This window comes from Catharus ustulatus, chromosome 1, assembly GCF_009819885.2.
Source record: "Catharus ustulatus isolate bCatUst1 chromosome 1, bCatUst1.pri.v2, whole genome shotgun sequence".
In the NCBI taxonomy this organism is placed as follows: Eukaryota; Metazoa; Chordata; class Aves; order Passeriformes; family Turdidae; genus Catharus; species Catharus ustulatus.
The window spans coordinates 128975221-129047309 of record NC_046221.1 but is presented as its reverse complement, the minus strand read 5'-3'; the positions used below and the strand labels follow the sequence as shown (position 1 = coordinate 129047309).

At 38.7% G+C, this 72089-nt stretch overlaps 1 long non-coding RNA gene across 2 annotated transcripts; it reads left to right on the top strand.

Annotated features, from left to right (window-relative positions):
* The first annotated feature begins 36252 nt into the window (after window positions 1-36252).
* Window positions 36253-71857, top strand: LOC116997647. 2 transcript variants are annotated; one of them, XR_004418224.1, is made up of 4 exons: window positions 36253-36333; window positions 46770-46872; window positions 67536-67605; window positions 70853-71857. It is a non-coding gene; the product is annotated as an uncharacterized LOC116997647 (long non-coding RNA). The 2 variants fall into 2 exon arrangements; XR_004418232.1 differs by lacking the exon at window positions 67536-67605.
* Window positions 71858-72089: the final 232 nt, after the last annotated feature.

The following is a 72089-nucleotide window of genomic DNA, read 5'->3' as shown; positions in this document are numbered from 1 at the left end:
CTCTTTTGTACACACTTTTAAAAAATTAGTTGCAAGAAATTTTGAGATTATCATTTAACTAGAGGCATGAAAACCTATTCATGAAAGAATTGAAAATACCAGATTTGCTTTCAAAACTAGAATGAAAAATAAAATTGGAACTAGTTAAAAAATTCTGTCATTTTAGAGAAATGCAACACGTCACATGAAAAATTAATGTGATGAAAGAATTAAAGAAAAAATATTGACAGTTGAAGGAAAAAAAAGAAAAATGGGAAGAGGTAAATGAATGCATACCCAAAGGTTGCATGTGCAATCTTGCAATACATATATAAGGAGTAAAAAGTCAATGAGGATGAGCTGGAAAGTCCAAAATGTAATAAAAAGTAAGGAAAAAGGAAATACAAGGCATAAAACATCAGCTACAGAGCAGTAGTGAGAAGATTAGAGAATGAAGTTAAGAGAGAGTGCAAAAAATGATAAGAAAATTAAGGGTAGAAAATGAAAAGCAGATTGCATGAGGGTTTGAGATAAATCAGAATTTTTTAAAGTACATGGAGAGGAAGAGGTCAGCAAGGAGGAAAAGAGTAGGACCTCTCAGAAATGGGAAGTGTAATTTATTCACAGAAGAGGTAGTTACTGTTATCAGTTTAAACAAATCTTCATATCAATTTTCAGAAAGGAGGATATGGAATGAATACTAGAAAACAGTCATACATTTTGCATTTCTTGGGTTATAAAGAGAAAATAATGAAAGAAATTTTATCTTTCAATGGAAACTGATGAAGCAATTGTACAGTGTATTCAACTGGACTGCCTGGATCTGATTTAGAGTAGGGGTTTTTGGAACTGAGTCCATGGTTTTTACAGCACTAAGCACAATAACAGCCTACTATAAATAAGTCATCAAGTTTGATCAAACTCTGAAAATAAATGAGATGCTGAGAAGTCTCAAAGTAGATAGGGAAAAGCTTTTGCTAATATTACAAAAAGCTTTTTGGAAGTAATATTTTTTACATCTGAAAACAGGAAGAGGCAAATAAATCCAAAATTTAGATAACCCAATATAAAATAATAAACTCACTTGGTAAATTTAAGCAACACTTAGTGTATATGTTGGAAATGAATGCAAAAGTTTTGCATTTGTAGGGATGAGATTAAAAACACCATTTTTTATAAAACCTTATTAATTACATCTTTGTGGCATGGAGCCCAGAATACACTGTCAAGGTCAATGGAAAAAAAGTATTTGAAAATATAAATAAATAATCTATTTTTAAGTACTTTCATTATTAACTTCCTTAATATTAAAGTCTTTCCAAAAAATTGATGAATGTCTTTATTTGCTATGAATTTTCTATAATATATGAGAAATTTGTGGCTGAATGAAAACAGTACCCCATTGCCCTTAAGGAGATTGCATTGACAAGGGCACTAAATGAAGAAGTCTACTCACCAACAGTGATTAAGACTAAACAACAAACATCTGCTTCATTCAGCTGAGGAATTCAACTTTCCTTTTCCATATGTTTTCTGAAACAGCATGGAAAAACGATTTTGCATGACCAGAGAACCAGAAATAGCAATGATCTTGTCTGGGCACCTTTGCCAAAGCGATAAATTCCTTTAGAAGGGATTTAACACGAGAAAATAGTCACAACTAATTGGTGGGATGCTAAAAGACAAATATCAGTGTAGAACTGTGAATATTTCTGATCTTTTGTATGATATCTATATTGTCTTTGTTCTCACAGCATCCACAGAATTGCAAAACACCTAAAAATAAATTGTTTGTTTCCTGTTTCTAATACCTAAAGTCCAGGAATAAAGACTTAGACAAATAATCCTGAAAATATGAACTGACACAAACTCATCACAGGGGTTGATAATTTTTTTTTGCTTCAATATATTTAATGTTATCTGAAAACAAAAGAACCCTTATGCAATTTATGAAGATTGTAATCTATCACTTCTTAATTTCTGATTACTTCATATTCTACTTACTACACACTTCCTAACTGTTCCTAAATTCTTATATTCCAGTTCTTTGGAACCAACAGGGACATAGTCACCAAAAGAAGTATATCACAGAAAAAAAAGTCAGAAAAACTAAATTTATAGAATTAACTAGGCCTTGGATTATTTTATTTTTATTTTAGAAACCCTAAGCAATCTTAATTTTATTCCAGTGAGCTGACTCTGGCAGACTTATCCATGTATATCAAGAAATTATGATATCGTTGTGCCTTTTCTACACCAGTGGTTTTGAACTTTTGTAATTCTTCCTCTTTCAACTCTCTATTCCCCTCCACCGATCCTTTACACCTTAAGGGCCACTCTGACCTCTCCTAACCACTGGGTCTTGTTTGCTTGTCCTAAGTATTTATAATGGTGGTGCATCTCACAAAAAAGAAATGAAGCAGTGCTTTACAACAGAGTGGTTTGAATCTTGTGTATTTTTTTTTTCCAGCTGATCTAACCAAGAATAGTTCATTCTGGAAAAATAACTTGGCTTTTTCAAAAAAAGTTTAAACTGTTGTGTTACCAATTTCGAACACCCTTAAATACCAAATGTAATTGCTGCATTATAAGATGAAAATAGCAAGAAAGAAACAAGCTACCTGAACTTCTGTAGTTTATAGTTACAACTGACTTATGTATGTATTGAATGAATATATATTAGGAGAAGCATATATGTATATATAGAAGCCTCTCCACTGAAAAACATTTAGGTGATATATGTTCAGTGTTGTGGTGGGGTTGTATATGCAGGTTTGACAGCTGCATGAAGGCAGAAGTGGAAAAACTATCAACATCTACTGTTTCTGATCTTTGCCCCACTTTCTTCAATTTCCCAGTTCTTTCACCTGCTAGCAATTTGGCCACACAGTAATAACAAGCTGTGCTTTACATATTATGGACTCCAGTACTTTTGTTTCCTCACATGCTTTTTATTCTCTTCTTTCAATAATGTGAAGACACCTTCCCTGTTCATAAAAAACAATCAGTTGAGACAATAAAGCTCACCCTCACTGGAATTCAGATATAGTTTAAAATGTATTTTAACATATTTCACTCAAATGTGTTATAAAATTTCTTAGGGTTAACCTTCACATGAGGTAGGCTTCAATTCCACATTAACTTTGGAGTTATCATTAATTTTAACTAAACAGGGCTGTTTAGTACTTCGGATATTCCTGCTGGCTTTTGGCTGCAATTCCAAAACCCTCAAATCTCCCACAGAAGAAATTAAATATGAGTCAGCTCTGTGTAGGGTGTCCTGCTGTAGAGCAGTGTAATGGCACAAGGCACTCCAGCACAGGATTCAGATGGAGTTCAGCACACTCCCACTCCAGGCTTTACCAGTAATCCTGAGTGCACTGCCTCCTTGGGATGTATAAAGTTGAAACTTATTTTAATTTTTGAACAGTGGGAATGACTTACAGGATGTAACAGTAAAACCTCCTTCTCAAAAGAAGCTTTGTTTAGCAAGACCCAGACAGGTGATCTGCAACAATACATCTGAGATAGTAAAAAGGTGCAAGTGCTTATTTTAACAGTGCTGTGTTATCTGATTTTATATAATGATTCAAAGACATTTTGCAACCTAAGACACATCCAGATTTCTTTATTCAGTGTTTCAAGAAGACACGAAATCTTTTCCAAGCAGTGAGGCAGGTCCTCCCTTTCCGTGCTTAATATTCTTCTCATACACTTGACCTTTTTGCTCAATTTCTTTGGTCATCTGACTTTTCAGCTATTAGATGATTATTTCTAACATGTTAGCATTTGTTATACGTATATATGGTCACTGAATTTCATATATCATCACAAATAGTTTCATTTACATTCACAAAAATAATTATTAAAATTAATGGTAGGAAATATATTTAGATATGGGTATGTGAATATTTACACATACTGCAAAGATATGTGTAACACCCAAATATTTTGGAAAAGACATGTTGGGAAAAGTGTGAAAAAGATTCCTAGACATATGATTTTCTTTTTCTTTCTTTGTGTTTGGTAAAAAGCTATGAGAAAAGGAAAAAGTGACTGGTCAGCAATACTGAATACTTTTTGGAAGCCAGAAATTATAGACTAAAAGTGAGATCCATCAAATTATGAGTTTAAATTTCCAAAGTAATTAAAAGAGAAAGTAAAAAAATTGCAGCCATAATAATAACAAGAGAATGAAAAAAAAAAAAACAAATGGGATTGTTCTGTCAAGAGAAGGGAATAGACATTAATGATAATCTGGTAGAGTCCTGAACTAAATGAGCACTTTACTCTGTTTCTAATCTGGGTGATAATGTAGAACAGGTGGACATAAGGAATAAGAAAAGATGCAGATAACGAATATGTCCTTCTATTTGAGTAGGAAAATCTTGACACACGTGTTTCTGGAAGTGGATAATTTCCATTGAAGAATACTGAAAGCCTTAGCACATGAAATCACAACTTAAGAAGCAAGGAAGTTTAATAAATCTATCACATTCAGCACCTGTGACCAGAAATAGGAAATGGGATGCTTATTGGGAGGAGGAAGGAAAGGCATTTTGGATTTATAAACGTGGAATAGAACTAAAACTGTACATAGAGCCAGGGAACCCATGGAAGAATAGAATTAGAATCATACAGATAAAAGATAAATGTGAATGAAATCAACAGTAGTGCACCCAAGATAAACCATGTTGCATTAACTGGATTGTTTTCTTTGATAAACCGATTCTGGAAAGTGTGGAAGATGCAATCTGTCATATAAACATAGAATTATTTGGGTTGGAGGGGACCTTGAAGATCATTTTGCACCATAGGAAGGGGCACCTTCTGCTAGACCAGGTTGCTCCAGGTCTTGAATACTCACACGGATGGAGCATCCACAATTTCTCTGGGCAACTTGTTCCAGTGCCTCATCATCCTCACAGTAAAGAATTTAATATCTCATCTAAACCTATCCTCTTTCAGTTTAAAAATCTTGCTCCTTGTTCTATCTTTGTTCATCTCCAGCTTTCCATAGGCCCCTGTTAGGTACTGGAAGGCTACAATTGGGTCACCCTGAAACCTTCTCTTCTCCAGGCTGAGCAATCCCATCTCTCTCAGGCTGATGTCACAGGAGAGGTGCGCCAACCCTCTGATCACCTCTGTGGCCTCCTCTGGACTTGCTCCAGCAGATCAATGTCCTTGTAGACTTCAGAAAAATAGTTTATATGGTGCAGAACAGGAAACTGCAAGTTAAACCACAGAAGACAGGCTTTAGAATTATTCTGTCAGTAAGAAATTGTTTAACCAGGTATAACCGTTTGAAAGGATAGTTTGGGCATTATTAAGTGGGTTTTTTTGGGGTTTTTTGGCAGGATTTAGTGTCAGGAAAGATAAATGGTCACATTTTGCTAAAACTTTTATGCAAAACTGGAGGCATACTAACAATAAAAGGCAGAGTGGCTTCATTGAAAACAAACAGGAGAGCAATGGAGAAGAATGGAATGGACATGAGGATTCCACATGGATTTTTCTGGTACCAGAGAACCCAAGCTGAAATGCTTAGTGACTCTTAGGGAGAAATCCACTGAAGACAAGTGAAAGAAAACATGACATTTCATTAGCTAATGACAGATGAGAATGGATATATGCACACACAATCCATAGGGTAATGCTTTAGGTAGCATTTAGTTTGTTTGAAATGGACAAGGCCTGGTACCATTGATGCAACTTTCTCCTTTGACTCTACTGTCCTAATATGAGTATCCTGTCAGTCGTCAGTCAAATGTATTCAAAGAAAGCAAATTCCCAAAACATGAATGGCAGCAGAAAAGAGTAGTTAGAACTATTCTCAGACTAAAAAATCTTGGCTTTTTCAGTCAAACAAATTTATTGTGACAGTCAAATATAAATCTATAGGTGTACCAGTGGGGTAAATATTAGAGAAAGAAAAGAGAATATTAAGTCAACAGCAAATCTGATATATTTATACAAACAGTTTAATACATAATCCATATGGCAGAAAGAAAATAGACTGAATAACAGAGGAGGTCCTAGGCACTATGCAAAGTTATTTTTTAAAACATTTTATTCTTTAATTGTTGCAATTTCAATATATCACAAATAACATAATTCAAGCTAAAAACAAATTCATGTATAACATAATAAATTTCTATCAAAAATCAGCCTTCTGGATAAAGATTTCTGTTAAAATTTTTAAAACATATAATTAATTAATGGTAAGATAGTTGTCAAAAGTTCACTTGGTAATTTCCAGATTTGGATTTGGGGAAAAAAAAAAAAAAAAAGGAAAAACCTAAGAGTTAATCAGAAGGCAGGCTTTGGTTATTTTGTTTATTAGACTAAGGATCATATATCAGGTTACTGTATACATTTTTATTACACAAAATTACATTTTATTAAATTAAAATTAATTAAATCTGACTAATTAAAATAAAATAATTCTTGAATAATAAATGGGGCTTCTGTTGTTAATGTGACATTCCTTTTCTTCAGCATCGTGATCAAGGCATTATCAGACCAAGTATTTTTTTCTTTCATCTTTAACTATGATACATTTTCTAATTCAGATGCAGTCACCTCTTCACTGATAGAAAGAAAAAAAAAAAGAGGAGACCATAAAATCTCTGGCAGAAAATCATATGTGTATCATAACTGACACAGCAGGGTTTTGCATGTATAGACATAAGAAAGGAAAGACCTGAGAGGTACAACTGAAAGAGGCACTGATCTACTGGGAGGCCAAGAGAGCTGGCTGATACCGTGCATTTGAAAAGTTACTTAACAGGAGAGATTCTGTGTATGCAGCACAACAGGGGTGTGCAACACTGCACTTGGCTGAAATATGAGACACCAAACTTGTCCCTGGAAGACACTATCAACTGTAATGTTCTTCCAGCTCTTATGGGCAGATAAGTCCCATAATAACAAACAGTTGGTTATTTGATTTCAGTCATTCCAACACAAACCACTTCCAGGATCTAGTTCAGAAATGGTCTTTACTTTTATAATGAAATTTTTATCATAAAATTAAGTCATAGTCTGCCTACACATCTGCCTGTAAGATAGGATAAGACTCAGTGTTACAGTTGCTTTTGCCAGGTTTTTAAGTCTCTGATTGCCCCAAGCTATCAAGCAAGCATAAAGGTTGATCCTGAGGACACAGATGCAACGGAAGTAGCTCTCCAGGACCAAACATAATCCAGAAGACAGGTAAGAAACATATCAGCCTATCTCTAATGGAAACAGAAATATATAACAGAAATCTGTACAAGAGGCCAAGCAAACTCCATATTTCATGACAATTTTACTGTAAAATATGGAATAATATTTGGTCCTCTAATTTAGGTTAAAATTTGCACCTTCACCAGAACGTGGTTCTATTACCCCAGATTAGTTCTCAGCTGAAAATCCACATCTGTAAACTTTGCCTCCAGTGATCATCTGAGACATCCAGAATAGAAACATGTCACTATGATTTTCTAAGTGAGTCAGACTTTGGATTGCATTTCTAGTTTGGTTGCTCCTAGGGCAGAGGACAATCTACAAAGGTGTATATTTGTTTCAGTTTGGTTTTTTGGGGTTCTTTTTGTTTTCTTATATTTATATGTTTAAATTTATCAGAAATTACATTTTATTCTTACAGATTTATTATTAAAGATTTTATTTTAGTACAATTTTAGGAAAAAAAACATTAATTTCTAATTAAGTAATCCTGTCTGGTACCAAAAAAAAGGAAGGCAGAAACAGAATCTCCCTACTTTCTCCTGAGTTTTTATTCATTCACAGCAGATCACAAAAGGAAAAAAATATATTCAATAACATGAAGCTAGACTAATACTGAAATGAACAAAGTTTGAGCTCTTATAATTAAACTAGAATAGAACAAAACTATTGTTAAGATATTCAGGGTATGGCAGCAATGTCAGTGCTATGATTTATCACTGGACAAAGCAGAGAAACAGGTTGCAGGTGTAAGCACTTCAGATATCCATGTACCACACAAAATATCCCCTCAGAAAAACTAAATCAGAGAAGTAAAAGGCCCTGTTGAAATATTGTGGTTGGGCTTTACTAACATTCTGGAAAAAAAATCTTAGATTTACTATGTTTATAATATTTTTGGATGAGAGGTGGAGCAATGTGTAAAGCAATTAGGAGAAGCAGTCAAGGGATAGAAAGAGAAATATCCACCAAAATTAGGAACAAATTAGTACTCTCATCAATACCTCTGTTAAAGAAGTTGAATATAAGCCAGATATTTGAAGGAACCCTTCAGTAAGAATAAATTCACTGTCACATTCAACTGAAATTGCTTCAATGAAAGTTCCTTAATAGAAAGAATGGGAAAAGAATTGTGATTACCAGCCCAAGCTCTGTTCTTTGATGAGATAATTATGAAAGAGGTGGAATCTATACCAGTCTATTTTTTGAAATAAAATTCTAGAAAATCAAGTTCAAATGTTAAGCTATTACTATTCAGCTTCGTCTTTACAGTATAAAAACCCCTACTGACAAGAAGAGTAATAAGAACAGCAAATACTTTACTTTCTTATAAGTATTTGGAAGATTGAGCTCTTGATCAAAAACATCTAATTATTAGAGCAAGAGCACACAGTCAGAGAGATCAACACTGTTTACATTTAAATAAACTAAAAAAATGCCCCAAATAAATCTCCATTTAAATATAAGAAAATGTTCTTCCTAGTTGTTGGATTATAAACAGTATGAGTTCAGAGCATTCATCCTAAAAAGAGATGGTTTAATGGCATTAACACTTTTGTAAAGACAAGCAGCAATTTCATAATGGCTGAAATATTACATGCTGTTTTTCAACTAGAGTGAATCATTCCCTATGTATTTTAAGTTACAATAGACTCAACTTGATGAAGTATGTAATTTGAAATTCTTAAGTTTGTAATTTGAATGATTACTTTGTCTCACTGTAAGCTGCTTAGGCTTTTTCATTTATAAAGCTGAAACATTTGGCTACACAAACATGGCATCAACATAACTTGTCATACAATCCTTTGTTTTTTAATCATCTTCTACTGATAATCTAAATGATGATTAGTCTTGTCTCAGTGATTTCTTTGCTCTTCTAATACACATTTGTATTAATCCCTACTACATATTTTGATTTATTCTTAATTTTTTTTAGAACTAGACCATATTAAAATCCTTTTTAAAAACAAAATGATTAGAGAATAACATTTTAAATGTACATGAAATTGTGAAAAAGATTTTGGGAATGCCAGATGTTACACTTAGTGCAGAAAGGCACATTTAAAAATGAAGTGTGGCTTAATGCCATTAGTTGGAAGGACTGAAATTAAAATCTTTGAAGGCTGTAGAAGATTAATACAGAGAGAGAGTAAAGATTACTTTCTTACTGTACTGCACTACATATACTATATACATACATAATCCTCTTGTCTCAGTACGTACAGAAATTTGGCAATATTTTCTCACCATTCTGCTATCATAAAGTTCTCAGACTTTCCGGAAATTACTTCAGGAATTTTTCTATTGTTTGACATTATGAGGAGGGCCTGGTGAGGTTTTTCAGTGACAGTGTTCAATTTGCAGTAATGTATATCAGAAAATCTAGCAAAGTGAGAGGTCCTGGGTCTCAAACAAATTTGAATATACGAGTTTGGTGAGAAGGGAGTCAAATTGTGTCAAAGTTTGATGAAGAACAGTCAGTGTGCAGCAGATAATTATTGTATGTCACCCTGAAACGACATTGAATATCTAGTACTTTAAATTACAATATTGTGCATGTGCTGTATAGAAAACTTACCACAAAATAGAGTTGAGTCTTGCCTAATTTGGCTAGCACAAATTTGCTGCAACAGTCATTGCATGAATTGTATGAAGAAACACTTGCCAGAAAGCTGCAACCTAAGGCACTCAGTCTCTATACAGATTTCTTTAGGGGTCATCTATCTGTAAAAGTGGCTTTAAACACTGAATTTATACTCAAGTTACTGACAATAATAATGACAATATTGCGGAGAGTTCAAAGGGTGTGCAGGAGGACAGAAGCAGAGGTACATGGCAAGAGTGAATGCAACACTTACAGTTCAGCAGTAGTCCTCTAGAAAATTAGCTTCTTTTGATTCTGGATTCAGCCAGGAATCAGCAGGTCAGCTCATCTTTAAGCTTTCAAATAATCTGGTAAAGATACGTGCATAGACACCTCCATGAAGTAATATTAGCAATCATCAGCAAAGGATGAAAAAACCCCAGCAAACTAACCCAAACCCAAATTAGTCTAAAATTGGTACAGTTGCAAAAGCAGAGAGAAAAATTATTTTGCTTTTGTCATAAGACCAAGATAAGACGAAGCTTGAACTGTGGGTAAAAGAATACAGAAAGGGAGCAATTTTACACTAGAACTGAACAGGATGATGCCAAGCCAGCAAGCTTTAAAGACGCTTTCAAAGAGCAGGACTGAAGTCAGTTCATCTGTGACAGAAACAGATTTATACAGTCAATGACAGAAAAGATAATATTGTGAGCAAAGGTGTGAGGATACTGTTGTGGTCATTAGTCAGAAGAAAGAGAAGGTCAGAGGATTTATTTCAAAAAGGAGGGCTCCAGAATAGACAACAAAACACAAAAGTGAGGAGTACAGATATACGCTGCAACAGAATGACCAGGAAATTAAGGATTAGAAGCAGTAGTTAAAGAGTGAAATCAAGAAGGACTATTTAATTTCTGAATGGCTTTCCAGAAAAGCACAGGTTTATTTAGGAAAGAAGACTGCAGTAAATCGAGGGAAAACATGCAAAGAGGTCAAATAAGGGATTTTAAAGGACCATCTTAAAAGTTGCTTTTCCTAAAAATTGACCAACTTTGATGGTACTTTCATTTTGCAGTCTTTTTTTAGTCTGATAATCCTTCGCATTTTTCCCCACAGAAGTAATTTGATTGAAATTAGATTCTTATGCATACAAGCACACGCACATACTGATATGGAGGTTCTTGGCAGTGGTTCCACCAGTGGACTGTGTTCTCAAATGGGTTTAAAATAAACATACATTCTCATATTTTCTCTACAAAATAAACAGTTGATTGGTGTGAAATTTCAAAAAGGGGACATCTTTCATGTCTTTAACTTTCCCTACATATACTTTTTTTGTATTTCCTCAACTCTCTTTAAATAATTAACATACTGTTTTTCTTTAAATAAATAACATATTTTTGAATGTGAGTTCAGGTTGAGGTCTATACCTTCTAATCATATACGTCAGGTATAGATTTCTTTAAGACAGGTATCTCCTACACAAATGAAGAATCTTGAAAAGAAGTATAATGGGGAGTTAATTGTGGTTTTTTGTTATTAGAAATGTAGAGCAATTTTCTAATCATTAATAATATTTTAAATATAAATGCAGGCATACTACCCACTAATTGTCTTTGATGTCACCAGAAGAGAGGTGAAAATGCCCTTGCAGCTGTACAAAACCAGTGAGTGATATGGTGAGGAGCAAAAGAAATGAAGGAATGGTGATGTAAGCACCAAGGCTGAGTAAGCAACCTTAGCAGACACAATGGCAGAAGGCCCAAAAGTGCCCAAAGACTTTAGTCAAATGGACAGAGACTTTGCAGATGGCTCCTGTCAGGAGCTCTGTTCTTCTGAAACATTATATCCTGTGCCAGATTACATATTTACATATATGTGACAAGGGTTGCAATGATTTCCATGGCACTTTTACCCGTACAAATCCACCTTAAATATTGTCTTCCAATTACAGTAATTTCATGACTATAAGGCGCACCCTTTTGACTAAAATTTTCGCCTGAACCCAGAAGTGTGCCTTATATATGGGCAAAATTTTGGAAATTTGCCAACCTGGAAGTGTGAGCTGCAAGCCACAGGGGGAGCCGACAGAAAAAACTGCACAGTATAGTTTGGTGCGTGTTATATGATGTACAAAGTTGCAAAATTTGCCGACTCCCGGAGATGCGCCTTATAGTCTGGTGCACCTTATGGTTGTGAAATTACTGTAAGTGTAAGAAAACTGTTATAACAAAAAATACAGATGAGGAAGTGAAACAGAGGAACTTCCCCTTTCTCTGTGAAAATGTAATATGCTTTTTAGCAAGGTGCCTCTTTCCTCCACTGTTTTTCAAACAAGTCATTCCTTAGATATTTTCCTGGTGGGCTTCTCCTCAAGAATCCTGTCCCAATTCCAGCTAGGAGGACAGGGTTAATTTTTGCAGTATCCAGGAGGGGCATGGCTAGGATCTGGAGCCAATTCTATAACATCTCATGCCATTCCAGGAGGGTAAGGGGATGAGAGGATCCCTTCAGGTATTATCAGGGGTGAGCACTCTTGTGCAAACTGTTCACTTCATTCACCCTCTGTCATTAATATTTCTATTCCCAAGCCATGACGCATGCTTCAACAGAGCATCCAAGCTTCTCAGCCAGTTTCTTCTGCAAACCATGGCAGAACAATGCTTGTTTCAAAGATCTTTTCTTAGCAAGTGAGTGACAACTTCTACTTAGTATTATGTCCTCTGAAGTATACTGGTCTAGAGAGCCTTCAGAATTTATGAGTCAAACCTGGAAATCATGAGACTTGAGATAATCTCTCAATAGATATTATTAGTAGGGTGGTTACAGTCACTTTAGAAAAGGAAGAAAATAAATCAATCTGTGCAGTTTCCTGTTATTTTTTCATCACACTCTTAGCACTTACATTACAGTCAAGTAGCATAAAAACCTAAATTTAAATGAGACTAGTAGCACAGACACTGCTTTCATGAAATACAGAAACTAGAACAACAGCCCCCCTCCCCAAACCCAAAAACAAAACAAAACAAAAAAAAATCCCATAAAGAGAAATCAAATGAAAATTCAGAAGAAAATAATCCAATGAGTTAACATAAATATTAATAACATACATTAGAGGAATGCTATGGCCTTAAACTTTTACATGGTCAAATAATCATGTAGATTCTGATGCTCACACTTATCAGTGCACTGGCACTGTAGACCGTTCCTAAAGCAAGAATAAGTAATAGTTACACATCTCTTACATTCTAAGGAGATCCAAAAAGGGCCCTAGTGTAAATTAGGATCTGTTCTAGGATATATGAGCAGAGATACTTGTATTTGAGGGTTTTGTACAGATGAATCTACTATTCCATAGACACCGGGCCAGGACTAACTTCATGAGGCTGCCAATTGAAGTATTTTTCCCCTATGGAGTCCTCCCAGGGCAATGATCTCAATATAACAAAACATGTAGGTAGACACTTAATTGTAACGTCAACAAAGCTACTCATGTGCTTAAAGTTAACCATATGCTTAAGGGTTGTGCTGACCAAGCATTGTATCAGCTTACTACTATTACTCTTTAAAAGCAGTGGTCAGAATCTCTGGTTAAAATTACAGTAATTTCACAACTATAAGGCGCACCGGACTATAAGGCGCACCCCCCCGGATTCGGCAAAATTTGCAACTTTGTAGATCAGATAAGGCGCACCGGTCTATAAGGCGCACTTTTTTTTTGCAGTGAGGCCCCGCCCCCAGCTCACCCCGTGGGGTTGCTGGCCGAGGCCCCGCCTCCACCCGGCAGCCATTGGCCCCCGGGGCCGCCTCCACCCGGTAGGGGCGGTGCCGCGAGCCACCGAGCCACCCTGGACCCGGCAGCCATGGGCCCCCGGGACTGCTTCCACCTGAGAAGGGGGGTGCCGCGGCCCCCCAGCCCGCATTCACGCGGCAGCCATGGCTCCCCAGGACTGCCTGGACCCAGGAACGGGGCTGCTGCCGGCCCCCTAGCCTGCCTTCATCCGGCAGCCATGGGCTCCCGCGGCTGCCTGGAGCCAGGAGCGGGGTTGCCGTGGCCCTCCTAGCCCACATTCACGCGGCAGCCATGGCTCCCCAGGACTGCCTGGACCCAGGAACGGGGCTGCTGCCGGCCCCCTAGCCTGCCTTCATCCGGCAGCCATGGGCTCCCGCGGCTGCCTGGAGCCAGGAGCGGGGTTGCCGTGGCCCTCCTAGCCCACATTCACGCGGCAGCCATGGCTCCCCAGGACTGCCTGGACCCAGGAACGGGGCTGCTGCTGGCCCCCTAGCCTGCCTTCATCCGGCAGCCATGGGCTCCCGCGGCTGCCTGGAGCCAGGAGCGGGGTTGCCGTGGCCCTCCTAGCCCACATTCACGCGGCAGCCATGGCTCCCCAGGACTGCCTGGACCCAGGAACGGGGCTGCTGCCGGCTCCCTAGCCTGCCTTCATCCGGCAGCCATGGGCTCCCGCGGCTGCCTGGAGCCAGGAGCGGGGTTGCCGTGGCCCTCCTAGCCCACATTCACGCGGCAGCCATGGCTCCCCAGGACTGCCTGGACCCAGGAACGGGGCTGCTGCCGGCCCCCTAGCCTGCCTTCATCCGGCAGCCATGGGCTCCCGCGGCTGCCTGGAGCCAGGAGCGGGGTTGCCATGGCCCTCCTAGCCCACATTCACGCGGCAGCCATGGCTCCCCAGGACTGCCTGGACCCAGGAACGGGGCTGCTGCCGGCTCCCTAGCCTGCCTTCATCCGGCAGCCATGGGCTCCCGCGGCTGCCTGGAGCCAGGAGCGGGGTTGCCGTGGCCCTCCTAGCCCACATTCACGCGGCAGCCATGGCTCCCCAGGACTGCCTGGACCCAGGAACGGGGCTGCTGCCGGCTCCCTAGCCTGCCTTCATCCGGCAGCCATGGGCTCCCGCGGCTGCCTGGAGCCAGGAGCGGGGTTGCCGTGGCCCTCCTAGCCCACATTCACGCGGCAGCCATGGCTCCCCAGGACTGCCTGGACCCAGGAACGGGGCTGCTGCCGGCTCCCTAGCCTGCCTTCATCCGGCAGCCATGGGCTCCCGCGGCTGCCTGGAGCCAGGAGCGGGGTTGCCGTGGCCCTCCTAGCCCACATTCACGCGGCAGCCATGGCTCCCCAGGACTGCCTGGACCCAGGAACGGGGCTGCTGCCGGCTCCCTAGCCTGCCTTCATCCGGCAGCCATGGGCTCCCGCGGCTGCCTGGAGCCAGGAGCGGGGTTGCCGTGGCCCTCCTAGCCCACATTCACGCGGCAGCCATGGCTCCCCAGGACTGCCTGGACCCAGGAACGGGGCTGCTGCCGGCTCCCTAGCCTGCCTTCATCCGGCAGCCATGGGCTCCCGCGGCTGCCTGGAGCCAGGAGCGGGGTTGCCGTGGCCCTCCTAGCCCACATTCACGCGGCAGCCATGGCTCCCCAGGACTGCCTGGACCCAGGAACGGGGCTGCTGCCGGCTCCCTAGCCTGCCTTCATCCGGCAGCCATGGGCTCCCGCGGCTGCCTGGAGCCAGGAGCGGGGTTGCCGTGGCCCTCCTAGCCCACATTCACGCGGCAGCCATGGCTCCCCAGGACTGCCTGGACCCAGGAACGGGGCTGCTGCCGGCTCCCTAGCCTGCCTTCATCCGGCAGCCATGGGCTCCCGCGGCTGCCTGGAGCCAGGAGCGGGGTTGCCGTGGCCCTCCTAGCCCACATTCACGCGGCAGCCATGGCTCCCCAGGACTGCCTGGACCCAGGAACGGGGCTGCTGCCGGCTCCCTAGCCTGCCTTCATCCGGCAGCCATGGGCTCCCGCGGCTGCCTGGAGCCAGGAGCGGGGTTGCCGTGGCCCTCCTAGCCCACATTCACGCGGCAGCCATGGCTCCCCAGGACTGCCTGGACCCAGGAACGGGGCTGCTGCCGGCTCCCTAGCCTGCCTTCATCCGGCAGCCATGGGCTCCCGCGGCTGCCTGGAGCCAGGAGCGGGGTTGCCGTGGCCCTCCTAGCCCACATTCACGCGGCAGCCATGGCTCCCCAGGACTGCCTGGACCCAGGAACGGGGCTGCTGCCGGCTCCCTAGCCTGCCTTCATCCGGCAGCCATGGGCTCCCGCGGCTGCCTGGAGCCAGGAGCGGGGTTGCCGTGGGCTTCCTAGCCCACATTCACGCGGCAGCCGTGGGCTCCTGGGACTGCTTCCACCCGGGAATGGGGGTGCCGCGGCCCCCCTTGCCCACATTCACCCGGCAGCCGTGGGCTCCTGGGACTGCCTGGACCCGGGAAGGCGGGTGCCGCGGCCCCCCTTGCCCTCATTCACCCGGCAGCCATGGGCTCCTGGGACTGCCTGGACCCGGGAAGGCGGGTGCCGCGGCCCCCCTTGCCCTCATTCACCCGGCAGCCATGGGCTCCTGGGACTGCTTCCACCCGGGAATGGGGGTGCCGCGGCCCCCCTTGCCCTCATTCACCCGGCAGCCGTGGGCTCCCGGGACTGCCTGGACCCGGGAAGGCGGGTGCCGCGGCCCCCCTTGCCCTCATTCACCCGGCAGCCATGGGCTCCTGGGACTGCCTGGACCCGGGAAGGCGGGTGCCGCGGCCCCCCTTGCCCACATTCACCCGGCAGCCGTGGGCTCCCGGGACTGCCTGGACCCGGGAAGGCGGGTGCCGCGGCCCCCCTTGCCCTCATTCACCCGGCAGCCATGGGCTCCTGGGACTGCTTCCACCCGGGAATGGGGGTGCCGCGGCCCCCCTTGCCCACATTCACCCGGCAGCCGTGGGCTCCCGGGACTGCCTGGACCCGGGAAGGCGGGTGCCGCGGCCCCCCTTGCCCTCATTCACCCGGCAGCCATGGGCTCCTGGGACTGCCTGGACCCGGGAAGGCGGGTGCCGCGGCCCCCCTTGCCCTCATTCACCCGGCAGCCATGGGCTCCTGGGACTGCTTCCACCCGGGAATGGGGGTGCCGCGGCCCCCCTTGCCCACATTCACCCGGCAGCCGTGGGCTCCCGGGACTGCCTGGACCCGGGAAGGCGGGTGCCGCGGCCCCCCTTGCCCTCATTCACCCGGCAGCCATGGGCTCCTGGGACTGCCTGGACCCGGGAAGGCGGGTGCCGCGGCCCCCCTTGCCCTCATTCACCCGGCAGCCATGGGCTCCTGGGACTGCTTCCACCCGGGAATGGGGGTGCCGCGGCCCCCCTTGCCCACATTCACCCGGCAGCCGTGGGCTCCTGGGACTGCTTCCACCCGGGAATGGGGGTGCCGCGGCCCCCCTTGCCCACATTCACCCGGCAGCCGTGGGCTCCTGGGACTGCCTGGACCCGGGAAGGCGGGTGCCGCGGCCCCCCTTGCCCTCATTCACCCGGCAGCCATGGGCTCCTGGGACTTCCTGGACCCGGGAAGGCGGGTGCCGCGGCCCCCCTTGCCCACATTCACCCGGCAGCCGTGGGCTCCCGGGACTGCCTGGACCCGGGAAGGCGGGTGCCGCGGCCTCCCTAGCCCACATTCACCCGGCAGCCATGAGGCCCCAGGACTGCCTGGACCGGAGAGGGGCGGTGCCTTGGTCCCCCTGGCCCGCCTCCACCCGGCAGGGGCAGTGCCGCGGGCCTCCGGGCCTGCCCCCAGCCGGCTGCCATGGCACTTCCGGCTCCCCCCACGGCTCTCAGCTCACACTTCCGGTTTGGCAAATTTCGCCGCTTTGTACATCAGATAAGGCGCACCGGACTATAAGGCGCACTTCCGGGTTCGAGGGAAAATTTTAGTCAAAAGGGTGCGCCTTATAGTCGTGAAATTACTGTACCCATGTACTGAGATTTTCTGGCTCCTGTTCATTCAAATGGAAAGCCAGGAAAGCCTCTATGACTAACCAAATGCAGGTGATCTCCTGCAGTACAATAATTTTAATCATTCCATTCCATTAAGTTCTTCATAAAACCCACTTCTTCCACTTCAGTCACCGACACTTTGCATGTATAGGTAACACCTGGGTCCTCTGAGAAGGAGGACTGAATGAAACCTAACTCAGTTGAATGAAACCTAAGTGGATAGTAATTCAGAGTTCATACTATTCTGAAGAAATTAAAATCATAAAGACAAAAGAATATTTACAAATTTGTGTATCTCTTCTGCTATATTTCTTTGGGGACTTTTTATTATTGTAAAAACTCTGTTTTTAAAGTATAAACTTGTCCTTCAGATGTCTTAAAACAGATGTCCTTCTGCTTTAGCAGGAATTAAAAATTATTAGCAGATAGCTGAAAAAATAAAGATTTACTGTGGTTTGTTGCAGTGGACCAATCGATACAAATGCAAGTGACTTCATAGGACCATTGTATGAGACTACTAAGAAGGACTGCAACTTGAAATATCACAGGAAGACAAAAAATGAAACGAGAAAGATATATGCTGCCATAGAAACCAATCCTTTCACCTACCAGAGGTCCATAACATCTTTTGGACTATGTGACTTCCTTGTCTATAGAAGACAAAGAAGTAATCTTACAAACCTAAAGAATTTGTAGAAACTAATCCAAGTGTGACATTTAAACACATCCTTTCACAAGACTTAGTGAATCAATTACAAGAAGAAATTGAAATGCTTTCAAAACTACTGCAAACAGGAACATACATTTGCCATGTTTTAGGAATATTGCCAAGAAAATATTTACACAATGAATACCAATAACTCACTGGTTTGCAATATGTCTATCTAGCAGCATATAGAGAGAAAAAAGGAGAGAAAAAATAAGTAATAATTCCAGGACACATAAACAGTCTTCCTAACACAGGCACTACTGTCTTTGATGGAAGATTTTAAGGATTTAATTCTGCATTGTAACAGATAAAGTAGAACACAGTAGCATTCTAAAAAGTCCATGAACTACTGTAACATGAACTACAGTCTACTGGAACTGGAAGAAGAGAAAAAAATCTTAACACAGAACAAAGCACAATATTGAAGTGTGGAGATATTAATATACTGTTTATAACTGTTACTAAATGCATTTGTTCAACATGTTTTATTTGGTTTCTGCTTAAATTATATTGATTGTAATAAATATCATATTGTGCAATTCTTTTCTCTGTATCAGCACTCAATAATGTAAGAATTACCATGAAATAGTCTAATCTTACATTATCTATTTTTTTATTTTCTACCTGAAAAATAAAAGCAGACATAACTTTCTTTCAATATGCATATTTTATGCATTCATAACAGGTATAATGGAGATTTTTTTTAAACAAATATTATTTCTTAAGGTGCATCAGACAAGATGCATACAATTCAACTACATAAAAATACAGTGCAGCATAAGAAGAACATTCACTTGGTCTTGGTCTAAACTTTAGTAAAAGAAAACAATTTTCCATAGACAATATACCATCTGTCTCTACACCATGTGAAAAGAAAAGCTTTTAAAATCCAGCCGCTGCTAATGTGACATGTTGAAACATTAATCACCCCCTAAGGCCAGTATAATTGTAGCTCCATGTTAATTACCTAACAATTAACAGCAGTAATTTCCAAGGGGCAATCAATGAATTAGCTTGTGATTTTCCCACAGACTTCAGTCCCATACTGCCAGCCTGAATGCATTTCAAACTCTGAACCATGGTTCATCAATGACACTTCTGGTGTATGAAATAAAAATTCATTTGCACCCTCACTAATTAGGCTCGATTATATCCCTATGTGTATTACAAACTCTATTCACTTGCACAAAATCTCTGCCACAGGCATTTTTCTCCATTTAAAAATTCGTTTTCTATTAAATTAGAAGGTCACCTAGCAGGAAAATGTACTAATCAAGATTTTATCACTAACGAATTAAAGGGTTTTAATAAGCAAGTTTAATTAAGTTATCCTAAAATGTGATAATGGCTATCTCTAACCTATCTGAATGTTTATGCAACCGTAGGTGTTGTATATGCAAGGTATGTATGTATTCATGAACACTGAAACACATACCATGTATGCACACAGAAATAATTACAAATGAAAATAGTATCTTAAAATGTTCCCATGATTCTTTACTCTATTTTTATTACATTTCTGCACAAAACTTTATCTAAACTAATATTTCAGTCTGCTCCTTCCTTTACAATAATTTGACTAGGTGACATAATCCTGAGGTAGACTCAAAGACATCTTGGTTGAATAGGATGTTATCACCTCCTACTGTCCATGCATAAACCTGCTCGTGATATTAATCAGTCTTAATCTGTTGACTAATAACCATTAATGTAAATAGACTGAGATGTCACCTTCTTAATTTGCTATTGATACATTAACTTTTATTCTTTAAAGATTAAAATATTAAGCACTGGGTTTACATCAAGCAGTGTTATGATTTCCTTTTTACTATGTTTATGTTTTGTTAGCATGAAGAAGGGTAAATTTTGTAGCTAATCTCTTCAAGAAGCCAGATTGGAAGGAATGAATACATTACACTTTACTTCATTAGACTGAATCAGAATTCCAGCAGTATCACCTTTGTTTGTGCAGAGAACAAAAATGTGAATACAATGCATTAAATTTGGTTTCAGGAAAGATATTTCAAATGTGGCCTGTATTCCACAGGAGACAATGGGCTCAGGTACAAAGTACTACCCCATTTTCTCTCCCAATTATCTTGCCTTTCACAGCCCTTCAGGAGAGAATGGTTTGCAAAGCCAAAGGGAAACCACTCATTCTTGTGCTCCTTGAGTGGTTCGTTAAAGAGTTGCAGTTCTGAACCAGCAGAAATTCAACATCTGGTCTATAACAAATATGAAATGGGTAAATACCACCTTCCATCTCAGCAGGCATATTATAGGCTGTGGACAGTCATTCCTGGATTATCACCTTTTTTGGTAGTTGCAGTATGAGGCACCTCCACGTCTGCAGAGATTCATGTGATGGGAAGCTCTGTGTTCCAGCTTGAGAGTCTGATGGTTCTTCAACTGCTTTCTCTTTCCCTCTTTTCCTGAGACACCCATCTTTGTTATGCTATTCCCAAGGGGGTGAGGGAAGCTCCTCCTGCTAAGCCTGGTCAGCAGGCTCACTCAAAGTTTGGTTGAAAGCGACATTCCTCTAAATTCAAAGCAACTGAAAGAAAATTTGAGGACACCTGTCAAAAGTTTTTGTAAATAGACTCACTCACAGTTTGCACTCATGTCTGTCAGAGCCTGTGAGAATCATTTCCACTGAGGAAGGGGATGCACCTTTCATGCCTGTGGTGAAGACCCAGACTAGGAAAAATCTCACCTCCATTGTATCTTGCTCCTTGTTTGTGAGGGAGAAACTCCCTACTGGGGACCATCAGGATGACATGATTGCTCTTGTCCTCTTGCAATGTGTGAAACTGTTTGGCCTAAGGCCTGGACTGGGCTCAACATATCCGTGGAGAGGAGCTAGGTCAGGGTGTGTGCATGGGGGTCAGGCAGCATCAGCACAGTGGCAGGTAGTGAGCACATACCCTGTGCAAGGCTGCAGCTCCATTCCCTTCTTTCCCTGCTACCCTGCATTAAAATGAGGGATTTGCAGACGTCTCTGCAAGAATGGCTTGGGTTGGAAGGGGCCTTGGAGATCAGCTTGTTCTGACCCCCCTGCCATAGGCAGGGACATTTTCCACCAAACCAGCTTGCTCCAAGCCCCACTCAACCTGGCCTTGAACACTGCCAGAGATGGGGCATCCACAGTTTCTCTGAACAGCCTGTTCCAGTGCCTCATCAACCACAATAATTTCTTCCTAAAATCTAATCTTAACCTACCCACTTTCAGCTTAAAGCCATTGCCCCTTGTCCTATTTTATAAGATGCCCTTGGTAAGATGTCCCTCTACAAGAAAATCAGTCTGGGGCTGATCTTTCTCCATCCTCTCAGTCAGAGCATGTCCATCTTCTGTTCAACACAATGCTGTTGGGGTTGAAACCCACAGTCCCCGTTTTAGTCTTCTTTATTGTTTTAAATGTCTGGTAACACTTGCTTGTGTTGTTTGGAGTGCTGACTGAAAAGACCATGGAGGTTTGTCATTCTCTCAGAGCCACTCCTTAAAAAAGCTGGTCTTCAGAAGTGAAATTCAGTGCCTGCTCTTCAGAAGTGAAATTGAGCCTGAAAAAACCCTCATAAATCAATAGTCCTACCATGTACATCAAGGCCTCATCTGAAACATTCCTGATGGATATTTTTCTAATATTCCTCTCTTTGGAAACAACAATGAGGATGGCAAAATATTCCTCACCAGTCTACTCTAACATTTAGCTGTAACCTTCATTCTTTCTAGAAAAACACCCTTACTGTTTAGATATTGCACCCTTCACTGGCAGATCCCTCAAATCTTCTCTATCTGCCCAAATAATTTAGTGAAGAAATAGATAAATTCACTGTTGATAATATGTTTCTAATCTCCATCTCCTCCTTCCTGGAAATATGAAACTCCGTTTTCATACTTAAATAGTAATTTTCTTGCTATTACATATGTAGTCATGTTTCCAAATTAAAAATCCTCATATTTTAGTGATGTGAAAGGTAAGATATATATTAAGAACTTGCAACCTATAATTTTTAAAACAAAATATTTAAACCCATTCCTAGACTTTCTTGTGTCTGTGAATACACGTGAATACTCATTTGCTTTAAGGCTTAAAAGGAAAAAAAAATCTTTTCAAAGCTTTTTTTTCTTGTCACAAAATATAACAGACCACCTTATGCTGTATGTATATTTGACTTTGTTGCTCATATTTGAGCTGAAGTTCATCTGGCTAAATACTGCAGCCCATTGCATCCACATTTCCAATAGGAAGCAAGTCTTCCCACTGGCAGAGAGTCTTCCCCAAAGTAACACACCTCAAGAGGCAGCTGTGACCGCTCTCCAGTTAACGGGACTACATATTGCTCACCTCTCTCATTCTACAATCTTCCTAAGTATATAGATAAGATTTTCTTCCTGATTACAAAAAACCCCCTTGATGTTTCAAGGAAGCATATAAGACTTAATGACCACCTAGTCCAGAGTTAAGCTGTACAGAGTAGATAGAAACACTAAGCTTTTTCGAACAATGAACATATCAGTTTTAGATGCCCTAGGCTGCAGGCTTCTAATTCTTCCCTTTAGAAACTACTCTTAACTATAAAAGTAAAGCTTTCATGATCTTAAAATATTGCCTTGTCTTAGTTTCACCATTTAGCATGTGAAAGAGCAGTTAATATATTATACATCATATTCACAGATGTAAGCATGAGCTCTTCTCCAGATGATACCTTGAGAGGCTGCCTAGAACAGAGGCTGGACAGCGTTAAAGGAATAAAGTGGGCATTTATTAAAAAGGCCTTCAAAGGACACACCTGAGGCTACACCCAAGATGGACCACTGGTCACGAGTTTTCACACTTTCATAAGTTTTGGTCCATATTGGGGTTAATTGTACAATTACAGCTGCAGATTATGAAGTCCCATCCTCCCAGATTGCTCTCCTCAATTCACTGTTTATACTTTTTGGGCCTGAAGCTGCAATGGTGTCCTTGATTCTCAGGCTGGAAAAGGATTGTTTTGTCTAACTAAAGCGTGAAGAGAACTTGTTAACACTTTATATAAAGTTCAAAATCACATACTAATGGAATACAGAATCTGGAAAAGATGAAAGCTAAAACTTAAGGCATCACAGACAAGATGAGGATGCAACTCTAGACCAGTTTCTGATCATCATGTCAAAGAAATCAAAGAAAGCACACTACAAAAATGTCTCAATCTCTTCCCAGTGGGGTGTTGAGCTTTAAAAATAATATGCCTAAGACACACTTTTCCATGGAATTATCTAACATATTTATGTGACTCCTAAAACAAGCCAGCCAAGAAAACCTAATTAAATTAAACAAAACAGAATAAAGATTGCAAACATGCATTATAGCCATGAATTCTCTGAAGAGATAGAAGGAATATCACTTCTCAATTATATGCCAGCTGAATGTTAGCAAACAATTTTTTTCCACATAACACATTTTAAGTATTGAGCTTTTGGGAAAAAAATCCATCCCGAATCAGAAAGAAATTATAGAACTAATTCAATTTTCCTTATCAAAATATGGCATTTCTATTTATACAGTTTACCCCATAGTGCCACATTTCAATGTTCGCCACCACAAAAGCTGGCACTTGAAAGGTAAGGACAGTGTACGAGCCAGCACACAGAAAGTTCTAACTCTTCTAACTTCTCCTCCCAGTTTATGGGAATTATGTGATGATTCTCATCTCAGTGGGAAACACAAGAATGTAGCAGAGACAGGTGAAGCCACATCCAGCTTTCACACTCAATACAGAAAAGGTAGGGGCTCTGGGGAAAGCCAATCCTCTTTCGAGAGGCACTTACTGGAAAAAACAGAACTGGAGTAGAGGACCAGTGAAGGACCCAAAAGTGATGCTAGCAGGCATTCAGAATGGTACTTTATGAGGGAAATCCTCTTAATTAAGAGAAGATGGAAAACTGTTTATGCCTGCTGAGCATACACACCCTTGTGATCAATAAAATCAATACTTCCCCATCTGGGAAGCAAGAATAGAGGCAGAAAAGAGGGACATGGGCAGAGAAAGAGCCCCAAGAACAGTGAACATAGCCCTGTTTATGGCCTATGAAGGTGTAGTTGGGAAGAAAAAAGATGCAAATGATGCTGTATAGAAGAGGAACAGGCAGCAATATTGAAAAACAGCACTTCTGCCATTTTCCCTGCATAACAGTTAATTGATCTGTACTAATAACAAAGGAAAGTAAATTAGGAAAGCACCCTCCCAGTTAAAAAAGACAGAACAGAATGACAAAAATATAAAGCATTTCAAGGACGAACAAGCAACAATGGTAAATGGAAAAATATCCAAATATTCTGAGATTTAACCAAAACCAAAATTCAATCCCAGTTCTCTTCTTCTCATAGAAAAGCTAAATTTAAACAGTAGTAAGGAACTGACAAACATAGGTATTGAGTTTCATGTAATTATTTCTAGAAAATATTTGATATATCCTTGACTGTTTCTAAGTTTGATTCAAGGCAATAATTTACCATTTCTGTCTTTAACCACATCTTTATCAGTCACAACCGTGAGACAAAATCATTCCTTTCATGTATTTGCCCCAGTAGAAACATTGATTAAACAATAAGGAAAATTTGGAGGGAATAAAGAAAATAAAAACAAAATTCCTTTATGAATTTCACACACCACTGAATTCCATAAACTGAAAACATATTTTCTGTCTTCTCAGTCATCTCTCTCCCTCCTCCTTGTTTGAAAGCAGTGAAATAAAAAAAAGATATTGTCTTTAAACTTCAAAAGATTTCTCCCTTCTGTTATCCTTAGAAACATTTTTCAGGTCACCAAAGAGTATTTAGCACTCAATGATTTCTCAATGAAAAAGTCAATTCTTTGTAAAGGAACACTTGTTTTCTATCAGTTTGCTTACCTAGGTGAAAGAATAAAAGCAAGGAAAATCAGAACTTATACAATCAAAAATACTGTGCAGACTCCAACAAGCATGTATCTACTGTAATTATCATATGTAAATAGTGTACACTTTTTCAGAAGAAAATAAATCGTGAGAATTTTTCTTCTTCTTTCCCTATTTTCCTTATCATAATCTGTAATTACGTTCGATTTCAATTTCTACAAAAATATCACTATTTCTAATGTAAAATCTATTACTGATATTAAGTTTACTATAGATCTGTGTTCATCTACTTTGGTGACATCATCCAAGAATGGTGGTTTAATCAGTTCAGCAATCTGTTTCAAGTGGTTTAAATTCTTTATTTTTCTCTTTATTTTACACTTATAAGAATTTCTTTGGCTTCTGCTATTTTTACACAATTTCTGTGAAATTCAGAGAGACATTTAATTGAGGTCTAAGTGTAAAATTACTCAATTTATTAAAAGCATATCTAATGTTTCCTGCAATTTCACTTAGCATAGTCCTGTTATCAACAAGTCTTATTAACTTAAACTTTACTGACTTCCTTAACCCTCAAATATAAGTTTATTTTCACTATATGTGTACAGAAAATCATGGCTTGGAAGCCTCATGTTAATATCTCAACATCAGTAGATATATTTTCCAACTAATTCACATTTCCAGCACTGATACATAAACTTATCTTGACTATGTAAATTAATTTTGCTCTTTTCTTATACAGCACACAAGAAATGGAGATATTGTTGTCCACAATTACATTCCACAAAATCAACATTTTACTTCCTAAGACTTGTTGTTTGTTGATGCAATTTCAAGTAGCCTTTGGTCAGTTTTGTTTCTGTGCTTTGGACAGGCTTCAAGGCAAAAATCAAATTTTAAAAATTATCAGTGATTTCCAGTGTGCACATGTGCATTCTTGAGCACAGGCTCACGTGTGTCAAAAGTCCTTCAATTCTCCTAGTGTAAAGGTGTGCAGGACCTCATTCTCCTACACTGCAACATTTTAGGATATTTAATATTTTTTTCTCATTTTGTCTTGGGTCATAAGCCAGATTCTCCAAGTGTTTCATATGGAAAGCAAGTTCTGCACCATAACATAAAAGAGCTTTTAATTAGGGCACTTCCCAGGACTGTGGGAGACCTACGGACAATTCTATATTATGTTTTTTGTGCAATATTCCAGCAACTGTTCCACATTACTCGGCTATTAGTTCTTCTTGTTTATGTCTCCATCTATCTCCTGTATTGCAGAAAAAAAAATTATTAGGCATTATTTCAGTCTAAATTTTAGGTCCTCTCCCTGGGTGTTGAAGACTGATGTTCAAGTCTTCACTTTAAATCAAGTAAAGGAAGGACTTGAATACTTTAGGTTGCACCTTCTGTCACACAGTCATTTTTTGTTCTTTCACCTTCCTGAAACCAATAAATGGGAGATTTTTGCTTCATGTTTGCATTTAAATCCATAAGTACACATATGAATAAGTAAATATACATGCATATGTTCCAGTTGAAAACTGGAACATTCCATTAAAATCTAAATGCACTTAGGAGTTCTGACGAACCTAGGGAAAAAAACAAAAACAAAAACAAAAACAAACAAACAAACAAAAAGACCCTTGAAACCCTGTATTTCATTTAAGTGGAAACACCACTAATCATAACTCTGGCAAAATTATAGCTCTACAGGAGAGTGGCAGGTAGTGAGTATCTGCTATGGACAAGTGAGAAAACAACCTTTAGGAGGAAGAAAGGTTGTTCAAAGAAAAAAAATCAGAAGACTCAAACTCACAGTCGATTTAATAAAATCTCAGCATTGTCAAAATGGCCACGAGGAATTCCAGCAAGATAGGTTAAAGCTTCTTCTTGGATTATTGAAGCCATCCTGTACCAAATAAAGTATAATCTCTCAAGCAGTAACTGATTTTTATTCCTTTAAAGTCCTCCTTAAAAATCTACCTTTTCCCTGTATCCCTATAAATCACCATCCTGTGGGAGTGGTTATTCTGGTGGCCACCAGTGAATAACCTACGTGAGCACCTGTAGTCACTGTTATTGTCTTTCTCCTCTTCACAGTCTGCTCCAGGTTCAGTGAAGTCCCAGACTATGAAGTGTGTGGCAGGTGGATGTCTCTGTAATTTTTTTTGCCTCTGCAGCAGAATAAAGCACCAATGCTTTTGAGGAGTTATAGGTGTTACTTGAATACACCTGCAATATGCAATATGTAGCATCCAATTCGGCAGGAATGAATAGTTTGGCATATTTGCTGTGAAAACAAAGAGAAGATAAATCAGTCTGTACAATCAGGAATGGATGTGCATTCCTGGGAAACTGAAGAGACATGCACCAAAGAGTTGCTGTTACTACCCCAGCTTCCACTGGGCTTGGAGGCATGGTTAGAGCACTCCAGCATTCTGCATGCGCATTTCTCCTTCAGCAGAGAAAAACTATTTTGTCTATTTGTTTGAAGCTCTGCACTCCTCTTAGGTTTTCCCTCCTACTTATTTCAGATCTCTCTGACTACTAAATTCACTTCACCTTATTCTCACCTTTATCTTTAGATACATATTTTCACACCTGATACTCATTTTCATACACTATTTTGAGGCTTCCCCAGTTACATAAGCTGCTGAATTCTCATTCACGTTTAGGTGTAAACACCTGTTACAAGTTCCTGAAGCCCATTCTGATGAAGACTTTGAGCTCACAGTCTCTCAGCAGTGCTCCCCCACACTTTTCAAGAGCACCTTTGTGGTCACAAATCCAATCTCTATTTAAGTTTACATTCTCACCACCTCCTCTGTCACTGTGCATTTCTGTTACAGGCACATCACAAACTGCTGGCTACTACGGTAAATGCAGATGATGGCTTGCCTGTAAATTAGATCTGTGCGTGTAAAACCGATGCTTGTTTACACACTGGAATGATGCCAAATACTAGCTCAGATGAAACAAAATATTTATGAATTGGATAAACTGGAAACTTACATCTTTATAAGGTGTTCAGAGTGGATTCAGGTATAATTTCTCTTGCTCTGCCCCATTCTTCCTAAGGACTATTACAAATACTGTCTTTTTAAAAGACACAGCTCTTTAATTTATACTTAGTAATATTAAAGCAAAACTTTAAAACAATCCTTTATGAAACAAGTGATCTTAACTGCTGTAATTCACATGAATTTAATTACACCGATTTTTAAAACTAATTTGAATATTGCTTTAAGAGAAGTTGGTTTTTTGCTACCATAATAAAATAACTTGTTTTATACAAGATACAGAAGAATATAATTTGATCATTTCTTCTGTTAGCCTTTGTTACATAGATTTTTACATAATCATTATTCATAATGTTCTGACAGATAATGCTATTACTAGCGTTACAATCTTTGCTATTATTATAAAAAATCTGGCTTTGTGAAAATTTTAATTTATTAAAATGTAATGAAAGCACATCTAACATGAACCATAATTTATGAAAATTTTAGATGTGCTGCTTGACATTCATGTCATCAGGCTTCAAAAGTTTCACATCTGAAATGTGAAATTACGCAGATTTATAAAGATCCCTTTTCAGCATGTTAGCTGGCACTATCTTCTGTAAAATGTATATATTTGGCTTTAAAGAGACAGGCGCATGTAATTTTAATGTCAGCACCAGCATCACCAAAAAGTGCCCTGGCAATCAGTGGAAAGGTTTAATAGGTTTCCTGTCTTGTTCTTAATTTGCTGAAATTACAAAATCAATACTTTCAGTTGTAGCTGCAGCTACCCGTTTTACTGCTTTAAGATAAAGTCTACAATAAAGTAACCTTCACTTTCAATTTGTAGCGCAGAACATCAGGGTGTTCTTGGCCACTAACTAGTCTTTCTTTTCTCAGCCCATATGAGACATTCTAGGTGTGTGATGTTCCCCTTCAAAGGGGGAAGGTGCATTTTGTATTAAGTGTAGCACCATCAGTGACTTGGTTTGTTTATTTCTTAGCATCTCTGTCTACTCTCTCCTAAAGTCACCTCTGCTGGGGTTGTTCATTATTTCCCTGTTTCTCTGTGTTGATATTCTATACTACATAAATAAGTGATTGGTGTTGAAATGGTTTCTAATCTTTATTTTACTCCATAGTTTCTATTTATGACAAAGGAGCATATTTCCCTGCTGCAGCTAAAACAGGAAATTCTCTGTAGTTTGTCACATTTTTAATAGTGAATATGATCACTACATATGCAAAAGGCCTCTGAAAGGACCTGATCAACACCACTGGAAATGTCAAGCTCTTGCACAGAGCAAGAAGGAAAAAAAACAATAAATAAATACCCTTTGGTGGGCTTCTCTGCTATGCCTCCTGGCTCTTTAATGATAGAAGTGAAAAAACATGTCTTTACGCAATCATTTAGTCTTCCAACTCCATTACAGCCTTTCCAATGAGTATTCTGCACTCAAAAATTAAAGTTTGTAAGATGACATTATGGCACTCTTATTCCTGCTATAGATGAAATTAAAAATATTTTTAAATTTGGGCTTTTTTTGTTTCTGTTTTTCTCTGATAACTCATTTCCTGAAATACTTTCAGCATATAAGCTCTCTTCATCACTTAGCTGAGCAATAGTCTGGACCTGTTACTGGAGAAGGGCCTTGGTTTGGTCTTCTTCTAGTGAAGCAATAAAAAGAATCTTAAGCTGCTGCTCACAAAAGAAGGCAGCATAAGATGTCTCAGTGCTTTCCACTGATGCAAAATGTATTCATACCAAGGAAAAAGAGCTCTCAACACCTGCTACCCCAAATGTTAATGAATACACACACACATGCACACACACACACACACACACACACGTGCACATTATGTTTCTTTCTTCTCAGCCACAGTAATTTCAAGCTGGAAATTTTACTCATAAACAGCACATGATGGAGTAAGGATACTGTAAAACAGAAAGCACAGTTGATCACAGATGGAATATAGCTCATCACTTGAAGAAAACAGAGCCTCCAAATGCCACAGCTTCCTTGCTTCATGCTTTACATTTTTAACTAGCTGCTCAAGGTAAAAGCACGCTATTTATCTTGTGATGTATTCTCTGTAAATGAAAATTCACGGTAGATCTAGAAACAATATTGCACCAAAGGAAACAAAAGCATTTGTCTCTAAACAAATCAAGAGAAATGCCAAATGATTCAATGAAGATCACTTGTGTCACTTATGTTTGTTTTGATTGGTCCTCTAGTGTTTACAGCACTCAACTCAGCAGGCTCAGAACCCCAAATCTATATTTAATTTAAAGCATTGCACCATCACTCAAATCTTTCAGCAGCCTCACTACAGTCTAAAGAACAAGGACAGAGGGACCTGTTTACATGGAGCACTTTTACCTGCTCCAAGGGATTGCAGAATAGTTTTAAGCAAGTTATATCAATATATACAGGAGATTAAGACTTCTTTTGTGTAAAAGTTTTCCAATACTTGTAGGAATTTTGCCTACATTAAATTCCGTCAATTTTCAGATGTTCTCAGCAAGAGATCATATTGCAAGACAAGATAGAATATTCCAAAAGCAGATTTAAACTGCAAAATAAGATGAATCTTAGAAAACTTAATTTTACCAGAATTAATAAAATGATCAGAAAGCATAAAGTATTAAAGACAGCTATTGCTATGACACTGAAAGCTTTGTAAAAATTCACAGCAGTTTAGAGAATTAAATATAAATAAATAAATAATCAACACACATTTGAGGCCCCAGTCCTTTCAGATGCAGAAACCAAAGTTTTACTAAGATAACTAGCTGAAGGGAAAAAAAAAACCCAGGTCCCCATATAGGCATACACAGGTAGTCTTAGAACATGACACATGTAGTCTTAAAACGTGTCTGGCTTGTCAAAGGGAATGTGCCCTCAGCTTCTATTAAGGGCAGCCAGGGTAGAATGCATTTCTGCAGTTTTGCAAGCCCAGCCCTGATGCAAATGGAGAGTTACTGATGCCGTCTGCACAGTGTCAGGGAGCAGCAAAACCTCTGCTGTAACCATGGTGGTAGCATGCATCGGCGCTGCATTACTGCACTGCTTCTCAATCCTTGTCAGCCTGCTGGTGCAGAAGTCTCTAACTAAATTTAGGGGTCTCTCCAGGGAAAAGAAGCAGAGACAGGAGAGTTGAGAAAACTAGACATGTTTTATCTGTGTTTGCTGTCCAAATTTTCCCAACATGCCATGTCGTTTGCTAGGGAGCCTGATCCCTTGTTTGAAAATGTAGGAGTTTTGTGCATTCACCCCACTTTATCATCTCCCTTTGCGGTGGCTGCCAGCCTAGAACTGCTGCCCCTGTCCCTAGCTGAGCCGTTCCAGGTATGAAGTTTGATCAAAGCCTGTCAGAAAAGTTGTCTGCAGATGCTACTCACTGTGAAGCATGTTTCCTCCTCAGTGGCTCAGTCATTTGTAGGACCCTGGGCATGAGGACGTGCTGCTTTGCAGGCACATGCAGTTAATGAGCGCGTCCAGCTCTTCTCCAGCTAGGATCAGCAAGGCCAAATATCAGCCCCAGTTCCCTCAGAGAGGAGGAGAAGGCAGTGTTTTGGGAGAGGGTATCCAGAGGTTTCAGCACTAGGCAGTCTCCAGCTTTCAGGAAAATGCAGAGAGAGAAGTAGAGCAGACTGAAATCAGCTTCAACCCTGGAAAAGGGAGACAGGCTTGTAATAGTTTTCTTCTTCTTAGCAGAAACATTTGTCCTGCATCTGTGTTTCTTTCAACCCTGTTGTGCTTCTCAGCAGACAGGGTAATTTGACCCAGAGGATTTTGGCTATCTAAGCTAAGCTTAATCATTTGGCCCCATTACATCACTACAAAACAGTTCAAAATAGAGGGCTCCTTTTAATAGATTTCTTGCTTCAGCTAACAAAAATTATTCAAACTTCAGTTTTAACTGAGCTTATTAAAGCAGGACTGTGTTTAACTTATAGTAATTGTCAATAAAGTCCTTTATAGCAGATTTAACTCAGCATATTTTAGACCTTGCCAATTTGAGACAGTTTCCATAAAAAAGGAGAACAGCAATGTTACAGAGTGATAACTCAAAAATGGAAAAAAGGAATTATTTAGCATAAAAGGAATTATTTAGCATAGTAAAAGGAGGTATAACTAGGAGTAATGGGAGGAAATTAATAAAGGGAATATATCAGTAGGGGAAAAAGAAAAACCTGACTATGAGTTAACCAATAGAAAAATCTCCCTGGAGAGCAAAGAGTAGCCCACTGCTAGCCAATTTTAAAATAACTGGCCAAAACACTACCAAATAAATAAACAGGCTGGAAATAATTTTGCAACCATACAGACAGAAGACTAGGTTACCATTCTGTTCCCTGCTTCTAAATTTTATGAAAGTGAGCAAGTAAATTGAGGTTTCTGATTGACAAATCTAATGAAATTCAGCATTCTGGCTGCCGAGATGTAATTGCACAGCTTTTATCTTTGCCAGCATCAGAAGTTGAGGGGAAAAAAAAAGAAAGGAAAAATGTTTGGTTTGTGTTTTGTGGCGGTTTTTTTTTCCATTTAATTGAATTTTTTTTTTTTGGTCTCAGTTATCTACTAAAAATTTGCTCCTTGACTGACAATAAAAATTGCACTAAAAATGCTTCATAAGAAGAACTTAAATTTTAATTTTTAAAATAAATAATTTGTAACAGTAAAACAAAGCAGAAAAGCCAAAATGCTCTTGCATAGATACCTCAAAACTATACCAAAATGCAACAGTTTCTAAAAAATTCAGAATCAAAATTAACATTTTTCTGAACTCCTTGTTTTGGACGACATTATATAAATCATTGTGTTTATTGAAGATAAGTAATTGAAGCAACAGAAATGTGTTTGTGGGGTTTAATATTATTTTACAATTTTTTCAAACATACTGAAAAATAAACAGTTAAGACTAATAGCAAGTTTGCAAGCATGAAACAAGCTATTCCATACTGATTAGACAGCAATACCTGCTCAATAAAAAGGATTAGACTGTTCCCTTGGTGTTGGGCTTTTTTGAATAGGATAAAACTTTTGAGTTACTCAATATCTGCAGCAAAATTTAGAAAATGTGTTAATTGAATGTGTGATTGAAATTAGAAAATGCAAATACTCTGAATAGTTTCTGAATATTTTTTACTATCATATGTTTTGACAGAAAGAAATAAAATAAAAAAAAATTTGGTTTTAGCATTATTACGTGTGAAAGCACTAGAACATTTTTTTTAAAATAGTGTTAAAATGTGTGAACAGTTTACATTTCATTGAGATTTTAAAATATTTTTTCTTTATATTTAAAGTCCAACATTTACTCACAAATTTATAGTAACATGTCATAAACCCTTGCATCGAATTATTTTTTAATCACATCTTCTGACACAGATGATTTCAGCTTCATTTACAGTGAAAAGAGAAATCACATCAGCAACTCTGACAGACATGGATCAAACCAATGTTAACTTGCACAGCTGTGATTTTGTAGGATTACACATGTTTCAGTTTTCTTTTGCTGTTCTTTGGACCTGCTATGAGCACATAATGAAATTGGTGGGGCTGGAATATAATTATTCTTATTATGCAAGTTCAAGTGCTTATACTAAAACTTGTGCTCATCATGTATTTAACCTTTATTTTTAAGGACCAAAATAAGTATTTCTATATAAGGCAGAGAACTTTAAAAACAAATTACTACAGAACTCCTCTATAAACCAGAAATATTTATAGTACATTGCACCAATATGGATGTTATTATTTAAGAGTTTTAAATAGGATATTTAGCATGTAAAATTCTGTTTTAGATTGTGATTAATAATGCTGAAAAATTAAGGCATTGATATAAGTGGGGTTAGATTTATGATTTTTTTATTAAAATCAAAGTATGGTGCACACCAGATCTGTTGAAACATGTAAAATATTGAAATGGATTTTTAGGTCTTCCTGGGGGTTATTTAATTTAGTGTAGAACTTCAAAGTACTCTAATCTTATCATGTAAATACACAGTTAAAATAAACAAATTACAAAGGAAAAAAAAATCAATTCAACTTTAAGCAAGTTCAAGTAGTTTGAGATCAGTGGTTTTTTGTTAGGTGCAAAATAGAATGATTTCCTAATCTGATCCTCCCTAGCAATGTTGCCAATTTTCAAGTTTAAATAAGAAACTTGAGTCACAAATAGTTGCAACTAAAAGCCTATGACTATATCATAAAAATATTTATATCCTTGCCATTTTACTTCTAAAATCTCTATGTTTGAGTATTTCAGGGTAAAATAATTTAAAAATAGAAATAATATTGGGGTTTAAATTTAAGCACTCCTCAGAAAGTTGGAGGTACACTGGGAGCATAGCATCTTTCTGTCTCCAGCTGCCAGGGCATGCTGACACGGATGGTGTGTTCGTGCACATCCAAATAAACTTCAATAACCATTCATCCCTTCTGCTTATAAGTAACCAATATGTCTGGAGATAGGGTATATTTTCATATGGACATACGTGTACATGGCCATCACAACACCAAATTCAATAAATTGCAAAAAAAATTCAAAGGAAGAAAGGTTGCTACATAAGCAGAACAACCTGCTTCCGTAAAATAGGTAGTATCAGTGCATCTCTTAAGGGGTGCTTTAAATTCAATACTTTATCACTTCACTTATATCCACCTGGTAAACAATGCAACAAGTCTCTGGAGCCTGATTTTTTAAAATATTTGGTTATTTTTCGTTCTAGTATTAAAAATCTCAACTTTAGAACTGAGTTAGCTTACAATAACAACATCATTCAACAAGGAAATTTTAGACAATACTGTATACATTTAATTTTAAATATCTATCTGGAGAGAGATAAAACTGAATCTTACAAATGCCCCATATTTTAATAATATGGTTTAACTCTAACAGAGTAATTTCAGAAAGCATTCTCTAAGTTATCTTTCCTTCACAAATTAAGGAAAAGCCAGTATTGTAATAGTCCTCCAAAACTCTTTCTTTCCCTTAGTTTTCTTAATTTGGTTCTGCTCACTTCCCTTTGCTTCTTCTTTAACTGAATGCTTTATATTTTGACACACGAAGATAACAAGAAAATCATAGTTAGAGACATGTTTTCTAATTCTTTTAATTTCCACTAAGTAAATTCTTGGGAAAAACCATATTAGCACAAGTAACATCCTTCTGGAAAGTGACAAAACCCAAAAGCTCTTTCAACAAGGTGTTTCAGCACCTTACCCTGCTCAAGAGAGTAGATAAGGGGATCTTTTACAAGACAGTTTAGTCACTCCATGCCATGTCAACTATTTGGAACAGAAAAACAGTGAGGCTAAAAAGCAAAGCCTTAGGACTTTATCTCTTTTCTCCTTCTTAAGATCTGCTACTTATTAGCATTTTTGGTAGTACAGACTAAGTTTTACCCCAATAACCAAGAAAGAGTCACAAACGTTTGCCTCAGCTACAGTAGTTCTGTTCTGTGCAAAACAAGAATACACTCCAAATCTTATTTACCTATGGCCATTTAGTATCTTATCTGTAGTTGTAAGAAAACATGATTTTCCCATTTGATTATGCTTTGGTTTAATCACATATGAATGAAGTCTTTATTGCTGATGCAGAATTTTGCAACTGAGCTTTTTCTTTTCTGTAGTGCTATAAGATTCAGAAGGCAAACCATGTGCTTGTTCTAAAAAACCAGTATAATAGGGATGGAGGGGAGAAGCAATTTGGAGTCTATAGGAAGGTTACCATAAAATTTACATTTTCCATAAAATATAAGTAGCCACCATTTTGCTGTAATACCAGAGCAGCAACGAAATGGTGGTACAGAAGAAAACTACCCTATCAGACACATTTCATCATTGCTTCTATCCATCACTATCTTCTTTCTCTAGCATGATTATCATTTATTCTCCTTCTTATAAGCAACATCCGACTTCTAAACTAAAAATTGATAAATATACCATAGTAAATAGAAAATGTGTAATTATCAAACTAAGACTACATACTGTACAAGTCCTCTCCCCCTCACCCCACTTCAAACTGCAAAAAAGTACTGCATAGTGTTTCTATCACACACTGATGAGCACATCCCTTGGAACTGCTACTGTATGAAAGCTGTATCCTAGAGGTAGAACACATGGTATGGAATATGGCTGCTGCATTGGTCAGTATGTATTTTAATTATTATATGGTGAGATTTACATAAGTAACACTCAGAAGACCAAAATAGTTTAAACGAATTGGTTTTGAATGCAATATACAATGCTGTGTTTTATGAAATATTTATATTTAAGTGAATATATGTACGGTGGCATACTCAGTTTGGAAATTTGTATTAAGGCATTAATTTTGATAAACAATGCCATCTTTTTTTTGTGTTGGTTTTCTCTGTTTTGTTATTTTGTTGTTGTTGTTGTTGCTGTTTTGCTATTGCATGCTTTTCATGCGTGGAAAGGATTGCCTACTTGTACATAAAGAGGGAAACAATCTTTGCATATTGGTGTAGGTTATTCTGTGATACTGTGCTATACATACGAAAAGAATTCATAAAGCTTATCCTATAATCTCTAAAGAAGGACTATGTGTTATAAGCTTTATTAACTAGGTGCTAAATTTATAAATTTGTAATAAGCCAGAAAAGTATATTCTGTAATATATTTTCTAAAAGTGTGCTTGGTGTTTATTACTATAAATATGTAATGAAGTTAAGATGGATCACATTTTCAAATACAGCATGTAGTAGGACAATGTTCTTGTTTTTCAGACACAAGTTGAGTATTTTAGATTTCAACATCATGTTATAACTAATAAATCAGAAAACATAAAAATGTGGGTCTTTTAGGTGTTAGTGGATACCGAATTTAATTTTTTAGGAGAATTTTTCAAAAGCATCCTTAATGATGTGAAATTTGTTTGTACAAATCTGCAATTATGTACAAGTAAAACAAATGTCCTGTTCCTTCCTAAGTACTCCCATTCTTTTCCAATACAAAGCAAAGAGTATTTAGGTAACACTGCCACCTATTGCTTAAAGGTCATAGTGACTAAAATCTGGTCTAGTGTTTTATCACTCATCATTGCTCGTTTTGGATACTATGCTTTCATTATTTCTAACAACTGAGTGACACTTTCATGTTCTTTCATATAACAAATAATCAGCATCTGCCTTCATTACTATGACTATAATTTATCTGGAATCAATGAAAACTTAAAAGACTTTCAATATTGATAAAATCATGTTTCAAAAAAATACTAAAAAAAATCAATTTCAAATACAAAATCCATCCACAAAAGGAACAAAAAGAAGATTCTTCAGGTTACAGCATGGTGAATACCACAAAATCCAATTTATTTGTTAAATACAAGTTTTCTGATAGAATCCAAAATAGCAAAATACTTGTTAACATTTTACAAGTGGATAAGCAAATACTCAAATTGTAAACATACATCTGCAGGTCTTTTAAGGACACAGCTTTAGAAGGATGAAAATAAGTCAGTATAAGATCAGACCTAATTCTTTTCAGTAAACAATTATTTTTTCAGGACAATGATCAAAAAACTACTAATTCCATATCTAAACAAGAATCTTGCCATAAGAACCTTTGTGAGCTGGGGGGAAAAAAAAAGAGAGAAAGAAAATTATTTCCACTTCTTTAAAAGAAAAAATGAGAAAAATATATTTGATCATGCTAAAGAAAGTCATATGAATCAATCAGAAAGATAACATCACTTATATAAACTATGTAATATAAGTACTGTCTAGGTTATTTTACAGCAATATGGAAAGATTACTTAGTTTGGAAGAAAATTTATTGTTGAAAGGCTCTTTTTTATCCTCAGTCTGCATGTATAAAATAAGTTGACTTTAATTCTTCACTACAGGATAGTAGCTATATATTGTATAAAATCCCTTATATTCCCTGCTATTATTAGAAGAAAATGTACAAATCCGTTGTTCTTGTGCCCAAAAATGTTCAGATTTACTACGCAGAATGTTGACATTTGTCCTACGTTAAAATATCTCACTAAGAGTCCAGTTCAATTTCTAAGATTTGTGAAATTTTAAGACAGATGGATGCACACAGGAGGAACAAAAATAGAATATATTTTTAAAAAGTTAAAGTGGTTTTGTTTTAGTTTTGCTAAGTTAATTAGTTAGTTTGCTTGTTTGTTTTGAGACAGGGAAGCTCTGCTTGTTGTTTTTGTAGTTTAGTTGGTTGTTTTTTTTAACCTATATGCAGGTATTTTAAATTTCAAATGTTTAAAATATCCATGGTAGCAGAGAAGGTTAAATTCCTTATAGACATTTTTTTTTCTTGTAATCATAACTACATCCTTTTAGAACTCAGAAACAACACAAAACAAGACTTGTTCTTGCAGTTAGGGATTCCTAATCTTTTCCTCAGTCTTATGGTTTTATCCCATGACATTTTTAACCATTTCTCTCCTCCTAGAAGGCTGCCTCTCAAAACAGTTGGCTCTCACAGACAAGCAGTGTCCAGAGCTAATGTCAGAAAGGTGATAACCAAAGACAAATAGATCTCTACACACCTATTTTTATCTTTCCTGGTTTTTTTCTTATTTCTACACTTTCAACTCTAACAACAATATATGATTCTTGCACTGGTGAAAAAAACATGAACTTTGTTTTCTCTTTTTTACTTCTTTAAATATCTCTTTTTTATTTCTTTAAATAAAATGACTATTCAAGACCTAGAAATGTTAAGCATAAAAGGAAAAATTTGGATATTTTTCAGATATCATTAAATGTTTATGTACCTAAAACAATTTGATACCAGAGTATTCAACCTTAAATTCACTCAGCTAAATACAGTAGAATGAATTATTAATGACCTAATTGCTAAACATTGATTTGTAATGTAATTACTTGTTTAATGCACCATTTTATGTAAATATCAGACCAAAACCTAAAAGTGTGGTGCTTTTAATAAATTTTCTTCGATAAAAGGCATCACTTGTATATATTCACATACAAAAATATGTCCTTGTTTTCTCCTTTAACAAACTTTTTTTTGGAAACTGTAATATGTTTTCTAAACAAATGTTTTCTGTCATCAAAAGTTTGCAGGTATATTTTTTCACCACCTATTCTACTACCTAAATTCTGATATGACTAGACATAAACTTTATATCAGAAAAAAAAAAACTATTAACTTAAAAGAATATTCAAAATCTGTAGAGAGAACAGAAAAAGGAATACATTAAATTAAGCGTATGAAATCTAGAACAGGTATGGAATAAAATGCAATGTCTAAGATTCAAAAGCTACAGAAGGCATCCATGAATAATTTGTTAATTTTATCTCCAAAATAAAATTCACACTTGCACGAAATCAATTATTTTTATAGACAGTCTAAAAATCAGTATAATTTTTTTGTATCCTATATAGGAAGATTAACAGGCAGGCACATGCATACTGAAGTGCTTGTGAAAATGCTAGTATGTTTTGCCTCTTAACATTTGTGTGCTAAAATACACTTAGTTCTGACAAAGATACAACTTAGTGCAAGGAATAAATAGAGCTTAGGTGGAAAAAAGCATCTTCCTTAGTTATCTGCTCTAATCAACTATACACCTCATGTCAGAATGCACATAAAAATGCAGAGATGCTTATAATTCCACTGCTAGCATTATAATTACTTTTATACTTTAGCTTTACTAGATCATTGCTTTAAATGAGCATCACAGAACCAATGAAGCCTTAGTCTCTATGTTACATTTTCTTCATAATCATTTTCAATTTATTTTTTTCTTGCGTGTCATCATTTTAATGTAAATCTTTCTTTTTCTTTTCAATAAAATGAAATGATTAAGTAATCCTACTTTTTGCATGATTAAAGATGACGGATAAGCTTGGGTGGATAAAAATCAAGGCTCCTAACAGAATCTGTGCACCTCGCATGTCAGAATCCTTCCTGCTTGTTCAGTGCTAATGACAGAAAAAATTAGCATGTCTGTGAGTTGCCTAAAAAGGATAACAAGCTACCTTTAAGGACCTAACCATATCTCTACACTAAATTTTAAACAGTTGTTTTCCATAATTTTCTGTAATAAGCCCTGATGAATTGTTTTGAAACAGATTAATAGAGAAATCTTTATTTAGAGCAATAATAAATGTTCATTAAATCTATCAGCAACTACTACTGGGCTGTTTAATCACCACCTTTGTATCACCAGATATAACACATTTAGGAAACAAAATGCAAGGGTTACAATATGTTGAATATAGTAGAAATTTGATAAAAAACAATGACACATTTAAATTAGCCAGTCAGACACGACTCAGTTTTAAAGAACAGGAAAAATCCTGTTCCCAACTACTGATTTTTGCCAGTGTCTCTTTCCTTTCAAGAGCCCTGTGCAATATGTGTTCAGCCTTTTCTGGCTGAGGAAAGAAAACTAGGAAGGGGATATTACAATACAGCACATACATACTGCCATCGCCTCTAGACATATGACCCAAAATGATGCTAAGAAGTCTTTCTCTGACCTCCTGCTAACCAGCCTCTTGTGATTAATTCAGCATGTCCTTGAAAGTATCTGCTAGAGACCCTTGTTTTTTTAATTTAAGAGTTTCTGAATCCCACCTATAGTTTCATTGATGGATTTTTATTTATTTACTTTTTTTTTGTTTTGTTTTATCAGAGGTAAAGCATTAATCTATGAACAGAGGTCTGCAGTAACAGAAAAACACCACCTGCCTAAGCATTCACCAAATAGGACCATAAATACCACAACATTTCCTGACCTAAGTTTCGTAGACATCTGTATCATGGTAACACTGCATTTCCCTTCTTTGACAGATGAAATTACTATTCTTTGATTTCCACACCCCACACCCCCCCTCTTTTTTCTGATTATGTTCTGGATGGCAAAATTTGGGCCACAAAATGCTAATTTCTAACCTAACACCATGACAGCAATCACAGCCATCACAAGGATGGAATAAAGAGAGCAATCTAACATCCAGGGATATGAATTTCTGATCAGTGGCTGGCAGACTGCCGTGAAAGCTTACAGTAATCCCATTGGACAGCTAGGGTTGATGAAGCCTGGGAACAGGCAGCCACAATGTAGGTAGTTCACAATTGCAAGCATTTGTCCATAATTTAAAGCTATATGAGAAGTGGAGAGTATTCATCTGAACAACAAGCTGTAATTTAACTAGAGTAACATTTACACAGTTTTTAACCCATTAAGTCCACCTCTTCTTGCACTGACATTCCCTCTGTTTAATGCCCATTGTAAACAAAACTCCTGCACACTAAATGAACATGTATTTTTAGCATTTGCAAAGCTCAGAATAATTTACTAAGATTAACTCTTATTGTATATTTGGCAGAAAATAAAGCATTTATTCTTAAATCCAACATCCAGACCATATAAAACCATATTGAAGTGAGTGGCTCCCCTGAAGCCAAGGGGCCCAGGCCCAGCACCCCAGCTTGCACTGAGCAAAATCTGGTTTATAGACTGATCACACGATTAAGGTTCTTTTCAAAGTGATAATGCCTCAATCATCCAGTGATGTTCCCACCAGAAGAAAATTAGCCCCGACGAAGCAGGGAGGCTCTGCAAATGGCAGATACTAATGCAGCCTTTGAGCTCTGCAGGACGAAGGAGCTTCTCTATCAGGCTTTAAAACTGCAGCCTGAAATGTAAAGTGCTGTCTCGTGCTTGAAAGCCCCTAAATGCATCTTTCTGCACGACCAAAGCACGTTGCTCCTCCGTCTCCCGAATTCAGCCGTCATTAATTGTCATTTTTCTGTTTTGTCACGAAGCCCTTGCAGCGCGCGGAGCGCTGCTGCCAGGATTTACAAGGCCCAGACATGATGCCGAAGCTGCTCTCGGTGAAGACTTGTCTGCACAGTCACGGTAGCACGGTGACAACTAATGACACATAAAAGTGGGCAGGTGAAACTGCCACCACCGTACACAAAACGCAGCACAACCACAAGCAAAGATTATCAGAGAATTGATAGAAATGTGCGAGAGATGCACTTGCAAGCATTTTCCGATTTCCTTCGGAACCTGCGCAGAAAAAAAAAGGAAAGATATTCACAGCCCCAAGGCCCCCAGCAGACAGAGAAGGAGGAAAGTTGGACCGCCCTGAGGGCACAGAATTGTGATAATGGCTGAAATGGGGCAAGTTCCCAGAAACATTTTACATTTGGATGTTACTATTAGTATGCACAAAAAATAGTAAATGCACAAAAGCGAAAAAAAGGCCAAGCGCAGCCGAGAACATTAACACACAAACAGCAACAAGTACAGGATCTGTGAATAAGCTCAAAAAGAAAAAAAAAAATTCTTTTTTGTTTGCAAAAGAGAGAGGCTGCTTCAAGTTTAGTGTAATATGAGGATGGGTCAGTTCCATGTGCCTCCGAGCACTGAGAAAGAGGAAAACAGTGATGTGGATGTTGTGGAGGGACTGCTGTGCTTTTAAACACAGAACTCACTTTTTTTCAGAGTTTCATCTGTTTTGGATATATTACTGATTTGTGAGCTGGTTCTGAAAGGAAAAAGGGGAGGAGAAGAGGGGAAATAACTACTGTAACCACCTGCAAATATTTATCGCCAAAATACAATAACTGTAGAGTAAGATAGGTTTTGCTCTTTTCTTTGTTCTTTCTTTTGTTCTTCCCTCAGTCATTTCTCCTGCTCACCCCCTCCTTCCTCCTTTCATACTAGTTTCCTTTCCATAGCTCCTTTGGTGTAATTCCTTCCAAATTAATTTTTCACTCACATTTGTAAATATTGAATCTACCCCCATCAGTTCCCTTTACTTGCAATCTTTAAATACATTCCCACCTTTATTAATCTTTTTTTTTTTTTCTTTTTCCTTTTTTTAAGCTCTTCACAATGTTCTTTGTGACCTTTCTCTTTCATCATTTTCTCATGATCTTCTCCCTTTCTCTTTCACCATTCTCTCATGATCTTCTCCATTTCATGTGTCTGGGAGATAGTTTATCCAGTTCTGGTTTTTTTTCAGCACAACTCAATAAAATATATTTGCAATGGCTTCCTCATCTGAAGTTGAATCTTCTTGGCTTGTTAACAGGACAACTTAATTGTAGTGCAGGTGTATTAGTCATGATAGTACACAGTGGGAGGAAGCAGGATATGGATGCCAGTAGCAGCTCATGCCAGAGAGCAGAGGGTTCACGTCACCTTTCCCTGTTTAAGAGAAGGGAGACACTTTAAGGGTGCCACTTGGGTGTACACAGGGCTAGGAAACCTGTTGTGGTCCTTACTGATCCCCTCACACTACATTCAGAATAATAGTACATCAGTTGACATTAGAAACATCCACATCTGTTTGTGTAAATCCCTCACTATGCATGTAATTATCACTAACTGGTCCTGAACAACTTCACAATTCAGAGATGCTTACCAGAAACCTCTTAGCCAGAGCAGAACTCTGTAGGGAGCAGCTAGACTCTACCTCTGTTCAGCTCTTCTATTTTATCATTCTTATACTGAACAGATCTCTGGGGACTAAGGAGAGGAGGTCTTGACATATAGCAGTAAATTGTATTTATAACTATTTTCCTATATTCCTCATTACATCTTAAAAATCACTTTTGCATGTGGTTGTCCAACAGGCTTAACCATGCACTTTCAGGAATGTGCCTCAGAAAGCATGAGCCATCAAAAGGAAATGATTGAAGTTGTGTTGGACAAATACCTCAATCAGAACAACAGCACCCATTTCAGAGAGTGCAGCAATGACTGTGTTGTTTCCTGCAGAATGTGATCGAAGATTCGAAAACTACCATCAGCAGATTTGTACCCAGCCTCACATTTGCTTCTTCCCCTCTAATGCACAACATAGCAGCAGAGTCAAGCTTTGGAGAGGCAGTGTAGGCAGGAGGGAAAGGGGTCAATATTAGGTCCAAGACTGGACACAAAATATGGTTTAGAGGTTTCTTTTTACTTTATCCAAGCTGCTTAGCAATGTCTGAGAAACATTTCCATTTCATGTTGTCTGGATAATATTTTAGATCTCCCTAGGTGCCGTTTGCCTGCCTTGGGGCAAGGCTTCACAGGTCCTTTGCCAATCCCGTTGTGACTGGAGGATATATCTATGAGCTGTTTTTTTAAAAAGCTTCCACTTCCACAGTGTAACTACAACTAGTTCCTGAAGTAGCTTGGCAATCACCAAATAGTACATGTAATTTATCACAAAAAATGTCTATATATGAATATGTGATGACAGTGAATATTTAATGATTCCAAGAATAACAAATATGCACATACAGATGCAAACATATGCCTAAAAATCTGAATGCCACCATACAAGAAAAACCTGCTATAATAAAAGTTAGGAATCCCAGAGCTGTTTCCAAGAACCAGTATATAATCGTAGCAATCTAAAGGAGCCACTGGCACAGAAGACTCAGGCATGTTTCTGCATGGACACAAGATAAAAAAGGAAAAGCAGGTAAGGACTCAGACACTTCAGCAGCAATATGCAGCAGTGATCCTCGTTTTCTTTCAAACTTTCTGCAAGTCTTAAAATCTTAGTTCACTCTTTGTTGCACAGGGAAGATAATATCCCTCTCCATTCCTTACTGCTAAGTTGTCAGCCAAGATTCATTCACACTTGTGTAATGTGGTGATGGAATAAGTATAAATGTTTGGATAAATACATACAGAAGAGACAACTAGACACACATGTAAAATGTCATCCCCAAAACAATCTGCATGGCTGGCTTTGGGAATTACTGAGTGGGGACAAGTAGGGTTGAATGGGTGTTTGAACCCAACCCAAATCACAGGGGTTGTAATTGGCAACCACTGTAACATGTGTCTGCTATTAACCTTCCAATGCCTACAAATCTGAAGAAAGTGTGCACTTCGAAGTCCACACTTGTCCATCAATTACACAAAGTCCTAACATGAAAAGCAAGTTTTCATGCAACACTTTTCCATTTCGCACCAGAGATTTTATTTCTATTGCTTCCAACTCCAAAGAATTCTGCAAAAATGCATTTCCAGTATCAGAAAGTAATAAAGCCATTTCAGAAACAACAGTGTTTTGCCATATTTTGGGTTCTATCACTCCACTAAAGGCAAATTTTATACATGTTAACAGTAAGCTGCTTCTTCAAAACATTCCTGTGGAAGAGAGAAGGTAAAAATTAAACAAAGGTATCTTGCCTCAGAATACACAACCTTTTTGCTGGCTTGATGGCAGATCAATTAATTGGGAAAAAGGAAAAAAAAAGAAAGTAAAAAATCAATTTAATAGCATTCCTTTTAATCAGGATTTCAGATTATTATGCAATGTCCAGGCACATAATGAAATGTTCATTTTGTCTATTTTATTGGAGGAACCACTACCCTAATTTTTTCTGTCTTTTGCAACTGCCATTTTCAGTTGATTTTGTACTTTGCTTCCAAGTGTTTTAAGCCTGACAAGATTTCTAGCAAGGCTTACTAAAAGCCAAAAATGCAGGAACTTAAGAATTGCAAGCCCCCTCAACACAATTTCCAGGCAGTTTCAGTGGATGCAGTTAACTGAAATGAACAATATACACTAAGTCATGCCCACAGTGACTTCCAACATATATTTCTAAGTCTAAAATGATCATTTTCCCTAAATACACATATTTAGCCTCTTTCCTATACAGGAAACTTAATTCTTTTGCATGGTTGTTTGGTCTGCAATTCAAATGTCACAGCTGCAAATCTTTTTGTCAAAGGTGTAATTCTTTAATAAACACAGAATAAATGTAAATTTGAATTCTTAAATAAATGTATACAAGGATACATGACTGTATGTGCTCTTATGATGCATGTATGCATAATATATATTAAAGCATAAAGAAAAGAAATAATCTCTACCTCCAGTATCAACCCAATTTTTATTATTTCCCCACTGCTTTTAAATGTTTCTTATTTTGTGAGGGCTCTTGAAGAGCAATATATTTATATACTTTTTAGAAGTTTGTTAAATCAACAGTATCCTTTGCATTACTTGTATTTCTTTTAAAATGATACCTGACTTATGAATTCACATAATCACTCAATACGAATTTAGCTCCCCAAAAGTAACACCCTCACATGTTCGAAAGCCCTGCAAACCAAAACCATTACTAGGAGAGAGACAGAGATCAGGAAACAAGGGATTTAAACTCATCTTAGGAACTGAACATTTCACAGCGCAGCACAACATCTGCTGAAGCCCCTGCTACACTAAAATGTTAAATCCTCGTGCAGCACATTTGTGCTATAGTCCTTCAAACCATGGTCAACAAATCTACATAGAAAATTCTGTTATGAACTGCACTAATATGCAACATCCAACACACTTGCCACCTGTTTTCTCCTTCTGTGCCATTTTTCTGACATCTGGGAAAGGAACATAAGGCTAATAATATTAGCAGAATCAGTTGCATAATTATGCAGTTATCACCCACGTTAGGAAAACACATTTTGTTCCTATTCTAGGTCAAGTCATTATGAAAATTTGTACGCTTGACTAGCAGAATAATTTGTAGAATGTTGTTTGCCCTGACATTTTGCTATCATAGTACCTCTAAAAGCCTGTTAAACTTCACAATTACGTTTCAGCTCCTGGGTGCCATTGGACAGGTCATGAGAAGCAGACGAGTGAGTGGTGAGTCTGTATTTCAACTCTCGCAAAGGAAGCATTCCCGAAGCTGTTGTCTCCTTGGTAGGTGTTCAAATGACCTTTCAACAGTGGATTGGCACAAAGTAATGGTCAATAACAGTGGTTTGCTGCAGGGAAGCTTTCCACTCTGTCACCATGGTTTCTGGAGCTGAGAGACCCTTAAAAGTAATTTTCAGGAAGTGGGACAAAATCAGGAATTGGATGTAAATATCCTTTGTCCACTATGTTAAATCTGTGTGGGAGATTCCACAGCTCTGCTTTACAGCTGAGACCCTGGTTTGTACTTTAAATAAGCACCATGAAAATGCACATGGTTTTACACTATTAAGTGGTATCTAGAATGTTATTGTACATTATTATAAACAAAATACAGGAATGTCACAGCTGACTAAATTCCTATCAATTATGAACTTAATTTTTACACACATTTAATACTTATCTCATTTCAGACTTTTCTATACTGAGAAATTTTCTTTTAAAGAAAAATGGTTTATACAGTTCACTTCCTGCCATAATCAAGGTCTTTCTAACCTGATATCTGAAGGTTATGCTTCAGTGAATAATTCAGTAGGTTAGTGAAACTGTGGCAGCAAAGAAAGTGCTAATCTTAGATGGAAGCTGTGCGGGATATTAAGAAACAATTGCAAAAAGTGACATATTTAATAGAGAAAGATTACTCTGTGCTACATCTATTTAATTTGAATTGAATAAATTTTGCCAGTATTTTATGAGATGCAGTCTGCAAATTATGTGAAACTTCATAGTGTCACTGAAGTCTAGAGGAAAGAATAAAGGATTTTTTTTTCCCTCAACCATTTTATGAGTATTGTGATTTTTGAGGACTTCTCACTCTTTCAAAAGAAATTTCAAAGGTACTGAAGAATCATTCACTGCAGGACTTTATTAATTTGAATTAAGGAAGAAGAAAGAGTAGTAAAAGGTGATAGTACTGAAAGATAAATAACAGGAGGCAATAGAAGGATCTGGTGTAATGAGACTTCTTGAAATAACTGAATTCCTTCTGGACTGTGACTGAGTGAGGCTGTATATGTTCTCAATCTTTCAGGGAAAATTTAGTTGATCTAGCTGAGACAAGTCTGAAAGTATGAGTAAATGCAAGTGTGAAAAATGATAGAGGGCAGTTTTTTACCCTTAATCACTTAACAGATCCTTAATGCAAAAGCAGTCCTGACAAAAATAATTTAAGTTTATGTTCATATGATTCCTTGTATGAGTCAGTGGAATAGGAATATGATGATACTACTAAAAATATTAGACTCATGTCATTTTGGAGGTAAAAATATTTTTTAAAAACTGCTCTTTTTAAGTCTTTCATACAAACATATATACTCCTTTTTTTTATATTACTGGTTTTGTTCAATAGTTTACAGGACTCTTAATACGTTATATAAGGTGTATCTCCTTGAAACATTCTTTGAAAAAAAATTAAGTAATTGTAATTTGCCTCATCTGGTGAAAAGTAAACAAAGCCTTAGTTACATAGCAAACCTTTTGAAAAGAGAGGAATACATTTCTGCATACCAAGAAACAATTTGAGAGAGTAAAAACATGTAAAGTGATGCTAAAAAAAAAGAAAGAAAGAAAAAATAAAAGAGACCTTGCCCAAAATTTTCATTAGAAATCTACTTTCCAGGAATTTTGAACTTTGTGCCTCCAACACCACCACATCACCCCAAGTTGTTGTGCTGCACAATGCAAATTGCATGGAAGTTATAGGTTTATTATGTGTGGGTTTTGTATTTGAGGACTGAAACTATTTTTTTTTTAAACTTGCACTATTTGATTTTTAAGTTGATGATAGACAAACAAAAAATATCTCTTTGGAAAATACATTGGGAAAATGCCAACTTCAGAAGCTAACTGTACATTTTGAAGTTAAGCTTTGCAAGCTGTTGGTTCTGAATGCGGATGGTTTCATATTTTCTGTTTCACTAAAGGTCACATTATTTAAAACTGAGATGAGACAATTACTCCTGCCCCTACCCTCTTCCCTCTAAGTGCAACAATGGTAAAACCATTGGAAGCCCATACTGCAGGCAAAATTATTCTCTCTGATCTGCATGGTGGATCCAGTATTCCCAATGGGAATTCTGTGCTGTGTGAATAAAGACACAAATTTCTTAACTGCAATTTCTACTTTGCCTGTTCATAATCCCTTGTCTGCTCCAAACAGAATGAAAGGACAAAAACACAGATCTACTGTGCACTTCAGAGAAAAAAAATTCTCTTATATGCATGATTAACCTTATACTGAACAATTCATATATGAGCAGGAGTGGAAATAGGATATGGAGCATTTCACCTGTACTATAGGTTACCAGATCAAGTCTAGTGTGGGTCACTGATAACCTTAAGATATTACAGACTAATGGACAGTCTGTGACCCACATGAAATGAGCTGGAATTACTTAAATTCATGGAAATACATCACAAAAAAAACCCCCACAAAACTCACTCAGGGCAAGCAACCTTCCTGGTAATATTAGCAGCAAGCAGTAGCTGTAGAGATCGGAGGATCTTTTCACTTCAAATGGTGGTCATGTGAGAAAGCTGCAGTGAGAAAGCAGCAGTGTAGTGCAGGAAAGACAGAGAAGGAGGCAGAGAGGGGATGCTGTTTGTCTATGTATCGTCTGATATGTGTACAAAGAGAAGACTTCAGTCTCAAGGCCTGTCAGTTCAGCACCTTTCACGAGTACAAAATGTCATGTACTACATACTGATGAAATAAAAGACAAAGGTGTCAAAGGAACCATTACACTATATTCTAGCAATGATCAGAGGATCAACAGCCTCCCTTCTAGATTGACACTGTGTTAAACTATGCCAGCGTATTCGGCCTGAACCTCTCCTTCCCTGCCCCAGTTTTACACCATGGGTGGAAGTTAATTTACCCCAACAGCCCCACACTGTGTCATGCGGAAGAGAAATTAAAGAGACACATATTTCCCTTCTACATAATATTTTTTGTTATTTTTCAGTAGACAATATGGCTGCATACATTCACATACATTAGGAAGCTTACTATTTCTTCTATTAACAAAAATAAAGGGTGTATGTTTACTCACCATGTGGATACAGTGAGTAATCACAGTAGGCAGAACAACATCTTGCACCAAGTGGGTTGCTTATAGCTGGGAAGGCAATGTGCAAAAATGCCACTGTTTCAAGTTCACCTCATCCTGTATATTTGGCTGCAAATGTATTTCTTTCATCAAAATACCCTTCTGTAAGTACAGATAATTATGGAAGGGTTCTGCATCTCAGCTAGTGTGGATTGTGATGGTCTCATGATATCAGAATGCATTATCCTCAGCTCTATTCCACCCACACCAGATGATACATGTTGAGAATTCTCTGAGAAATCAAACATATGAAAGATGTTCCTATGAGTGCATGTGACCTGAAATGTCAGAAGTGACTCGACATGACTTTCCCAACTGATATGCCAATTAAAACTTCTGGTTTGGTTACTTAACTAGGATAATCAACATGAAAGAGAAGACCTCTCTATTGTTGGCCTTTATAACCATAAGTGCTGCAGTAGCAGCATGCAATTGTTGATTTAGGTTACCAGATCCAGTCAAAATCAGATTAAATAGCTCTAAAATGTTTAGACACTTTCTTTCCTCACAAATGTTTTACTAGTTTGCAAGCCTTCAACAGCTTTGATTATACAATGAATGTGGGCTAATTGCCTACAGGTCTCCCTGTATTATACCACTTACATAAATACAGGTACTAGTCTTCAAAGAGTAGTGGGTTAGCTTTTACAGGACCTAAAGTGAAATAATATGTAGCTTACTCTTTCCCAGACGCACCTTTTTCCTGGCAGGAGATTTCCCCGATCCATTCCAGAAGCATGGCTGTAATGCACAGCTATAATGATGGTCGACTGCTGTGTGGAGCCTCCTGCTGCTGAGCAGCACGTGTTCCTGGTGGAATGGCATCTTCCCACCTTCACAAGGGGTTTCTACTTTGGCTCATGTGTTAAGAAAGGCAGTCTAAAAGATTGTTCCATTTTAATTGCATTAGGTAATGCAAGCCTTGTAACAACCATTTGGACAGATGCCCTTCCTAGGGCTTTGTAGCTCAAACAGCAGCAAAAAACAAGAAAAATAAGGGAATAAAGAAAGGGGGAAGGAAGGAAGGAAGGAAGGAAGGAAGGAAGGAAGGAAGGAAGGAAGGAAGGAAGGAAGGAAGGAAGGAAGGAAGGAAGGAAGGAAGGAAGGAAGGAAGGAAGGAAGGAAGGAAGGAAGGAAGGAAGGAAGGAAGGAAGTTAAGAGAGAAAGAGGAGAAAGAGAAGAGAAAGAAAGAAAGAGAGAAAGAAAGTGAAAAAGGAAGAGAGAAAGAGGGAGAGAGAGAATGAAAAAGAGGGAAAGAGAGAAAGAGGAAAAAGGGAGAAAGAAAGGGAGAAAGAAAGGGAGAAAGGGAGAAAGAAAGGGAGAAAGGGAGAAAGGGAGAAAGAAAGAAAGAAAGAAAGAAAGAAAGAAAGAAAGAAAGAAAGAAAGAAAGAAAGAAAGAAAGAAAGAAAGAAAGAAAGAAAGAAAGAAAGAAAGAAAGAAAGAAAGAAAGAAAGAAAGAAAGAAAGAAAGAAAGAAAGAAAGAAAGAAAGAAAGAAAGAAAGAATTATGTTACACCTAGTCTCTTACTGCCACTGCACACAGTAGGAACATCCTGTCATTCTTACTCCATTGCCTAACCATGAAGTACACTTCATATAAAATTTTCCAACCATTATTATGTTTACATAAAGAAACACACCCACTTCTTTATCTAAAATTAGTATTCAGAATCAACATGAATCAAATGCACAGTATCGGGAGAGTCACGTCTGAACTGCTCACACAGCCTACCTTAGCCTTGTTAGTAATTTACTTAGTTGCACCATAAAAGTCTCAGTTTCACAGACTTCTTCCTGAGCGGTCATTTTTGTTGGGGCTCAGAAAAATTTTTCCAAAATTTTTCTCCCATTTTCTGCAGTTCTTTCATCCATTATACTGCAGGCAAAAGCTTCTAAAGCCTCTTACCTTTTCTTAACCTTACATGATAGTTTAAAATAAAAGAAGAAAAGAAGAGAGACAGGCACTCTCCTGTTGATAGAATGTCATTTCAGAAGTCCTTCTGTGCTTCCTACTTTAGTCTGACTACAGCAGTTCAGCAACTTTGCCTGAAGAAAAAAAAAAAGGAAAAAATAAAAAGCAAGAAAGAAACATGGAGTTTGGAAAGGATCATACTGCATTCTTAATTCTGGTGTTAAATTCCAGCTCTTGTTTTGTCATGCAAGGAGAGATGGAGTCACAGTAAAAATTCAAAAGAGAAACACCCAAGTAGAAACACAACCCCATGTTTCTAGGCTAAAGCTGTTCAGGTATATTTATATGCTGACCTAGGAATTAAGAAATCAATGTTCAAGGTTTTCAACTCAGAGAGTATACAAAGAACCCCTTGCATGCTCAAGCAATGCTGAGTAATGCTGGAGGGACGGCACATCCCTCAGATGGATACATTTTAGGCAGATATTTCTAAATAATCTCCTTGGTTTTACCAATCACATGTAGGCAGGAAGAAATTTGCTTAAGAACTGCATTAATTTAATTTTAAAATCCACCTGTGCAAAGATGTAGCCGCCACTTCATCAGCTAAACAGAATTTTTTCCCAGTGTCCCTCCCTATCTCTGTATTTTTAAGACATAGCAAGGTCTAAAGTTACCAAAACAACTTATGCAATTAAATCAGACTAACTACCTCAGTCTGAGACCATGCTGCACTGAAGTCTGGAGACACCCACAGCTCCTCCCCATACATCCCTGTTATCATTGCCATCATATAAAATGTGTTGCTGGCTCATCACCCCTTGGTTCTTGATGTTACACTGTAAAGTATAGAAAAACTTCTGATACCTGACCAGGGCTCTTAAAACAGGTCACAAGATTTAAATATTTTCTCCAATGACATCTCAAAAATCACCCAGACTCATGTTGGGAATGTCAGATAACAGTCTCATGCTAAATACAGCATCAAAAGAGGAATTAAAAAATTTGCTCAAGGTCTGAACTACAGAGGACTTCATCAGTCAGAAGTACATCTCACAATAAAAAGGAAGGCAGTGAAAATTCTGGAGACTGAATATCAACACTACTTCCACTGATCATGCACATCCTGAACTCCAACAGATTTATTCATGAGCCAGATATATGCCCTTGTGGCAAAGGGGGCCGGTGATATCCTGATGTGCATTAGGAGCAGCGCTGTCAGCAGGTCGAGGGAGGTGGTCCTGCCCCTCTACTGAGACCTGATGAGGCCACATCTGGAGTGCTGTGAGCAGTTCTGGGCTCCTCAGTGCAAGAGAGACATGGGGCTCAACAGAGAGTTACAAAGATGAGAATTGGGTCTCTTCAGCCTTGAGAATAAACAGCTGAGAGGGAACCTCTTCAGTGTATATCAGTATCTGAAAGGAGGGTGTCAAGGGCATGGAGAACAAGAGGCAATGGGCAGAAACTGATGCACAGGAAGTTTCACCTGAATATGAGAAAGAGCTTCTTTACTGTGTGGGTGACAGTGCAATGGAACAGGTTGCCCACAGAGGTTGTGGAGCCTTCCCCACTGGAGTTATTCAAGAGCTGTCTGGACACAATTCTATGCAATGTGCACCCCAATGACCCTGCTGGAGCAGGGGGGTGGGACAAGATAACCTACTGCTGTCCCTTCCAATCTTAATCACGTTCTGTGATTTTGTGATTCTGTGAACACTATTTGCTGAACCCTGAGATCCCTACAGGTGCTCACTGCAGCCAAGCAAGCCAGAGGCAGCAAATGTTTAGACAGTGCCAGATGATCTTGCACCTGAATTGAAATTTTGCAATCCTTTTCCTAGGAGGAAAGGGAAAGGACATGCTTGCCCAGCTCAAGTATCCCGCCCTCCACAGATGGCCAAGATCTAAAACGAGATGTGTGGTCGTGAACCTGAGGAACAAATTACAGGCAGTTCCATTTAAATAACAGTAGCCCTGAATCTGCTGTCAACCCTAAGGGCAAGCACACTTGTGCATCCACCACATCTGAATTTTCCTTATTTTTTTTCAGCCTTTAATTGTTTAGAGATAGCCACCATAGGTGAACTGGACCCTTTAAAAAGAGGTTGTGATAACTAGGTGCTAAAGACAGGCACCAGGGGGTTCAGCTCCCACTTTAATAAACTGTCCAAGAGGAACACACCGAGAAAAAAAAGAGGGCTTCTGAACTCTAAGCACTGTCCTGTCCCAGTTTTGGGTACTGAGCACTAGACCCACTGATCTGTACTTAGAAGACAGTGAAATCCTAATCCCCACCTGGCTCTGAATAATGTATTTGCATTGTGTACAGACTAGGCATCGTTCTGTGCTTTGCCACTTCATTCATGAGTATAGCAACGGAGAAGACACGGATTTTTCTTCCTGCCTTTTCTATACCCACCTTGCAAATGCAGACACACACACACACACACACGCACATGTATAAACAAATATGCACAGGTACACCGCCACATAAAAATTCACAGTGAGGCTCACAATCAAACAGAAAATTTGCAAACGCTCCGAGTGTAACACGCAGGCTAACTAGACACACAACAAAAGACTCCTGAACCTTTATCAAATACAAATTAACAGGAATACATTTGAATCGTTAAGCCGAGCGCCGCGCGGGGCCGGCGCCTCCGAAATGGGGAAACCTATTGCTGCAGCTCCACCTAGTGGGGAGCGGCGGGCAGCGCAGCGCGGCCCCGGAGCGCGGCCCCGGAGCGCGGTCCCGGAACGCGGCCCCGGAGCGCGGCCCCGACAGCGCGGCCCCGGAGCGCGGCCCCCGCTGCTCCCGGCGGGACCCGGCCCTGCCGCCGCCCCTTCCGACCCCAGCACATGCTCTGCTCTCGGCATCAAAGCTGAGAGAATTGCTGTCTCTGCCTTGCTGAGAGAACAGCACCCCCTAATACTGACAGGATCATCCATCTAATAAGAGATAAAGCTGCCGAAATTATAGGTGTTTACAATCAAAAGGCGTCTAGATTTTCATATTCATTCAGAATTCAGAATCGCAGAATGGGCAAGATTGGAAGAGACCGCAGTTCTTCTGGTCCAACCTCCCTGCTGCAAGCGCAGTCATCCCAGAGCACAGGGTTGGTGTCCAGGTCATTCTTGAATATCTCCAGTGAAGGACGCTCTACAACCTCTCTGGGTAACCTGTTCCAATGCTTGGTCACCTGAACAGTAAAGAAGTTTTTTCTCATATTCAGGTGGAACTTTGTGTGCATCAGTTTCTGCCCACTGACTCTTGTGCTGGTGCTCAGCACCACTGAGAAGAGCTTGCATCCATCCTCTTTACTGCCGCCCTTTGGATACTTAGACACATGGATGAAATGATGAGATCCTATGACCTCTGCCAGATTAAAGATATGGGAACTGACTGTGTGCACACTTTATTCACATATTGTTTTGTGCTTCTGTAATGTATTTGATTGCTTTAAAGTTCTTTCCGGATACTCACATTGGTATTGTTCATGCAGCTAGACATGAGTGATTCCAGGGCATGGTTACCAAAATCCCTCTGTGCCTCAGTTTCTTTACCTTTGCCTGATATTCCCAAGTTGACAAAATATGAAAATCATGCTATGATACAAATACATCACCTCTTCCCAGCAGACACAGAAGGTAAGAACTTTGGAAGAGCAATTGGCAGGAAAAAACAGAACAAATCCAAACCAAACCCCCAACCCTTTCAAGGCATAGAGTTGTTACACCTTTCCTTATAGACAGGCATATTCACAGCTGAACCCCTTGATTTTTATTTTATATTATTCAATTTTAAACATTTTCTCTCAGCTTCTTTACAAGCAGTGCATGTTTCATTTTGTCCCATTAAAAGCATCAATCTTTTCCAAAAGTCAGCATGCTCTGAAGCCCACTGTGCTAGCAGTATCATTTGCTTCTGTATTTTTATCAAATTGCTCCACTACTCGGGTTCCCTGCTCTGCTGGGACATCTAGAACTGACATTTGAAGGGCTCTAAACCACTGGCAGTAAGACCCAGGGTCTGAGTGGCAAACACTCCAGCCCTGCTGCCAGAGAGGCAACCTGACACTGCTTCCTCCTACTGGAGGAGGTGAAAGAAAAGCAAGATCTGAAACAAAAGACATATTAATGGAGAACATTCTACAGATGGGCTGGGCTATGATGTTTCTGCTTAATTATAGCATATCCAAAGATTAATCTTAAAGCAGCAGTATAAAAAATTTAATCACACAAATAATTTAATTAATTCCAAAAACTGTAGTAGATGCTCTGCATGGTAGAGAGAATAATTGCAATTTTGTGCACATTCTTGCAAAAATACTTGTTACCATGTGGAGTTAAAATTAAAAGAAAAAAACAGTGGTGTAAATATTTAGTTGAAATTGAGGCTTGCAAGTTTTCCTGTGGCAGTTAATGGGACAGTTTACAGATCTTAATTCACAGATCTTAATTCAGTGTATCAATATGTATTTGCAGAACTGTGGCTCTACATAAGCAACAGAGGTAAGGGATCCATCTACCAAAATTATTTACTTCAATATTTCTATCTATTTTAGTTTGTTTCTCCTGAAAATATAACTACTTTTTTTTTCCAAAGAAGAAACCTAAAAGGTGCATAATGATTTCACTAAATTCACATTAACTATACAGGGTAAATTAAGCAGAAAACATAAAGGCCAAACACTGTACACAGTAATTAAGCTCAATATTACAGGGCTGTACTGTAATAATTACAGCCAGCATTGCATGCACACTCTGATAATTCACTTAAATTGCCTTCAGAACATGCCAAGAAAATCTCCTTTAGCCAGAGAGCAAAAAAAAGATTCAGAAAAAAGTCAAAGAGAAAGAAAAGAAAATTTGTACTTTTTTATTTTGAAAACTATGATTTTTCCTTTTTCTATCTCGTTTCATCTAGGAAAAAAAAAACAAACAAAAAAACCCACAAAAAACCACCTATAAATAGAGCATTTGCCGTTGTCTTTCTACTAAAGCTTTTAAATTTAAGGAATAATAGATGCCTGTCTAGACAACCCTAAAATTGTTTTAGTTACTGATGTATGGATGACTGATAAATGTCATCTTTTCTGCCTGCAGTGCATTTTCCATCCAGTCTAGTGACATTTGTCTATAGCTGACCTGAGTCTGCATTTTTCATTTGCATTAAGCATTTAAATTTTACAACTCTGGAGCTTCAGGATTCACTGTTTACCAGAAAATACAATACTATTCCCTCCTCCCCCCTCCACCCCAAAGGAGAAATGCTTTCTTTGCTTGTCACATGGCCATTTTTAATTAAACCAGCAGGGAAGATTCTAATCAGACAGAGGCAATGGAATTTGCTTCATACCTTTCCAAGTGAAATAATTATTAATTCCCTAGTTTCACATTTCTCATACAGATAAAATGAAACATGCAGCATGGGCCATGAAAGGAAGTTTCTATTTAAATATGGACACGTCTTTTGAAACAATGCAAAAGACAGTTAAGTATTTCATGGTAAATGACAAAAACATGGAGATGTGAAAATTAATAGGTTTACCAATTACTTTTAAAATATGCTTTATGCTATTAATGTCTTCAGGCATGTAATTGCAAGATGGTAGCATTACTTCATAGACAGATATCTATTACAAGACAGATCACTGCATTTTTAACACTTGTACTGAGAAATGTTTGTTGCTGCCTACTTTTCAATACAGAAGATTCTGGTATTTTACTCTGTGAACTACAGTAAATTCACGAATACAAGCCGCACTGAGTATAAGCCGCATCTCTGGGTGTTGGCAAATATTTCGGTTTTTGTCCATAGATAAGCCGCACACGAATATAAGCCGCTCTGTCGTTCGCAGCAAGGATCCGCGTGCAATTAGTAACAGAACCGCGGGAGGGCGGGGTTTACTGGCTGAGCTAAGGCTGTGCAGGCTCGGCCCGCTAGGGGCTGCTGACGGGGTCAGGTGGCCCAGCCCGGCGCTGCCGCTCGGGGCCGGCCGCCGCTGCCACTGGGCTCGGTCACCCCGGGTCGGCGCTGCCCCGCGGTGGCAGACAGGGACGGAGCTTCCCCCGCTCCTACGGCAGCGGCGGCGGGCGGGGACGGAGCTTTCCCGCGCCCGTGGCGCCGGCGGCGAGTGCGGACAAAGCACCCCGCCTCCTCCCCGAGCCGCGGCAATGGCGGCGCGCACTTCCCTCCCCCTCCCTGGGCCGCGGCAATGGCAGCGCCCCCCCCCCCCCCCCGTCCTCCCCGAACCGCGGCAATGACGGCGCGCCCCCCCACCCGTCCTCCCCTGGGCTGCGGCAGAGAAGAGGAGACCTCTCCCGCCTCTCTCCCTGCCCCCCGTGCTGCCTGCAGGGAGCCAGGGCAACACAGTAACACTGTAACAGTCGTGGAATGCCGGCTTTTACTGGCAGGTGCTTGGCTCGACGCCCTGGCTGGCACGTCTGGGGTTGTAAATGTCAGAAAATTATTCACATATTAGCCGTCCCCGACTATTAGCCGCACTTCCGGGTTTCCACCAAAATTTTTGTCAAATTGCTGCGGTTTGTATTCATGAAATTACTGTATATTCTTCAAGCCACCATTGCTCAAACAAGGCATAATTTTTGAGATGCAATACCGCAAAGGACGGAACTCAATGGAAAATCTTAGCAATCTAAAAGTGGTCCCCTGATTTTAACCATGGTTTGTGTTTTAATGGCCATCCGAATCCCAAATTGCTGCAAGATTTTGCTGTTCACAGTTACTGCAGGGTTTTTTAAGGTTTGAGCTTCTTAAAAAAAAAATAAATCACCAAATCCCTGGAAATTATTGTTTTCCATGAATATGTTTGGCAAAAAAGCCTGAATCTTTGTTATTATAGATGTGCAATTTTCTTCTTTCAGATTTTTCCTACCAATACTTTAGCAACTGTAGAAAAGGTATGAGCAGGGGCAAATGCTTTGCTTTTTTGTTGAACTGACAACAAAGTGGCTTTGGCTGGGAGGCCTAAAGCAGGATGTCCACCTTTGCATACATGAATAGTGCCATTAAGCCCAATGGATTTGCATACATCCTATCAAGGGTGCACATAAATAGTCCACAACAGACTTTTTGTTCTACTGATTAAGCTACATCAGGAAATCTGCCCTACAACAAAACCCTTGGGCAAATATTTTCCCCTGTTGACTGGTACCAGCACATTTCCTCACAGCTTTGGGAAAGTCTCACTCCTATACACCATTTTTTTCAACAGCTTTCTGAAGAGGTTTCTCTATGGTGTAAGCCTGTCAGGACTTTTCAGGTGATAAAGAGAAAGGCAACTATTTTTTCTATGCCTACCCTACCTGTGGCAGAAGTGCATCAATGCAAGAGAGAAGCAGGGGTTTGTTCCTGCCCCTGTGTTAGCTAAATCTCACCCTACCTGGCACAAGACTCCCTGCAGCTCCCTTGGTCTCGGCAAATTTTCTCTTGGCATTTTTCTATCAGGCTATACCTCATTTGCTCCCATTCTGCAGAGCTGGCTCTGATATTTTCACTTCTTTAGCATGAAACAGCTCAGAAAAGCATCAACTATCAAGCACCCCCAGCAGTCACAGCTACAGTGGGAACAAGAGTTCAGGGCACATATATTAGTTAGTTTTTTTGGGGCTGGAGTTATTTGCCTAGACCTGGCGAAAAACCTAATTTTAAAATTTTATCTTCTATGCTTGTGAAAAAGACCAGCAACCATTTCCTCTCAGTTCTGTTTTCTAGGATCTAGTTGTATGTTTTAGCCAGATCTAGGCAAATATCTCCAGCCCCAAAAAAACTAACCCAAGGGTTCTTTTTAAATACTATCAAGAAAGCATATGCTCTGAGTGCAGAGGAAGTTGTAGCAAAAAGAAAACAGAAAACAGTTAACCTCCACCTTGTCTATAAATCAGAGCAACAGATGTAAAAGTAAGTGTACATTTGGAACCTACTGACCCAGAACACCAGTGCTGAACTTTTCTCCCCTCTCCAATATGCCTCCATCCCGATTTTTGCGCACAAGGCAGAGAAGACAGAATTGTCTTGTTTTGCAGAATTCATTGAGAAACATTTCTGCCTTGTCTTCATGGTGTTCTTAAATCCAAGAATCAGATACTGCCAGATCTTAAGGGGAAAAAAGCCCACAATAATGCAAAATCACTCTAGGATTGGCCTAAGTACTCTCTCATCAACATTCAGCAGCAGTTCAAAAGCGAAAAGGAGAAAGAAAACACCCCACAGACACATGAGACAGAAAAAAGATAAAAGGTGTCCTGAATGAAGAAAAAGATGTTATTTCTTAACTGAGCTGGGAATTAAGCAGAGGAAAGGGGCTCTGACATGGCCTGCAGCTCTTTGTTTATACAAGCATTCTTCCAGTGATCTGAACCAACATCAGGTGGGAGCACATCACTGCTCCTCATCCACTTTCAGCACTTTGGCTCCTGCGCAAACTTAGAGAGGTACTCCGTAGAAATTTGTGTGAAAAGGCTACAAAAGAAAATTATTTCAATGCTTCATGCAGAATCTTCAAATGTAATACTAGAAAACATGCTAGAGTTTTGCAGGCTCACATGTACTATACATCAAGGTCCCAATCCTGCAGTTAAGCCTCTATCAGCAGCCCTTTGTGGTCCATCCCAACTTTAGGAACACAGAGACCTATGGAAAGCTGAAAAGGGTAGCAAGAAGAGTTCAGACACTGCTTTGGCAGCTAAAGCCAAATATTATATGTTATATAAGCAAACTGAAAACTGGAAAAGCTCTTACAAGCCTTCGTTTATTTCCTTTCTTTAGAAAAGTTTTCTCAAAATTCTATATCCTTTTTAAAGGGCTAAGAAGCCATTTTTCTTTGTGAGGATGGTACAATCAATATTACAAATTAAGCTCTTTTCACAAAAAGTGTGAAAATTGTCTTCTTGTGTCATAAAAATTCTTACTTCATAAAAGCAGAGCCTTATCAGAAGATTTTAGTCTTAGAATTCAGTTTGTATATCGGGGAGTAAATTTTGTAAAAGAACTGTAGAATTAAAATGAAAGTGAAAGCAACTGCACTGCTTTAGGGATCTGGTTTTATATCTTCCATAATTTATATCTTCCATAATTTATATCTTCCATAATTTTTCTGAAGCTGCTTGTATTACACCAATACAAAAGTGATCCAAATTTGACAATTCAAGCTTTTTCAAGAGAAAAGGAATAAATGTGTGTTCTCCAGCAAAGGAGCAGATTATTCTCTTTCCTTGGGCTTTTTTGTTGTTGTTCTGACAGCTGAAGAAAGCAATTATTAGGACTGTCCCCTATATATAAATTTCTGTTTCTTATTTTTATTTGTTTATTTGTCTATTTTTAAGCCACTTTTATCGCACTTGCCTTTATGAATAGGGTTTACTTAACATCTTTAGGGAGATTCTTCATTAATTTCTACATACTATACATCCATTTATGTATATAATGTGAAATAATTCCATGCTATACTGGAGAAGATTGCATCCACCAAATATTTACCTGGGAGAGATAGGAAGCTAGACAGATGGATATTTGGAAATGACATTAAAGGAAGAACAAGGTTGCAAATTGCTTGATCAATACAGTACAGCAATGGAGACAAGAACTGAAAAAGTCTATATCCTATAGGGATAAGGATAAATATGGGTCAATGATGAGAATTCAATTGCCATAATAAAAGAGGTGTACATGAGAAAGCATAACTTTCATGCACAGGCAATAATTGACTTTCCATCCAATGGCTAGTGCTTGAAATAAAAGACAAAACTATAAAACTGGAAAAATATAATGAAAATAATGAACAGTTGGGCCCCACTGTGTGCCCATTTTGCATCTGCAAATTCCTGCCTGTGCCCAAACCTATCTCTGGAGCTGGTCCACACAGATTTTATAACCTGTTTCTAACAGCACTAATATTTAGTAGGCATCTGCATTCAACTATTGCTTATTTTCAGATGTGTTCAAGGACTATGGAAGTCACATGGACAAATGCCCTCTGTTTGCAGATAGGGAAACTGAGACCTACAGAGAGCATAGTTTGCATGTGGTCTCCTGGAGACCCAGGAAAGGCCACTGCATCAGCCTCCTTATGAGTGGGCAATATTCAAGCCCTCTCTCTTGAGAAAAGCCCAGTCCCTATCCTCACATGGGAAGATTATAGAAGGGTTTTCTGCCATGTAACAGAAAATAGCTGAAAACAGCTCTTGCCAGGCAAGGAGGCACAATGTCTCTTGGTTCTGAGAGGGTGGAGGGCTGCCCCTGTAAACTGTGAGGTTTCACACAATGTTTGTCCATCGCAGGGTGTCCTCACCCTTCCCTGGGTGACCCCACTGTTTGGTTTCCATGTTGAACCCCAGCATTTGTTTTGCAATTAGCTGTGACTTCAGCAAAATCCTTCACACACGTGGTCTCTACCTGAGAGTCTCAGACAGAAAAATAACTTCCTGTACATCTTTTAACTCCTCACTCCAGACACTGTTCTTTTCTCTCAGAGAAATTTCTTTGCATCCTTCTTACTCAACTGCATGACTGTAAAACATCTGTGTCTTCAAGAGAGTGTCTTTTTTGCCATCGTATGAATCAGATGTATAAAACATGAGTCTTCCTTCTCAGCATGGGAGACTGTTGGGACAGACTCCATTACAATACAGCATCAATAACAACCCTTTTCATGTTCATCATATCAAATTCAGACCTTTATAACTTCTTGACATATCTATTTTGCACTCTGAATTTACCTGAGTGTTGATTCTTCCTAAAATGAAATTATTTTAGCTGCAAAATTTTTCCAGATATTTCCAAAAGTTAAAGGGAAAAAAAAAAAGCTAAAGGAAACATAAAAAAAACAACCAACCAACCAAAAAAAAAAAATTAAAACAAAAAAAACGCACAAAAAATGCCCCCTAAATTTTAATTTTGAAGAGATCGAGAAACAAATAGATCTTGAAAACAGCAGAATTTTGGCCCAAGCGAGGAGCTGTGCATAAATTAATCTCCTTACTGGAGATTAAAATAATAAAAGTAAAAATATTTTTTAGCTTTTTAAATTTTTAAACTGGTTGTATCTGTGGGGGAGGGGAGTGCATACATTTCAAAAAGCCTGTAATGAATAAAATTTTCACATTTAACAAGCCTCCCATGTTACTTTATAAAAGACAGTACAGGATTCCATATTGAATGAGGTCCACCAATCTCGTGTGAGATCATGATAGTAATTTTTTCCTTACTATGGATCTCCTCTTTACCAAATGGTGTAGGTAACTCCTCCACAGAATTCTAACATGTAAATTTTACGTGAAACTATTTGAAGTTCCTAATTTCAAAAATCTTGACGAGATGAAAGACATTAAAGAAATTAAAGATTATAAAGGTTGTTTGGAGGTTTTGGGTAGGTCAGTTGGGAAAAAGTTATTAAACTGCTATTTTGGGTTAATTCTCAGTTGCCTTGTACATCGTATTGTTGCATGCACTTCACGATAAAAAGCAAGAGGCATGTAAGTGCTGTCGAGTTGAGTTCAAAAATATTTACAATTATTTTGCACTGGAGTATACAGCTAAAGGAAATTCAGTGCAACTGGAAACAAGTCCCTTATCTCTGTCTGCAAGAGCCCTTAGCAAGGTGAGTGCTACATGAGACCTTTGTTTATTTGGGACACGCTGTAAAAAGCAAGGACAAAAGTCAAGTGCTTCTAGTCAGCCAGAAAATGGGATTACCTGTTAAAACTAGACTTTTTTTGTTATTGCATTCCCAGTCCTTTGTTTCCTATTTGAAACAAGGCAGAAGCAGTTGCTCTTGGCTTTAGTTTCTTCTTGCACTGTTTCTGCCTGCCAGTAGCATATTACAGCTTGTAGCAGCCCAGAAAACCTAAAAGTCTTGCTATGGGTGACTCCCCAATCTTTCATGTATTATTTTCATCAGCAATATATGCTCACTTCTGTTGTTTTGGGGGAATTTCCTTCTGATATTGTTTGTTTGTTTGTTTGTTTGTTTGTTTGTTTGTCTTTATATGGGATAGCACCAGTCTTGTTTCTCCCTTCTTAGTTTAACATGACAGCCAGGGAGCTCTACTTGCACCTCCTCAGAATATTAGAAAATGAAGTCTCTTTTACCCTGCAGAGGATATGTCACTGCCTTAGCATCAAAGTCAACGGGAAATTTTACACTGGTTCCATCAAGGTTTGGATCCCACATCTTAACCAATCTGCATTTTACCTCTGTCTAGGTTCTTAAATATCCTTGACAGCATTGCATGGTAGAGAGTAAAGCCCTCAAGTAGCATTTAAAAGTAGTAAGATTTGATTATATTTTGTTCTGTGAAAACTGTGCACCCTTCTTACATCTCAAATACGAGTTAATGTCACTTCATGGAAAAAGAAGGAAACCAGATCATTCGAATTACATGATTGTTGATGGATTAATTTGTGACAGAAGAAAGTGAAAGTAAGGTGGTGACAAGGGGATTAGTTAACAAGATGCAGTAAGAATGCTAGGAGAGCTGCACTTGCTTTACAAATATACTAGACTTTTTGAAGATATTGCTAGCATGACAGATAAAGGGAATGTAGCTGCATTATATATTTAAATTTTCCAAAGGCATTGGAAAAGATACTGCACAAATGGCTTATTTTGAAAATAAAAGCCCGTGTGATGAAGAGAAAGCTGCAAAATGAATTAAAATGTAAGAAGAAAGGGGGAGGAGGAAAGGAATAATGAATATAATGCACTTAAAATGGAAGGTATTCTCCTGAGAAGTACCACAGAGCTCTGCAGGCTTAAACTAGGGTATCTGAACCTTGTTATTTAATCTGTATAATGCTTTGCTTATAGACTCTTATTTGACTGAATTGATGAAAATACTTTGTGGGATGCAGATGTAATTTTTTTAACCTTATTTATAGTATTTATTCGAAGTGTGAAGCTTCTTCTTTGATATCGCAGAGATGGAAGAAAAGATTAGCAATAGCCTTTTCATTACAGAGCCCACATGCTTAATTGTTATAGAAATCTTTCCCCACTTCTCACATGGAAATTATTTTTCTGTAGTGCTTCTGCTATGGCTTTTCTTACACTGAACACCTGAAACCTCTAGAAAAGAAGCATCCAGTGGAGTCTGTAACCCAGAGGTGTTTCTTTTCAAATAGTTTCTCTTTTCAGCCTTTTAAAATCATTGACTCTCTGCCTTCATGAGCTATTCTGTTATTAGATATCCATGCACAGATTTTACATGGTCCCTTTACCTGCAATTTTATGATTACACTCATAGAATGTGAGAAGCACCAATATCCCATTCTTTATGGACAAAGGCAAAAAGACAGAGAGAAAATTAAACATTTGTCCTCTTAAAAGTAACAACATGAAGTATTGCAAAATTTAAGACATCACATATTCAAATCCCCAGTGATTAACCCACCATGAGAGTCATGAACCTAAACGCGGTTTGTCCTTTTGCAAAGAAAATGACAGAAAGAGCGTAGAGCAAATTGAAGTCTAAAGCATTCATACAGAGGCAGGCCTGCATTCATGTTCTGCTGTTGCTGGAACTAGACCAAGAATTTTCCTCATAGCTCTGCTAGTTCCCACGTGAATACCTTAATTGCAAAACACTTGAAGTGTAAATTTATCTTATTGGTGTTATTCTGTGATTTATACATGATGTAGTAAGAAAAAAGGGAGTGTCTCTTTCTTCCAGCACTATTCATCTATCACATTACTTGTGTTAGATCACTGCCATGACAAAGGCAGAACAGGGATCTAAATCCAGTTTTTCCCACCCCAAGGAAAGAGATACTAGCACTTACTCAGCTTTGTGTTGACACAAATAAAAAAAAAATGTTTTCAAGGGATCTGTGTTTCAGTATGTGCTTCATTAACCCCAATTCTAAGCAATGTGTCTCTTTGAGGCAAGTGTTCATCTGTCTGTACCCTCCTACATGGCTGTGGACAGTGGTATAGAGGATAGTACCTATGAACCATCTCAAGCCTATTTTGAGGAACACAAGATGCATCCAAAAGATTTATGTTGAAAATTTACCAAAAGATACACGTTGAAAAACTGGAGAAATGAAATCCATTGCTCTTAAGTTGATAATTTGTGTAGAAGACATTATTTTGCTCACATAAAGAGCATGCTATGATACTTCTTGTCATTGGCCACAATGCAATTTAGTTCCTGCCACATCAAAATTTTGGTATTTAATCATCTTTTCATATATTTTAGGTAATTTTGTCTCCTTTGTTGCCATAGTTTTGAAGACAATACTGATATTTGCTGAAGAATATAGTATATTTTTTTTTTTTTATTTTGTGGTGACACTTGCAGAGAAGTAACATTTGCAAAGAATAACATTTCAGAGGACATTGAATCAGGTTAAGTGTGGTTTCCTAAGAGGGGTGGAACTTTCAGTCTGAGTGCAATCTTCTGCTTCAAAGCCATGTTTCTTTACGTGAGATCAGCAGAGGTGATTAAATTCTCTGGGCCCTGATCCAAAACTCTATTGAGTTGAACAAAGCTGTGGCAGACATTACATAAATAAGATGAACAGCCACTGTGTCAAGGATGTTCTTGCCAGCCCAGTTCAGGACAAAATAATCAGCATATCTCAAATTTAAACTGCTTAATTCTTCTCAAATCACATACAACATGCAGATACTAAGAAATTTCTTGGAAAGCAAATGGTGCCTAAAGTAAATTTCCAATATGTCCAATATCAAGATTTACTGCTTGCTTTGGGAATTTGGACTTCAGTTCTTTTCCAATATGAATCATATAACTTCTTTTTTGTTGATATCCAGGCATCTGCAAAATCCTTTAAAGGACAAGAAATTATGGAAGTACTTTGGCTCAGAAATTATGAAGAGATAATTTGATATATGAAAGTTTGTAACTTACAATATCTTTTGGATTTTTTTTTTTTATTTTACAGTTTGGATGGGATATGTTGTTACTCTGGGTTCTTTAAAAATCCTGATATTTAGCTTTGAAATTTATGATTGAAGCACATAGGTCACATGAAGGCATTCTTAAATTTGTATTCCATCTCCAAATAAATGTGGTTGTAGTTGAGAGAAAATGTACATATGTACATATGTATATATGGTCCGCAGCAAGCTTCTAACATGTCTTCATACAGTTGTTTACTGTGACCATTAGTGGTTGGAAGACATGGTTTTACTCTGCTATTCACAACTATATTAAAACCAACAATATTCATTTGGCACTGAATTAAAGAGGAAAATAAACTGTGCAAAAATCCAACAACGACTGGAAAGGAAAATATTTGGAAATTAATAGAAGTGAATTCTAGAGACAGTAGGAAAATTCAGAAGATGTTTCTGATGTGCTCTGCTCTCCTTGAATTTCCTTATCTGTCTCCAAGGTCATTTGTGCATAAAGTCAATGGATTGTGCTTTCTTTAATGAAAACTATCATTCTCATTAGCATGATTTGAGGAATAGACACAAGATCAAACTGCAAACTAAATAAGGAAAATGTTGTTGACCATCAAGTCTGCCTAGAAATTCAGAAGGAACATAAATTTCAACAAGATTCAGAGTCCAACCAGCAGAAAAAACCAAATCTATGGCTGCATGTCTACTGGATGGCACACAGTGTATTTTGATTCATTCATTATTTATTTCTCCTTTCCAGCTCCAGAAGGCCTCAAGCTGCCATGATTTCTGTGAACCTGTTCTACTGTGCAGTGAGGATAGATTCAGGGGTAATATAGCACAGACTTTGCATGGATCATCAGAAATCTACTGAGGAAAAATTCAAAACTTGATTGAAAGCAGGGTAAACCCTCGGAGGAAGAACTGGCAGGAAACTATTCTCCCAAAGGCTTTCCCATTAAAAACTCGATGGTGGAAGAATTTTTAAAAAATCCAGTGTTGGTTGTGGAATTTTTTTCCTGTTTGGGATTACTGGCTTTGTATTTTATGCTCCTGGCCTTGACATGTATTTTAATTGCCTTGTTACAGTCCACTGGCACTTTAGGATTGAAAACCCAAACATCAGGTCAGTCAAGGCTCTTTGGTAACAAACTGCAAATGTGCACCACATGGCAGGAGGTATATAGGTGTAGCAGATTTATCAGTTTTTATTTTGGAATGTGTGGGAAGCATATTAGGTATGGAATGGCTTTGCTGTTCAGGAAAACATTAAGTACAGAATAGCAAAGGAAATAGGATTGGCTAATTTTAACATTGGTATAGATGCAAAATTGTTGATGCTGGCTTATTGCTACGGGGAGGTGTTAGCTGTCAGATCCTATTGATTTCAGCTTAGATGTCTTAATTAGTCAATCCTATTGATTTCGATGAGGATGTAATGAAAAGGAATTACTCTACATTCAGCATAGTCATTTTTCTATTTTAGCATCTTTTCTCATTCAAAACCCAGACTCCTTAAATTGCTAATAGCGCTAATACCAAGAAGGCAACCAGATTACTTGGTGTAAGAATCAAAACGAGACTCCCAAGACCACTTATCATCATTTTGACAGTTTTTGAAACAGACCACCAGAGCTACACTCAAAACTGTCAGACAAAGTTGTGTTTCAATACTGCTTCTTCCCCAAGGTCTGATTAGAGTTTGGTATTCTTAACTTATTGAATTTTCCCTCAAGTAGTCCTTGTGCCTGAAAATTGTTGAGCTGTTCCATCGTATTAGCAAGAAGTGCTTGTTCTAGTAGTGTACAGCAGGGACAACAAAGCTCAAACAGTGCTGTGTCACCTCGTTCATTTTTCCACACTTCTCTCTTATTTATTTCATGTCTGACATCTTCTCTGTGTCTTTGTATGATCAAAGTCAGGAAAGCTAGTTTTTGGTGCAGTGACTGTGGATCAAAGGGTATTTTTATCAAAAAAAGATTGCATTTGGCTAAAATCAATATACATATTTTATAACACATTTCAGTTTAGTCTCAAGTGTTGTTTGGGTCATGCTTTAATTTAAAATTAATCACATCTTAGAGACAAAAGACCACAAGTAAAAAACCTAATTCACAGACTAATACTAACCACACTAGAATGCAAATATATTTTTAAAAACTGCAAGAAAAGTTCTCCAGAACTAGGATAGCAGGAAAAATGGCTTCTGCTGGTTTTATTTAAATAATAAATAAATACATACCTTCACACATGAATAAATATTAAAGCCAGCAATCTTCATGAAAAGTACCGAAGATCTTCAGGAAGTACAGTAATTTCACGACTATAAGGCGCACCCTTTTGACTAAAACTTTCCCCCAAACCCAGAAGTGCGCCTTACAGTCCGGTGCGCCTTATCTGATGGACAAAGTTCAGAAATTTGCCTACCCAGAAGTGAGAGCTGCGAGCCACGGGGGGAGCCGGCAGGGCCGCAGCTGCCAGGTGGAGGCAGGGCGGAGCAGCGGTGGGCACGCCCCGGCCCCGTGGAGGCGGGATGGCCCCTCCAGAGGCACGCCCCCACCCTGTGGAGGGGGCACAGAGGGGTGGCGGCCATAGCCTGGCCCCGGAGAGGCGGCACGGAGGGGTGGCGGCCATGCCCCGGCTCCGCCGGGTACAGGCGGGCCTGGGTGCCCGCGGCACCACCCCTGCCGGGTACAGGTGGGCCCGGGGGCCAATGGCTGCCGGGTTGAGGCGGGGCCTCGGCCAGAAGCCACCCGGGGGGAGTTGGGGGTGGAGCCTCGCTGCAAAAAAAAAATGCGCCTTGTAGTCCGGTGCGCCTTATGGTCGTGAAATTACTGTACTTTTAATATACAAAAAGCGCAAAAATTTGACGACACAATGGCCTTATTAAACATGTGATTCTGATTGTCTTCCCAAGAAACACAAAGTTAACACTTTTAGTGTTAGCTAAAAACTTTTAGTTTTTCTCTTTTACTGAGCCTGTCCCAAAGTATTCTAACTAAGGCTGGTTATCTACCAGCAGTTTTCCAATGTGATTACCAAAAGCAGGTCCTGAGTTTTAAGAGCTGAGATTATTTCAGGGGCTAGGAAGAAGAACTGTACAGAGATATGAACATATTTGTGAACTAAAAGAAGAAACCTGATGTAATGACATTTGACAACAAAAAACGGAGTCCATAGTTCAACAATTTCTTGCCTATCCCTAAAGAGATTTTTCCCCTCATAATTTTGAGACTGGGGAAAATAACAGAATATAAAATGGGCAGAGAGAAGCAGAGAAAATGTTTCTTGACAGACAGGATCACTGCAAAAGACTATTCTCTGCATAGATATGAGGTTCCTCAGTTGTTGTCTCACCAATTCTTGAAGCATCATTGAAATAAAACCTGACCTCCTATTAGTCCAGATGTAGGACTGGTGAGCTGCAAGGCTACTTCACATACTCTTCTTGTAGTATTACCTGCTTGTTTTGAGATAAAGGATGAAACAGACTCAAGAGATCCCTTGTAGCTTATATCTTGGACACTGTGATCTTGTGCACATCCTGCTTTCACAGAAATATAGTATCATTTTCCTAGTACTTTGTATAACAGAATGCGTTGAAGACAGTTCATGGACTAATTTCCAACACAAGAAGAGAAAACACTATATTAAAACCTTATTCATTTAGATTGGATTCTGGTAGTTTAGGAGGACAACATTTGGTTAATGTAATGGTACTGAATGCATATCAAAGATTCTGGGAATCATGTAATTTGCAATATCTGCAAAGACAATGAGCATTCTGTAAAGCCTGCTGGATTGGTTTTATATCAGGAATAATTGTCTGACTATATAAACCTGTGGCACATCTTCTATAATAAATAGTAGTCTATCATATAGAACTGAGATTGCTTTCTTAAAGTATAAATTTTTATAAAGTCACTGCTAAAGCATAATTTGTTTCAATGTTTTAATGCGATGTTAAGTAATTGTAATACTCTTTTATTATAAATTAGAAATTTCCGGGCATGGCATATTCTACTTGCTTCAATGTGTATATTTCCCTCTTGAAATCTGGTGGCTTTTGTTTTTCAGACCTTCTGAGCACCTGTTGCCTGTTGGGATGGAAGCACCATTTTCTCAGCACCACAGAAATTAAGGAAAAAAAACCCGAGGAAACAAATAAATATAAAACAACCCCAAGAATATCTATGGGAATTCAGTTGTGAGAGAAATTTAAAGGAACTGGTGTTTTGTCTGGGATTTCACAATTTAATAATCTGTACATTTATTTTGTGATACTTTGAAGGTCATTTTTGAACCTTGCTATATTTGTACACTCTTGCAGTATCAGCTTTTTCTTCTGTGAGTCGTTAAATCTACCTCTTTCTCTTTGTGCCTTAAATGTTCAGATTTGACCCCAAAGTCTAAGTTGTGGAAACTGGCCAGGAAGTTCAATGATACAATAAAGCAATCCTTGGCGAACTTTTTTACTAAATTTTTTTAAAAATATATATCTATTTTTTATTCAGCTGAACAACTGAAGTGTAATGTGGTCAGTTAGATCTTCACAGACACTGTGGCTGCTGTATTTGTAGTGGGCAAGATCTAATAACCAAGAGAGGATTTTTTACATTTCAATATATCCTCCTGAATTCCAAGAGTATTGTTTTATATCTTTGTCTGCAAAGACCTGTGTTACAGGAATGAAAGATCTCATACTGCAAAATGACTAGCCAGAAGGAGGTTTTTTTGTATTACCTCCTGTGTTCCTTCCAGATGATCCCCACAAATTTGAGTTTAGTTCAGTGTGTAAATTAAGATAATAGTCTATAGTGTGCTAAACTTTTATGATTTTGAGGGGGAAAAAATAGTGTCTTCAGGTGGCATACTAAGCTGGAGTTTCTGTGGAAGAAAGAAGACACATTTATCTTACTTTGGATGTCTAAGTTAGTGTATACATAAGATGCAAAATGATACTGCAAGAGGCAGTTTCTTCCTAAAACTGATGAAACAGCTGGAATAATTCAATGTTTATTATATAATTGACAGAGAACCAAGAAATTGAATCTGCTGAGATTCCTAAGACATTGTGCCAGTTTTTATGTGCATACAGCAGTTGATCAATGTAATATAAAAATATATACATATATAACTCATATATGTATGTACCATAATCTCATGCTTTATTTAAGCTTACAGATATAAACATTTTAAAGAAATAAATGTCTAAAAATTTTGCAACAGAACCTTTCCTGTCAAAAAATATAATTCTGAAGGATCTGAATACCAATATACATCACAGCTCAATTTTTTCTAGCAATTCCAAAGT